The sequence below is a fragment of the Gossypium hirsutum genome, chromosome D12 (genome assembly GCF_007990345.1).
Source record: "Gossypium hirsutum isolate 1008001.06 chromosome D12, Gossypium_hirsutum_v2.1, whole genome shotgun sequence".
NCBI lineage: Eukaryota > Viridiplantae > Streptophyta > Magnoliopsida > Malvales > Malvaceae > Gossypium > Gossypium hirsutum.
The window spans coordinates 44,128,174-44,179,347 of record NC_053448.1 but is presented as its reverse complement, the minus strand read 5'-3'; the positions used below and the strand labels follow the sequence as shown (position 1 = coordinate 44,179,347).

General features: G+C 33.3%; 7 protein-coding genes across 7 annotated transcripts in view; 4 read left to right on the top strand and 3 right to left on the bottom strand.

Annotated features, from left to right (window-relative positions):
- Positions 1-3,175: 3,175 nt before the first annotated feature.
- On the top strand, positions 3,176-10,518 carry LOC107946057 (putative GTP diphosphokinase RSH1, chloroplastic). Its single transcript, XM_016880241.2, has 24 exons — positions 3,176-3,540; positions 3,807-3,997; positions 4,551-4,721; positions 4,835-4,900; positions 4,997-5,089; positions 5,174-5,302; positions 5,426-5,527; positions 5,620-5,697; positions 5,774-5,845; positions 5,942-6,049; positions 6,237-6,334; positions 6,812-6,872; positions 6,978-7,040; positions 7,127-7,183; positions 7,270-7,371; positions 7,616-7,774; positions 7,894-8,025; positions 8,127-8,213; positions 8,303-8,374; positions 8,807-8,893; positions 8,982-9,435; positions 9,738-9,799; positions 9,890-9,958; positions 10,113-10,518. The coding sequence occupies exons 1-24, from the start codon at positions 3,516-3,518 to the stop codon at positions 10,215-10,217; spliced, it is 2,643 nt and encodes an 880-aa protein (XP_016735730.2). The 5' UTR covers positions 3,176-3,515; the 3' UTR covers positions 10,218-10,518.
- Positions 10,519-11,294: 776 nt separating this feature from the next.
- LOC107947555 (proline-rich protein 1) lies at positions 11,295-12,814 on the bottom strand. Its single transcript, XM_016882173.2, has 2 exons — positions 11,895-12,814; positions 11,295-11,811 (listed from the first exon to the last, which is right to left on the bottom strand). Exons 1-2 carry the CDS (start codon positions 12,742-12,744, stop codon positions 11,471-11,473), a joined length of 1,191 nt encoding a protein of 396 aa, XP_016737662.2. The 5' UTR covers positions 12,745-12,814; the 3' UTR covers positions 11,295-11,470.
- An 893-nt stretch (positions 12,815-13,707) lies between these two features.
- Positions 13,708-15,680, top strand: LOC107946056 (60S ribosomal protein L19-2). Its single transcript, XM_016880239.2, has 5 exons — positions 13,708-13,965; positions 14,594-14,716; positions 15,037-15,350; positions 15,499-15,560; positions 15,654-15,680. Exons 1-5 carry the CDS (start codon positions 13,854-13,856, stop codon positions 15,676-15,678), a joined length of 636 nt encoding a protein of 211 aa, XP_016735728.2. The 5' UTR covers positions 13,708-13,853; the 3' UTR covers positions 15,679-15,680.
- A 1,730-nt stretch (positions 15,681-17,410) lies between these two features.
- Positions 17,411-21,156, bottom strand: LOC107946055 (ethylene response sensor 1). The gene is made up of 6 exons (XM_041106829.1): positions 20,892-21,156; positions 19,315-20,244; positions 18,726-19,094; positions 18,357-18,623; positions 17,973-18,100; positions 17,411-17,819 (listed from the first exon to the last, which is right to left on the bottom strand). Exons 2-6 carry the CDS (start codon positions 20,218-20,220, stop codon positions 17,576-17,578), a joined length of 1,914 nt encoding a protein of 637 aa, XP_040962763.1. The 5' UTR covers positions 20,221-20,244; positions 20,892-21,156; the 3' UTR covers positions 17,411-17,575.
- An 11,539-nt stretch (positions 21,157-32,695) lies between these two features.
- Positions 32,696-33,951, bottom strand: LOC107946054 (dnaJ homolog subfamily B member 3). Its single transcript, XM_016880235.2, has 5 exons — positions 33,557-33,951; positions 33,365-33,452; positions 33,197-33,270; positions 33,059-33,115; positions 32,696-32,973 (listed from the first exon to the last, which is right to left on the bottom strand). Exons 1-5 carry the CDS (start codon positions 33,650-33,652, stop codon positions 32,848-32,850), a joined length of 441 nt encoding a protein of 146 aa, XP_016735724.1. The 5' UTR covers positions 33,653-33,951; the 3' UTR covers positions 32,696-32,847.
- A 12,410-nt stretch (positions 33,952-46,361) lies between these two features.
- On the top strand, positions 46,362-47,317 carry LOC107943198 (uncharacterized). Its single transcript, XM_016876945.2, has 3 exons — positions 46,362-46,806; positions 46,904-46,978; positions 47,070-47,317. Exons 1-3 carry the CDS (start codon positions 46,384-46,386, stop codon positions 47,142-47,144), a joined length of 573 nt encoding a protein of 190 aa, XP_016732434.1. The 5' UTR covers positions 46,362-46,383; the 3' UTR covers positions 47,145-47,317.
- A 3,184-nt stretch (positions 47,318-50,501) lies between these two features.
- The window catches only part of LOC107946051 (cellulose synthase-like protein D5), a 4,240-nt gene continuing 3,567 nt past the window's right edge, over positions 50,502-51,174 (top strand). The window contains exon 1 of the mRNA XM_016880232.2: positions 50,502-51,174. This exon is cut by the window's right edge and continues 413 nt beyond it. Coding sequence (XP_016735721.1) covers positions 50,647-51,174 — 528 coding nt within the window. The 5' untranslated portion in view covers positions 50,502-50,646.

Genomic DNA, 51,174 nt, shown 5'->3' with positions numbered 1-51,174 from the left:
TAATTTTTGATGTAATAGCTTAGGGTATCACATATAGACAACACACATCCATATTACTCTCATTCCAAAGAAGCCAATGCCACCTGCAAAGCCAATTCTGTCAACAAATATCCATTTAGAAAATCTAATATGGCTTTTATCATATTATCATATAGAACACTACTAATTCACATTTCCATCATACATATGATGGTTGGATTATGCACTACCTACCCCAATTACATTCCAAAACAGATTCTTCACAGTACAGCTAAAAAAGAATAAATGAAAACACAACTACCAAGCATCAGACATAACCTTACCATCCTTTACAAGGATAGTAAGAAACTTATCCATAGAGTCCTGATGGTTTGGATGATGAGAAAAGTTGAGAGGGGTAAAATAAACAGTGAGAAAGGAAAAGTTTGGATCTCTTATGGTTTTTTTTGTTTCAGCATCTCCATTTCTTCTCTTCTTTTTCTTTTACTATTTTGTTTAATTCTTAAATTGGGTTTCCACTGTGGCTAGTTAACTGGCCACATCAGCTAGTTAATAGGCCACGTCACCTATCTCGTTAGGCCTATAACAGAAAATGTTAGTGGGTGACTGACTTGTCACTTTTCAATAACATTAGTGACTGGTTTGTTAGTTTTCTAAAGTTTAGTGACTGAGTTGAAAGTTTAGTGACTGTTTTGTTATTTTATCAAACTTGAGTGATTATTGGTTTAGTTTGCCCTAAGATGTATTCAAACTCATTTGGAATGCCCATATGATTCTTTTCATAGTTCCACTAGTTCAAAAAAAGTTTTGTAACACCTTATACCCGACCCTATTTACCGGATCCGAATATAAGATACCACAATACTTTCATACTTAACAAAATTTTACAATTTATGAAAACCATACTGAATGTACCTTTTATTTATTTAAAATCTTTTTTAAGTCAAAAGGTTTGAATGAAATGTTTATCGTTTGTCACAAACTCTCAAAGGTAGTATAAAGCCTTACAACATAAATGTTTGATAAGTCAGACATAATCATAGCATATATTACTATTTGTCATTTGAAAACATGTTTCTAAAAAGTTCCTCTATATGCATAACATCGCCCTATGATCAGCCACTTCGGTGCATTTCTGGCTTGGTCCTTTCGAGCAGGTTAGTTCAACTCAAAAACTTGTATTACAAATAAACGTCTATAATTTCAACAGAACTTAGTGAATCTTAAACATTATTACCTTTAATCGATGTCGTTGAGTTTCCCTTAAATTAAGAATTTTATACTTTCTTTTAAACTTTTGAGGATACTTTTTTAATTCCTAACAGATAATTATGTGCCAACCTTCAACTTGACCACCTTGTACATGCTCCACTAGATTGGCGGATCACAAACTACGCAATTTATAATTGATCTTACTCCACACATATTTTAAAGATAGAAGTTGGATGAAATTCTTATACTGGCACTACTCTTGGCAGATTCCTATATTGGCTTTGACGACCATCAGAATACCAAGTACAACGTATCTTTGGGTATATTTAAAAGACAATCTCATTTCAAGGAACATAATATTCTTGATCATCCAAAAGAAATCCCAAATGACTTCGAAACATACAAGAGAATATCCAATTTTTGGCGAACACTTACACCACTCATGGTTCCAGGTGCACGAAGCTTTCTGTCCAGAGGGGTCACAATGGTGGGTTCAACAATCGGCATACTACCGAGAATTCTTTCAGAAAATGCCTCAAGAACGTATTCAGGTATCACCACAAAAGCGGATTCACAACTCGTCAATTAGGCATTGCAGGATTCATAATGCAGACCTTCTAGAAAACTTGCCACAAGTACTCCTATATTACTCTACCGTTGGAGCTTTCTAAATAATATGCCACGAAAGCTTTTTCAGAGAATTCACCACAAGGGTTTTACAGATAGTTCACCACAAAGGCTTTATAGATAATATGCCACAAAGGCTTTCCAGGTAACCTGTCGTGTTTAGCGATATGGATTTGCCTAAACTCAACATCACCTGAGGTTTGCCCATCATCACCCCAAGGACACACAACAACCCTAGAAGATAAATGCAGCTCATCCGCCATTTCCAGAATATGCCATGGCCATGGTCTTTCCACATAATTGTCACACTGGCCTTTTCTCGTGTTTACTATTCCGATGGATCATATATTTACGGTCTCGATAGACTACATTTCAACATACTAGCCTTCGTGTTAATTGTCCCGACGGACGTCATTAAGGTACCACCGCGGGGGTCCGTTATCGTATCACATATATTATTGACACTTCGTCTGAACCCCTTTTACTGCCAACATACATTGTCATGCATCACTCAAATGACATAATGAACATGTTTACACAGATTTCATTCATACTCTCAGCCAAACCTTATTTTTTAATGCATAATTTTCCATATACGATTACCACACATCGTCATTACCATGCAGTGCAATATACACGTCAATACATACATATAGATGCTTTATGGGTAATCACACAAACAAGCATACATACTACAGTTTCTAAAGAATACATTCTTATCTAAGTGTAAAGCGATCATACAAGGGTCATGATATTATTATGCGCAGGAGACAGGTCTAGAGGCTTACTAGAGACTCACTTTACCCTCGACCTGGAGCTTTCATTTCAAATGTTCATCCCAAACCAGCAGCAGTAACTATTTAAAAGATTATAAGATTTTCATTAGAATCCCTATTATAGATATTTTACTAACATTTCAATCACATGCAACCCTTATGTAGGGTTTTCCACTCATACCTTACTGTTCTTATACCTTTTTAACATCCTTACTAATAGTTTAAATACGATTTTGTAACTTTTTAAAATTGAGTGACAAAAGCGTAAACTTACTAATAATTTAGTGACCTGAAGTATAGTTTACCCAAAAATTAATATTTCAAACTTTTACTACATTTCCGTTAAATAAATAGAAGGGATTTGTACATTTTTAAAATGTTAAATTTAGCTAATAAAATAATAAAGTCCAAATTTATAAAAATATAAAAACATTGAAGTAATTATGCTTTTCTTAAAGAAAAGCTAAGTATACTATTTTACTATTTTCCTCCAGATCATGGTATTGATTTAAAAAAAAAAAAAACCTTCGCTCACCATTTTTTTTTCTAAAAAATAAAAATATGGAAATTGAAAGTAGTGTATATTTGTGTGGCTTCAATATCTCTCTCATTTCTCTCTCTGGATTATCTCTTTACCACCATCCTTTGCTTCAAATCCATTGCTTATTGGTCCAAATTTCCATCTCTTCACTGCTCTCAAACCAAAATTCAAAAAAGAGAAAAAATGCGTAACGTCTTCTCGAATTCGAAACCCGAATGAGACAATCCTCAAATCTATTTCTTTTCTATCAGCTCCTCCATCCGGCAATTACCTCTCTCTCCTCTTCTCTTTCTGTTTTTTTTCTTGTTGATGTGTTTGATCATTGAGTTATTGTTTAATGCTTAGTTCGATTTCAATGAGATTACTCTGCTACTGTAGAAATGGCTTCTGCTTCTTCCTTATCCGGTGAGTTTCACTTTTTTTTTTTAAAAAAAACTATTTTTATTTATTTTCTAAGCTCTCCGATTCACTTTGTTTCTTGTTTGGATACTACGAAGGATTGTTTAGGAAAATGACGGAATATCTGTTCTCCGGTGCTTGTTTCTTCACTTAAAATTCGACTTAGTTTGGATTTTTAAGCAACTAAAAGAGTGTGAAGAATTTAATTCTTGTTCTTTATTTCAACTCCGATTTTATTTATTTATTTTGGTGTTTGGTTCATTTGATTGCAGTTTCCTTGGAATGCGTGAATATATGTAAGTTAACGAAAGCGGAAGGAAGTGGAAGGTTTGACTGTAGTGTTCTTTCTTGTGCTTCAAAAGCTCCAAGAGTCTTAACTGGATTCCTTGCCAGCACTGCCAATCCTTCTCAATCTTCATCCTTCGCCGACGCCCGCCACCGAAGAAGAAATCGTATCAGATCAGTAAGTTTGATTTTTACTTCTCCAGCTTAGTCTTTGTTAGATTTTTAGAATTTCAAAAGCTTGTTAAATTATATCTCTTCATCGGAGATGATTTTTAGATTGAATTTACTTTATTTGATGTATTTGTAATTTATTTCATTTATTGATGCTGTGGTAAGAGAATAGGACATTGACTCTTGTAATAGGCCTTTCAATCAGATTCCAAACTGATACATAGGAGAGGTTGTTAATGTTAGGTTGACAAAAATGACATGTTTTGGTGAGCTCAGACTGTGAGTTGGTGGGTTCTTTAATGCGTGGAATCATCCAAAAAGTTGTTCGTGAATTACTTAAATTAAAAAAAAAAGAGTATGTTGTATTAAGGTTTGGAACATTTTGAAAAAAAAAATTATTGGGCAACTAAAAGCTGCAATTTCTTAAGGCATTTATTTGAAATATTTATCTTTTATTTGTTTTTAAGTTATGGTGCTATATAACGTGACTTACGAATTGCATGCATAGACAGCATAGTTGCTAATGCTTTTTTGCTAATCCAATCTTGTGTTTTTACCAGGCTCCTGATGTAGGTGGATGGCATTCTATGGATGTTTCCGCGTTTGTACTGCTTGAAAAACTCTTTAGGTCAAGCTTGCTTCATGTTGGCTGTAAAAGATGGCAGTTCTATTGTTCTTCATCTGTCTTTTCAGATACCTCTAGTGAGGTTTCTCCTGAAAGGATGTGGGAGGTACAATTGACTCATTTGAGACTTCTTTCCTTAGTAATGCTTATTATTCTTTAAGCAGGGCTGTTACAGTCACGTGTTTAAGCTCATATTGATTATCGTTCTAATTGCATCAGGATCTGAAGCCTACTATATCTTACCTTTCACCTAAAGAGTTGGAATTGGTCCATAATGCTCTCAGGGTAATGTCTTTGCTTTGTGAAAAACTGTTATCATGCACTTTATGAAAAGCATCTCTTGACATTATGGCTTAACCACAAGTTTTTTGTTTGGTACAGCTAGCTTTTTATGCACATGATGGTCAAAAAAGACGGAGTGGAGAGCCGTTCATCATTCATCCAGTTGAAGTTGCTCGCATTCTTGGAGAACTTGTGAGTTAATAGAAGTATGCTTTTAATGGAAAATGTATTCTGCATTCTGATCTGAAGCCTAACTTGCCTGGACTATTATTCTAGGAGTTAGATTGGGAGTCTATTGCAGCTGGATTGCTGCATGACACTGTGGAAGATACAAATGTTACATTTGAGAGAATAGAGGAGGAATTTGGTCCTACTGTACGTCGCATTGTAGAAGGAGAGACTAAGGTGCTTTATTTATTATATGCATATTATTAGTGTACTTGTCTGTACTAGCTTGAATGTCATGTCTGACAAAACTCTAGATGGTTTTGGCTTTTTTGGGTTTCTTTAATCTTGTTTCATGAACAGGTGTCCAAATTGGGGAAATTGAAGTATAAGAATGAAAATGATTCAGTACAAGATGTGAAAGCTGATGATCTGCGGCAGATGTTTCTATCAATGACAGAGGAGGTTATTATTATTTCTTTCTTTCTTTCTTTTATCTTTTGGGATGTTTTTATTTTGTGGAAAGTAATGTGCTAATCAAATGGTTTCACTTCTAGGTTCGTGTCATCATTGTCAAATTAGCTGACAGATTGCATAACATGCGTACTCTTTGTCACATGCCTCCGCATAAACAGGTTGGTGGTGTGCGTTGAAGCGTACCTCGTAATTGGTCATTTATTTATTTATTTTAACATTGTTGTATTATTCCAGTCCAGCATTGCAATGGAGACATTGCAGGTCTTTGCTCCTTTGGCAAAATTGTTGGGAATGTATCAAATCAAGGTACATTCTTATGCTTTTCTAATTTACAATTTCTATTTTATGTTCACAAATTCAAGATAGTATTTAGAGTTAACACAATCTGATTGTATTTTGTAGTCTGAACTTGAAAACTTATCCTTCATGTACACAAATCCTGAAGATTATGCCAAAGTGAAGAGAAGGGTTGCTGACCTCTATAACGAACATGAGAAAGAGCTTGTGGAGGTAAAATATTGTCCTCTTTTACTCAATAGTATTAAGTTGAGCTCTGGAATACTATACATGTGATAATTAACAAAGTAGCTCAATGTTGAAAGTGCACTTTATGGAAGTGTCAAGTTTAAACTTTGAAGGTTCTTGAACTAATATCACATCTACATGGTTATGATTCTTTCTTCTTTTTTGGTACTAGGCAGACAAAATTTTGATGAAAAGGATAGAGAATGATCAATTCCTGGACCTTATGACTCTTAAAACTGAAATTCGTGCTGTGTGCAAGGAACCTTATAGGTAAAGCCTTCAATACCTTTTTCTGCCTCTTTGCTCATCATTTATTCAGTTCTCTTCCTTGTGATACATATGTCTAGAACTTTTGGGATTATTTCAAACTGCATTTTGTGGCTATGATCTACAACTGAGTAAGTGGGGACTATGTATGCGTAATTTGGTGTAGAAATGACCTACGAAATGGCTCTAAGTTTTGTGGGAATGGGGCTGGGAGACTGGGACCCATAATTTCTTGTTTCACCTGATTCTCAAAGAGGAGTAGAGATGTCATTTGACCCTAAGACAGTTAGACTAAGTGAGATGTATGATATCATTTTTAATGTCTATATTGAATATGGTGTTGCCTTGAATTCCAGCAGCTAATTATCTGTTCCCTAATACATTTTTTTACCTCTTATTATGCTGGCTTTTTGAAGGCTTGTTTGGCTTGCTTTTGAGTGATAATTTCCTTGCTTGTAACTTTTTGTTATTGTATCACAGTATTTACAAATCTGTGCTTAAATCCAACAGTTCAATCAGTGAGGTTAACCAAATTGCCCAGGTTTGTTCTGATATTTCCTTGAGCCATCTTGACGCGTAAACTGAAACATCTCTCTTTTTTTTTTTTTTTTTTTTTTTGCTTATTGACACATTCATCCCTAACCAGCTTCGTATAATCATAAAACCAAAGCCGTCAGTTGGAGTTGGGCCTTTGTGTAGTCCACAGCAGGTGAATTGTTCTGCCAATGCAACTTATTTAGTTATGATAGAATGCGTCTGTACTTGGGTAACAATTGCTTATTCTTTTTGCTGCAGATTTGCTATCATGTTCTTGGATTAGTCCATGACATCTGGACTCCTGTTCCTCGAGCTGTATGTATCCTTTTTCTCCACACTTGACTTGTCTTTCTTATGTTAGATTATTGATATTTAGTAAAAATTGCCTGTCTTTTGAACAGATGAAAGACTACATAGCAACACCAAAGCCTAATGGTTATCAAAGTCTTCATACAACTGTAATTCCATTTTTGTATGAAAGCATGTTTCGCCTGGAAGTTCAGGTTCTTAAATTCTCAATGGTCCTCTGAGCTAGTTTTCATTACAATCTTTTGCTTGGTTCAATTGTTTGAAATAAATTTTTTAAATGTGAGGACATCCACAACTTGTTTCCAAACAATTTTGAATGAATGTATCGATTAATGAATGTACAAGTGATCTCATTTGTAATTTTGTCTGATCTTTTCTTTTTCCATAAGAAAAAAATAAGAATGGCATATTTTATTAAATATTGTTGGTATCGTGCAGATTAGAACTGAAGAGATGAATTTGATAGCTGAGAGAGGCATTGCTGCTCATTATAGTGGTAGAGTCTTTGTTACTGGTCTAGTTGGGCATGCAGAGGCAAATGGTAGAAGTTCAAGAGGGAAGGCAGTTTGCCTTAACAATGCTAACATAGCACTCAGGGTATACCTTGTTTCCTTGAGTAATTGTAATTAAAAGTCCTTGAAGGAGATCCCTTAAGACCTTTTAAAGTCCCCTAACAAGAATGCAAATTTATGGATGAAGCCCTTTCTTTTCTCCAGATTGGTTGGCTCAATGCAATTAGGGAATGGCAAGAGGAGTTTGTTGGCAACATGAGTTCTAGAGAATTTGTGGATACCATTACCAGAGATCTCTTAGGTAGTCGTGTCTTTGTCTTTACCCCAAGGGGAGAGGTAATTCACATACTAAATGTTATGCACATGTATTTCTGCTAAAAGAATTACAGAAGTCTATGGTGACTAGAGTTTTGATAAATATTTTATGTGATGAACAGATTAAAAATCTGCCCAGAGGGGCTACTGTCATTGACTACGCCTACATGATACACACTGACATTGGAAACAAAATGGTAGCTGCGAAGGTATTTTTGTATATTATGGCTCAATTTTTCCGATTCTAGTGTCAACCTGAACAAAAGGCCAAGTTGAATGCTTGACCTTCTCTTTGCAGGTCAATGGTAATCTTGTTTCTCCAACGCATGTACTTGCCAATGCCGAAGTTGTGGAGATTATCACCTATGATGTTAGTACATATTGATCATTTCCAATTACTTCTCCATTACTTATGCTCAATCATGTTCCCTTGATAATGTTTAAATTGTGGGAATCACACCTTGCTACGCATGGGGAAAATATATAGTTTTTGTGTTTCTTTTTGTTTCAAGAATTTGAAACTAGCAGTAAGGACCATCAAATTCTGAGTATTGTTGCATGATTTAGGTGATTAGATCTATTGTCAAAGAAATTTACATGTATTTACTGTTTTGTCAGTTGTGAAAGAACAGAACACAGGTTACGGGTTAAAGTACTTACAAATATTTTGTTATTGCTGTTGACTGAACTTGTATATGTTTACCTGGTTCTGTTTTGAACTATTAATATTATAGGTTATTTTTGCAGACTGCAGAGCAGTAGCCCTGTTTTTCTCATGCTAGGACTTTTCCTCTTGTTTCAGGCGCTCTCAAGCAAATCAGCTTTTCAAAGGCATAAACAGTGGTTGCAACATGCTAGAACACGTAGTGCCAGGCACAAAATTATGAAAGTAGGCTTATCGTGTGGTGTATGAATTATAGTCTCTTAATTCTCTTAATTGTCAGTGCTCTGATTGTCTAATTGCTACTTGTAATCAGTTCTTGAGGCAGCAAGCTGCACTATCTGCTGTAGAAATTACAACAGATAGAGTAAATAGCTTCATTGCTGACTCTGAAGAGGAGAGTGAAACGGAAGAGTTCTCATGTATTTCCAGACAGAGCAAACCTCTATGGGAGAAAATCCCGGGGAACTTTGTGGACTTTTCATCCCAAGGAAGAAGTTGTGAAGAAGCCTTGGCTACAAAAAATGGAAATATTTGGACCCCTAAGGTCAACGGGAAAGTTAACAAGCATGTACAGCATGTGAGTTTGAATGCCAACGGGAACATGTCATTACGAGGCAATGGTGCTGCAAAAATAATACCTGCAAATATTCCACCACCTGAGGTATTGCCTGGTTTGGAAAATTGGCAAGCCAGTAAAATTGCCTTGTGGCACAATCTTGAAGGACATTCGATTCTGTGGTTTTCTGTAGTTTGCATAGACCTAAGAGGTAAATCATTTGGTAATCATTTCATAGAAGGTTTTTATTATAAGTGGTATACAAATCCTTACAATTGGAGTGGGAAAAAAGTAGGCATTTCTTGGTTTTCTGGGAAGATTTGTGAGGCAGCCATTGAGATTATTGAATTAGAGTACTCTGATTGATTTGCTTCCTTAAGAATAGATCATCCTACCAAGCTATCCCAATAGACATTAGTGAAGTCTTAGATATAGCATGGCATATTAGACTTTCAGGTTATATTAACTCATTTCTTTTTGGCTAAAGAGTTTAATTTGCAAACATGATTTTAGGGATGATGGCTGAGGTCACAACGGCATTTGTGGCTGTAGGCATCACCATATGTTCCTGTGTGGTGAGTGATTTAAATTCATCTATCACATGCTTTGCTTCTGACTGTCAAATCTTTGCTAGTTCCGTAACAGTTCTACTTTCATTTTATCAGGCTGAGACTGATAAAGGAAGGGGAATGGCCGTCATGGTATTTCATATTGAAGCCAACCTCGAAATTTTGGTACTGAGTTCAAATCCAATTTTTATTGTTTCTTATATTCCTTTCACCTTTTCATTTTCGATTTCCCCTTTTGTATTTATGTTTGCATGCATGAAAGAGCATTTATATACTTTTCTCAATTGTCATATCGACAAATCACTCATTTGTTTCACAGGTTAATGCTTGTTCAAGGGTTGATTTAATCCCGGGTGTGCTGGGATGGTCCGTTGGTTGCAGCTGGCCAAGCTCGATGGAAAATAGCCAACTCCTCGAGTGCTAATTTAAACAATGGATCCATTCAATCGAACTAGTTGACCCAGCCAGATGCAAGCTTGGGTACGATGTTTTGTCCCACATATAGCTAAAGACCTATTGTTCTTTCTTATAGCAAAATTTACGTCGTCACTCCATAATCTTTATCTATTTGTTAGACGCTCATAACCAAATAAACCAGGAGTCAAGTAAGTTGACTCTGCATCAACGCCCGCACTGTATGTAGAAGAAAAAGAGAAGGATAGAGTTGAGTATACACTTGTAAAGATACTATTATGAAAAGGATCATAGGTGAACACTTTATACAAGTTTCTTTTAAGTATTTCATATAAATACCCTCATAATTTGGTTTTTCTTTTTAATATACCCTTAACCCTGCAAACCTTTTCTTTTTAATATACCCTTAACCCTGCAAACCCTTCCGTAGTTATACTTATTGGAGAACCTTTCGCTAATTACATTTAGGAGTGTAATCGAGTCAAGCTGAATTTAATACTGTCAAGTTTGAGCTCAACTCAAAATTCGGAGTTTGATACTTGAGCTCGATCAAATATCTATTTTTAAGACTCGAGTTTGAGCTCGATTAAACTTATTTTCCAATTTTTGTACTTGAGCTTGAATTCGAGTTCGGTTCAATAATTAAGCTTAGAGTTAATAATATATCAAGGGCAATGTAATTTAATAATATAAAAATATGAAAAGCTTGATAAGGCTCTTAAACTGTTTGAGTCAAGTATTATTAAGTTCAAATTCGACTCAACCGATAATTCAACTTGATAATTATCGAATCAAGTAAGAATTTTTTTCGAATTAAATTCAAGTAATTTACGTGTACCAGTATCTCATTTACATCCTTAATTAAATTCCCAAATATACTCACCTAAAAAAACATAAGTGTACTTCAATATTTTACAATAATATTTGTGACAATTGAATAAATTACTGGAGGTGGTCAATGTAATTCTATGTGATGATTGCTAATCGCTACACTCTCTCTTACCCCTTCTTTACACTTGCTTTAATTGTGAACTTGGGTTAGATAATTAATATACTATTTAAATGCAATTGGATTTTAGAAAATGGGGAAATAAAACATTGAACTTTATTAGTACAACAAAATAATCGTGGGAAATATTAATAAAGCAAATTAAGCACTTAACACGTTAATAGAACAAATTGATTAAATAGAAATAAACCGCACTCCCCTTCTTCAACACCAAAGCAGACAGACAAAAATAATAAAGAATTAAAGCTGCTTGTTTAGTAACCATTAGGGACTGAATTATTAGGTTGAGAGGTGAAGAAGAAAGGACCAACGGAGTAAAGCTTGATCCTCATGTGATTGAGAATACGGAAATCAGAAAGAGGAGCACCACTAATGCCTTTATTGACATTCACGGGAACATTACAAGTCTCCAATGGAGAGCTTTCAAGTAATGCCTTGCACTCTGTGAGCTTGCTTAAACTTCCGGCCTCTGAAATCGAAGGAGACAATCTCGCAAAGAAGTAACCCTTTGCATCGGTTTCTCCGCTGCAAACCGAATGAGTCTTCTCGTACCCGTTCTCATCAACAACTAGACATGTTATCCTTGCCAAAGCACCTGTGATCATTGAAACAAATTTGAATAGTCTTTAAACATAAAATATAAATGCTTAAATAGTGTGCGTCTCAAATGGATTATACCTTGAATAGGATAATACTTGGGACCTGATTTACATAAAACAAGCCCTTCAACACCAATGGGAAGATTAGGCTGCTCTTCTCCTTCTGGCTTTTTGTATTCTTCTGGTTGTTCTTTGTTGTCATAATCAGGCTTCTCTTTACCTTCTTTTTCTTCTGGTTGCTGTTGGTAGAAGTTAATTTTAGTGCCATATTCAGGCTTTTCTTCCTTTTCTGGTTGTGTTTGGTAGACTGGTTTCGTGCTATAACCAGGCTTCTCTGTCTCTTCTGGCTCTGCCATTTCCTTTTCCTTGTCTTCTGGCTGTGGTTTAGTACCATACTCAGGCTTCCCTTCCTCTTCTGGCTGTTGTTTTGTGCTATAACCAGGCTTCTCTGACTCCTCAGGCATTGCCTTCTCCTTGTCTTCTAGCTCTGGTTTATAGAAATTTTGCTTGGTGCCATAATCAGGCTTTTCTTCCTCTTCTGGCTGTGGTTTAGTGCCATACTCAGGCTTCCCTTCCTCTTCTGGCTGTGGTTTTGTGCTATAACCAGGTTTCTCTGACTCTTCAGGCATGGCCTTCTCCTTGTCTTCTAGCTCTGGTTTATAGAAATTTTGCTTGGTGCCATAATCAGGCTTTTCTTCCTCTTCTGGCTGTTGTTGGTTGACTGGCTTGGTGCCATACTCGGGCTTCTCTTCTCCATTTGGCATCGGCTTTGTTTCATAGTTAGTCTTCTGTTCTGCTTCTGGTTTTGCACCATAATCATATGCAGGGCTTTTGGATGAATCATAACCACCATAGTCATTCGCATAAGCAATGACAAGCAATGAACATAAAAGCAAGCAGGTAGCCAACAAGGAACGGGCGATAGCCATATTTTCCAACTGTAACTACCGAGCACAAAGAGAAGAAATATGATGGGATGAAGTGCAGGGAGCTACCTTCACTGCCGTATATATACAGGAATTTTGGTATATTGCGCCATTGATTAAGCAATAGAAGAAATAGGCTTTGTCATGATTTGGTTGCACGATGGCAGAAACATCTACAGACTTGACTACCACTAACTAATATATTTCGGGTTAATTCCACCAACCATCCCCTGATTATGATTCAAATTCAAAATTGATCCTTAAACTTCAAAATGTTCAAATTGACTCATCAAAGTATCATTATCAAATCTAATTCTAGATACGTGTGAACTTATTGCATTGACAAAATTTTCATAAATTTTAGTGACACAGTTTGGTTTGTAATGCATCAAATCCGAGCTATATACACATATTTAAATATGCTTCAAGATATAGACGAGTTAGCAATTAACATTCAAGTTGACAAAAAAATTTGATTAGTATAATATATTTAATTGAAATATTTTAAAGTGTGAGGATTAATTTAGAATTCGGATATAGTATTAGGAGGTACAGTGGAATTGACCCATACATGATTTGTATAACAAATCTAAGGCCTAGGTAGGATGGTAGACGAGGAGTGTGCCATAATATATCAATTAAAACTTTTAATATATGGTATGATATAATAGTAATCAGTTGAATAATTAGGATATTATTAAAATATCTTTTTATAAACAAAGTAACATAATAGTAAAATTTTATTTGATTTTATATGAATTTTTAATATGTATATTTGCTAATTTTTTGAGTGTGCTATAAAGTTGGCATAAGTAATGAATCAAAATTTCGAAATTGGATTATTTTTGGACACCTCGGAATCTAATCTTAAATCCTTCATTGTTTACAAGGCCCATGAACAAGTTAATTGGGCTAACGGCCCATAAACATACAACTGAAAGGACATTCCGTACAAAAAAAATCACCGCCAAAATGTTAAAGAACCCGGCAAGCAGACACCCTCCAAACCCTAGGGTTAAAGCGGTCATATAAATAAGCCGCTATCACTTCTGCATTGCCCTTCTTTGCTAACAGCAGTTAGCTGCACACCAAAGAGAGGGAGAGAGAGAGAGATGGTATCGCTTAAGCTCCAGAAACGGCTCTCAGCCAGCGTTCTAAAGTGTGGAAAAGGAAAGGTTTGGCTCGATCCAAATGAAGTCAACGAGATCTCCATGGCCAACTCTCGTACGTTTTCCTCTTCTCCTTCACTTTTTTTACTGACTCGAGTAGTATCGCTTCCGTAATAATTATTTTTAAGTCGAGGTATGATTTGGACTTGATTTCGCATCGTTTTGTTGGTAAATAGTGAAAACGAAGCAAGAAGTTTTAAATTTTTAGGAATTTAATATCTGATTGCTGATGTAGTTTACTTTTAAGCTTTTTTAGTGATTTATAACAGTAAAGTGTTATATAGTTCACTGAGATGAGCTTTGGCATATATACAATTTGATTTTTTATTATGCTATTATTTATTTGTTTGCTTGTGAGAGAAAATACTTTCAACTAAAGCTTATAGCGAATGCTACTTTAGTTGACTTGAGATTTCCTGCATTTGAAGATTAAAATTTCAGATTAATCGTAGAATTCTGTACAAGGTTAAATCGTTGTTTTCTCCTCTGATATTTTTTAAGAAATTTTTTTATATTTTAGTAGCTGTAATTCTGAACAATTAGTAACAAGTTGAAGTTGATGTAATCTATTATAAGAGATTGAATAGTCTATGGATTTGTTAGTTTGTTTGTAGCTTAGCACAAAAAATGGTTCCTTTATTGTTTTTGGTTATAACCGTGTTTATATTTGGTTTGGCATGCAGGCCAGAATATAAGAAAGCTGGTTAAAGATGGTTTTATCATCAGGAAGCCAACCAAGATTCACTCTCGGTCTCGCGCGCGCCGCATGAAGGAAGCCAAGAGAAAGGGGCGTCACTCTGGTTATGGTATGTCTTCTCTATGTACTTTATGATGGTGAGATTTAACGGGAGATGTTATTTACTGATGCAGGGTAGGTAGCTTGAATTACTTCATTACATGCTTGCAGATTCTGTATCATGTAGAAATCAGATTATATTCTTGAATCTTGATTATGCATCATGTTTTCCAAGTTACAATGTCCAAAACCATTTTATTAAAAGATTAAATGAAGTACTGTGAGGATTCTTAATCCTGTGAGGAATCTTTTGTTAGCCACTAAAAACTTCGATTGTTGGAAATTTGTGTATATTGATTAACTGGGTCTTAACTTCCATGCTGATTTTAGGTAAGCGCAAGGGTACAAGGGAGGCAAGGTTGCCCACAAAGATCTTGTGGATGAGGAGGATGCGTGTTCTGAGACGCTTGCTCCGCAAGTATAGGGAATCAAAGAAGATTGACAAGCACATGTACCATGACATGTACATGAAAGTCAAGGGTAATGTGTTCAAGAACAAGAGAGTTCTCATGGAGAGCATCCACAAATCTAAGGCTGAGAAGGCCAGAGAAAAGACGTTGGCTGACCAGTTTGAAGCTAAGAGGGCTAAGAATAAGGCAAGCAGGGAAAGAAAATTTGCTAGGAGGGAAGAGCGTTTGGCCCAGGTAAGAACTTCTGTACCGTAACGATTTTCTTACTGTTATTTTAGTAAAAAGATTGAAATTCTGTGGTCTTATGGTACAGTTCTTATCATGATTGGTTATCTTTTATGTAATTATGGATTAATGTACAATTTTTTTTTCTTCTCTTTAGGGACCTGGAGGAGGAGAAAAGCCAGCTGCAGCACAGCCTGCGGCAGCTGTGCAACCAGCCGTGTAAGTACCATCTTCAAAATAGAATTTCTTTTGGTAAAAGGATCAGTGTTTTTAAGTAATATGATTTCATTCTCCCATTGTTTCAACTTTCAGGGGTTCCAAGAAGTCAAAGAAGTAAAACAGAAAAGAAAAAAGTAAAATTTCTTACTGAAGAGTACTGATCGAACGTGACATTTAGATTTTTAGTAATGTCTTAAGTAATTTTGTTGAGGCAATGTTGTGTTTTTTTGGTTGATATGAACTTTTGTTCTTTTAGGCGGATTAAGCTTTAAATGTTTTTTTTATCAGTTTACTGATTTGTTTTTTTTTTTTTTTAATTACATGGTATAATGTTGTGTCGGAATTTATCTTAGTGATTTTCAATATCACTCGTAATAAATCTGAAAAATGTTCACTGCAGTGGTTGAAAGCTTTTATTATGATTAATCAAAATAATTTTAATCATTATATTAAAGCGCGTCTATATGTCATTAAAATAATATGAGGCAATTTTTATTTTTTTATGTAAAAATTATCGATAGTAAAATTTTTATAAAATTATTTTGGTTACCGTGAAAAGTAATCAGATCACTAGTATTGATATCAAATGTTTTATAGGACATGTAAGATTGAATCAAAGGTGGAAATAGAACTATTACCTGGCTTGAGCTATTTCTAGGTTTTATTTATTCGCCCATTTTTAGATGAAAGGAAATAAAATAAAATGAATGAATTTATAATTACATGTATGTTTATGAACAGTTAAAAATAATCTAAATTTGAATTGTTAAATAAATTGTTTATAGCTTCATTGCAGTTCTTCAAATAAGAATGTTGATTTTATTATTTTAGGTATACTAAAATATTTAAATACATTATTTATATTTGTATTTATATATTTTATGAATAAATAAATATTTAGTTAGGTTCAATTCGTGGAATTGCTTTCTACTTGGGTGGTGTGGCTGATTGAGCCCTCTTGTTGGCTCCTCTTATTGCCTTCGGCGTTGTTCGCTCTAGTTGATGACAGACTTTAAAATTATAATTATCATATTTATTCTAATGATTTATTTATTAACATATTTTGGTTGAATTTATTTATTAATATGTAACTATAATTATGATTGGGGATGCAATTGTTTTTTCATGAATTATTAATTATTACAATATGATTTATAAATTTATTTTGACGAATTATAATGAAAATACGAATTACTATAATTTATCAAAATTTTATGAAAATTGTGATAAAAAAAATACTGAAGGAACTTTTAAAAATAATTTAGATAATTATAATTTAGTAAATGTGCGTTTCATTAGTTGAATTTTACATTTTAAACAAATGAATTAAACAAGATAATATCTTAACCAAATAAATTAAACAAAATAATATAATATTATGGATATTTTACCATGTAATTTATGATTTCGAGACTTGGATGAATCAAGAATCAATTGATAACCGATGTGATTGAAGTCAAGTGGCTGAGCCAACGTAATATTTTATTAATATTTTTTTATAATTTTTTAAAATTTTATTTAAAGCGTAAGTTTACATCTTTTGAACCAAGCGTGACAGAATCTAAATTATATAATATTACTAAGTTTGACATCATGACACGACACTCCATCGATGAAAATATAGAAAATAATTTTGAAGAATACAAGTAAAAGACGGATTTTTTTATAAATAAAATGTTAAGTAATTCCCTTGAAAACTATAATTTTCAAAATTTACATTTTTAATATTTTTAATATTTTCATTTACAGTTACTAATGAAAATACCGGTTCTAAATCCTGTATCATCGCCCAATAAATAAATAAATCTCCTTTATGGTTAACTGACCACCTTCATTCAACACCTACATGCTATCAGGGGAGATTGAATAATATATTGAAACATTCAGTTTTAAACAGCACTGCTCACCTTTTATCATCCAACAATAAAATAATGCAAAATTATAACACAATCTTTTACTTGCCTTTCTTTTATTTTTTTAAACGTTGTACCTTTTGCTCCCCACTTTTAATAGTTTTAAAGACTTCTTTGGTATCGTGCATTGGCTGAAACACCACCATCGTTCTCTCTTAATATAGGTTTTTGTCCACTCAGATCTGCACTTCCATGATAAGCTCTAACACGAGACGAAACTTGAGGACGGATCAATGCATCGTTCGGGTTGTTACATATCCCGAGCCTTATGAGGAATGTTGCCGTGCTACCTTTGTTAACACCCTCGCTTTCCAACCATATGTGCCCTCCCATCAGATTCACAAACCTGGCTCAACATTTTAACAAACGTATAAAACTTTTTTATCTACTAGATTCTGTTTATTATGGTATTGCTACATTTGATCCATTTAATAATAGAGGGACTAATTTAAACTAATCCCTATAATAAAAGGGGATGTTTAAGAATTTGTAGTTTTACCTTTTACATATGGCAAGTCCAAGTCCAGCACCTCCACTATTTTGACTGGATCCACTGCGCGGCTGTGCAAATTTGGTAAAAAGAATTGGTATATCTTGTGGGAGAACACCACAACCAGAATCCTTAACCTGCCAGAATAGATGATAGGATATCAGCAAGAGAATCATGTGATGCAGCTAATAAAGCTCTTAGATAATCTCCGCATGGACTGTAACTCATTGAATTATATATCACAAACACTAGAAGATGGTCTTCAACCGGAAATCCTATATGGCATTATTAAAATTATAGCATTTGATAGCAACGGAAAATCGGGAGATGCCGTCAAAACTATAAACTGCGATCATAGTACGAAATATAAGTTTAACAGAAGCAGTCAAGAACCTGGACTCGTAAGTAGAAGTGGCCTTGACTTGACACTGGGTAAAATTCAGGACGTCGCCAGTCTCTTAAAGACTCTGGTTTTGCAACTGAAGCTATAATTGAAACATAGCCCTCCTTTGTGAACTTCACAGCATTACCAACAATGTTCAAAATGGTTTGCATAAGCCGTTTCTCATCGCCAACAGCGTACATTGGCAAATCAGGTGCCAGGATCATAGTCATAGATAGCTTCTTTATGGATGCAATGGGCTTTATAAGATTAATGGCCTAAATTTATGGAAATATGAACATTATTACTGAAATTGAACTGCAAAAGGCAAGATTATTTCCATTTTTATGCTAAGGAAGTACAAAATCACCATCACTTACCTCTTTGAAGATTCCATGAAGATCGAACATTCCAAAATCTAACTCTAGGCTGCCATCTTCAAGTCTAGAAAGATCTAGAACATCATTGATTAGTGTTGCCAAAAGGTTGCTACTCTTTAGCACTGTCTCAATCATAACTCTTTGTTCTGGAGTTAGCTCAGTCTCTAAAAGAAGTGAGCACAATGCAATAATTGCATGCATTGGTGTGCGCATCTCATGGTTCATTACAGAAAGGAAATCATTCCGTGCATGAATTGCCTTCTCAGCCTCTTGACGAGCCAAGTTTAAAGCAACATTCTGATCCAGGAGCTGATCACGAGCCCGCATGGATTCCTCCAGAATAACTGCATGTGAAAGAGCAACGGCGACCTGTACAAATATTATCATGATAAGAATCACAGTCTCTCAATAAGTAAATAAGTTTTCTAAATAGAATAACGAGCAAGAAGATCAAATCCAGTGATTAAAGCTTTTCGAAAGTGAATTCATAAACTTACAGCCAAGTACAAAATTAAAACTGAAGGTCAGCATATCATTAAGACATCAAAGAAGCAACCAATGAATGAAAGCACATAAATCATAAGATGACCTGGTCTGCCACAACTTCGACAAGTTCCAATTCATGGTCTCGCCATTTTCTGGCACTTTCCGTGGGGAGAATAAGAACCATAACTGCATAGCTTTTCGCAGAGAGTTCAGGCCAGTCATTAATTTGGAAATTTGAGAGATGTAGAAGGGGTACCCTAACAGCAACAACCTCTGGTGGCACATATCTTCCCACTAGAGGTCTGATCCTGGCTAGTGGGCAAGTGTATGGTATACGCATCGCTCGAGCACTATTGAAGACTTCATTGACCATGGGAAGATTTATTGGCACAGTAGATCCAACTTGTATTTGGTAATTGAGAGTATGAGAAAGTTGCAAATCCATACCGGTCCTTGATGGCATCCAAAGGGCACATTCCTCCAGACCCAAGGTCCTACCCAATTCAACAAGGGTAGTCTTCAATATCGTATGCCTGTCAAGCGTGCTTCTGATTTCATGAGTTAGCATCCTTACATGCCTTCCAGTTTCTTCTTGAGTGAGAATAAGTCCCATTTCCCTGTCAAGCTCCTCGGCTTTGTTCCTCAGAAATAGTTCCCGAGTTTTAACACTCAAAAGATCAGGAATAATATGTACAAGCATCAATGCAGTCGCACATGATACAATAGCACATGCAACCTTGGCAATGGTCATCACCATAGCAACAACTTTAGAATGCATAGTGAATGTCCACAAGTTTATAAAGTGTGTTGCCCCGCAAAGAATGATAAAAGCACCAAATTGCATAAGCACCCATCGATACGGGAAGAAAGCAGATTTCTGAACAAAATAAATAAGCTCTAATGGAATTGAGAAATATGCAAGTGCGATTAAAACATCCGATATATACTGATATTTAACAAGCAATTCTTCAGGTGGCCACTGTGAGTCAATACAATCACAAGTCTCCATTATGTGACAACAACCGCGCTAAATCTGACCAAAAAAAAATCAAGAAGAAAATGTTATAAATAAAGTACAATGCGAAATTTACATAAACTCAGTGATCTCATGACAGATTTTCTTATCTTAATAAGATGTTTTTCAAAATTTATACATTCATATTTGACAGAATATTGCGCTACATTAGTAGAAAAAAAAACAATCAATGAAACGATAAGATTCCGTTAGAAGTTTTTTCTTTTTAGTTTTCCTACACAAACATTAGCATAAGATTCCATCACAACTTTTTTTTTTTAAATATGCTTTTTTTTTCTATAAATATTCTTCGTCGCTTCTCCATCTTTATAAATAAAAAGAAAAGAAAAATATAAAAGCCAGGCAACAATTCAACGTTCGGCCATCTGAAGAGAATTTGTTCTTAATAGTCTTCCTAAAAGGCGACACAGCTACTCAGTAATCACATCACTGTAATATTAATTATATGATTTTTTTTCCACGAAAACATTTTCCCTCGAACCAAACACAACTTAAGAAACAAAAATCACTCAAACCGCATATAAAAGGAACATAATTTACATCTTATAGTAAATAAAAAAAAAGCATTTAAATCTGAAAGTTTAATCTACAAAGAAACATGAACAAATAGAAAAAAAAAGATAATGGAAATGTAAATGGATTACCACTGCTAATGAAGATAGAAGAAGAGGATGAACGGCAAGAGATCAGTTGCAGAGATAAAGCTCGTGATCCAGCCGTCCATTAATGAGGCTTTTTTTAAAAAAATGTTTGGCCAATGTTTAAGCCTCTTTGTTTTTGATGTTGTTAAACTTGCGACTGAGAGAGAAGCAGAACCAGTAAAAAAAGGTTGGAAAATGAGTAAAGTGTTATGGGCAGCCAAAAGCCGAAAGAAAAAAAAAATCCTTCACGGACAAGGGAAGGTGACGCACGAATTCAAATGGCGATTTTACACGTGCGGTTACTGTGTTGGATTTTCCTTTTAGTAATTTATTTTCTTTTTGGATCTTATCGCACGTGTGAGCTTTTTTTGGGGGGGGGGTGGGGGGTGGGGGGTGGTTGGGGGAATGAAACTCGTATACAAGATTGGGAACTTCACTGGTAATTTCAAATTTTGGGTGAAATCATTGGGCTGAAAATTTATGTTTTAAATTTTATTTATCATTTATAATCCTATAATCTATTTATGTGTGCTATAATTTGTAAGATGAGTAAGCTCTAAAAATAGTTATTTTTGTTTATTTCATATTATATTTTAGTCATTTATGATTGAAATGTTACGTTTTAGTCATTTACATTATTGTTTTATTATGAAGTGATCACTCTACCATTAAGTTACATTACCTCTATAATGACGGTCCTATGTGGCATTTCAAATGAGTTTTAAATGCCAACTTGGATGTTCTACGTGACAATCCAAATTAAATTTATTTAACTAAAAATCTATTTTCATCTCAGTAACTAAATATCTAAATTGGTATTTAAAACTCATTTAGACTACTACGTAGGACTGCCGTTAGGGAGGTAACAGAGTTTAATGGTAGAGTGACCACTTCGTAACAAAACAATAACATAAGTGACTAAAATGTAATCCGAGGCAAATAAAAGTGACTAATTTTGTAGTTTACCTTTGTAAGATCCCTCATAAATTATGGAAAAACAAATTAAAATGGTATTGAATGGAAAGAATTTTTATAAGGACCAAAATCAAAATTAATGGTCGGTATTCATAGGAATAACTTCAAACTATATGTTAGCTATTGATTTAAGGGCTATTATTTTTTAGATTTTCAATGGATTCGAGTAGGGTTAAATAAATAACATATGTATAATTTAATTTTATTGGCAGTATACCAGATAATTAACTTTTAAATTATAGTTAATTTTTAGTTTGAAATTATACAAATAATGAAGATTATTGATGCTTAAAACTTGTTGATAGGTTTAAAGGTGTTGAGAGCATGCAATGGGCATTGAGATGTTTAGAAGACTTTTGGAGAGATATGAAGGATTATGAAAGAAATTGAGTAGAGTTTTGATTAATGGGGAAGGGCTTGAGAACTTTCTTAATGACGATGGGAATTTATATTCAAGAGGAGCAGCTGTGAATTCATCAGAAATAACATCTTACCTCATAAGTTTAATGATAGTGTGACAGATGGTTAGGTTTAGGATTTGTCTGAGTTGACATGATGTGACTAGTTATTATTAAATTTAATGCTAAGAAATGATGGATCAATGAGATTTAAGATTTATGTTGTTAGCCTTTAGTTTGAGCAATCATTTCCTTAAGTGAAATTCTTTTTATCCTTGACAAGATGATTTTATGTAAGAGATAATGTAACAAGTTTATTTCATAATTGTGGATTGTGGATGGTGGATGGTGGATGGTGTGAATGATTGTGATGTAGTTAGAGGTAAAAATGATGATGATTCGAGTAGATTGGAGTCCATATTATTCCATGAATCAAGGGACATAAACCTAATACATATTATTATAATTAAATTCTAGTGGAGATATTTCATAATTTGGTAAGTTAAAAACTATTAGAAAGATGATATATTTAAATTAATATACTTTATTATATACACATGATATTCATATTTAATAACTTATGTTGCATTATAACTAAACGTGTGTGCACAAATTTTCACAAACTTTGGAAAGGGTGGAAACGTATGATCTTGCCTACAGTAATGTAAGACAAAGTTCGAATGCACAGCCAGTAGCAGCTAAGAGAGCGGATTTGATTATATCAAGTATTAATTTTATAAAAAAAAATATTTTAGTTTTTCATTTTTTATCTTCAATTTTTATTATTTGTCGAATCATCTTAAAATGAATGAAAAAGTTAACATTTGTTAATTTTGCTAATGTGATATCTATATGATAGTCTACTTAATTAATTAATTTTTAAAAATTAAACGTATATTAATTTTTTTGGCCCTTCAATTTAAAAAAAATTATTTTAACCCTTCATTTAATTATTCTTTTCTTTTAACTCTTGAACTTGCATTTTTTTGTCAAATCATCCAAAATGAATAATAATTAATGTTTATTAACTATTCTGATCTGGCATGCACATGGGTTGCCACGTAAATGACACATCAACATTTAATTAATTTTTTTTATTTTTAAAAATATTTTATAATTAATATAATTTTTAATTTTTAAAAATAGTTTTTATAGTTTTTAATTTTTTTAAATTTTAAAAATTAATTAAATGTTGACGTGTCATCCACGTATATGCAACATCAGCAAAGCTAAAAAAATGTTAACTTTTCCATTCATTTTGGGGTGATTTCAAAAAAAAAACTCAAGTTTAAGAGTTAAAAGAGACAAAAAATTAAATAGGGGGCTAAAATAATTTTTTTTTAGTAAAGTTGGATGGCCAAATAAGTTAATATGCCAAAATTAAAAATATTTAAAAGGCATTTTTAATAATTTTAATTTTTTAAAATAATTTTTAGAATTTTAAATTAAAAAATTAATTGTTGATGTGGCAATCCACATGTATGCCACATCAGTAAAATTAACAAACGTTGTTAGCTTTTCTATTTATTTTGGGATGATTTAATAAAGAGCACAAATTTAAGGGTTAAAAAAGATGAAAAATTAAATAGAGCGCTAAAACGACTTTTTCTTATAAAGTTGGAGGAGAAATAAATCATTATATTATTATATTAAAAATTATTACATCTATCGACACACTTACTAGTAGTGGAGAAACCGGATTAGATTATATTAGTAATTGTCGTATTCATTATGCTCATAAATAATAATATTTATAATAATTTAATAAATTTGATTAAAATATTGATAGCATTACTTACAGCGTTATAATTATTATTGTAACATTATTTATGACAGTGCGATTATCAGTTTATAATTGTTTAAGATTTAACAATTTTAATTTATAGCTTTTATGATTTTGTTATTTATTTTAAGATTAAAAATATTGGGATTTACTTTTTTTTTAAATTAGATATTTTTACTGTTCATGCATAATGGGAAACAATGACGGAGTCAGAATGTTAATTTTAAAGGGAATAAGCTAAAATTAGACGTGTTACATAATAATCGATTTAAACATATAAATAACCGATTTTTGAGAGGGCTATAGTATATATACAAAAAGAGAAATTACAAAAATCTTAAACCTTGAGAGGTCTACTTATATTTTTTAGAGGACTATAGTTTATCTATAAAGGGCTAAATTGTAAAAATTTTAAACTTTGGGGGCCATGACCCCTGGGCCTAGAGCTGCTCATGGGCTGGGCGGCCCGGCCCGGCCCGACGACCCACCCAAAATATCGGAGGGTTTGGGTAAAAATATAAGCCCGAAATATGGGCTTGGGCAAAAAATGAGGCCCGTTTAGAAAACAGGTCGGGCCTTGGGCACCACTTTTTTGGCCCGGGCCCGACCCAACCCGGCCCGATATAATAAATATATTTATTTTTTTTAATTTTAAAATATTTTTTACATACTTTTTAAATTTTTTTTAAATTTTAAAATACTTTTTTTAAATTTTTTAAATTTTAAAATATTTTTAAAATACTTTTTTTAATTTTTTAAAATTTTTAAAATAAAAATGGACCGGGTCGGGCCGGGCTCGGGCTTATAATTTTTTTCTCCGGGCCGGGCCTGGGCAAAATCTTAGGCCCATATTTCGGGCCGGCCCGGGCCTGAGCTGAAATTTTTTTATGGGCCCGACCCGAACTCGGCCCGGCCCATGAGCACCTCTACCTGGGCCTCTACTAGGCTTCGCCATTGATGGGAGATTCTTTATAGTGGTTATAATAATGGATTATTCACTTATATATGGTAATTATAAGGAGGTGATTAAAGGATTTGGTATTCATCGAATATGTTATTTATCTTGTTAAGACTTTAACTTCTGCATGTTCGAATAACAGATGGAATGGTAGCTTTGGTGTAGTTAAAGTTGTTGGATTGATATATTTAACTTTTGATTTAATCTCATTAGTGCAGCAAATGAAGAAGCATTTTGTGCAAAAATATCATGTTTATCTATTTTACCGGTTTGGAGAATAAGGGAGAAGTTTGAACTATCCTATCCTTATCTCTTAAGAGTTTCGAAGATGATGAAAAGTTATTCTATAAAAAGATTTACTTGAATAGTTTTTAGGATAATTTATGAAGATAATTATCAACATTTAAACTAGTGATAAGTTTTTATATATTGATTGCTTATCAGGTTAGAGAAGAGCTCATAAATAGGCTGATGGTCGACTTTCTTCTTCAGCCGTAAATGTTGGTTGGGCTATAAATGCTTATTTATGTAAGGGTAAATTAGGCTTAAGCCTATAGGTGATCCAGACAATTGTTGAATAAAAATCATTATTTGAGCAAAACTAATGTAAGATTGGGTCTCTAATTTTGTTCAGTTTCTGTTCCAACAAAAATTAGAAGGAAACTACTTTTTAAATGAGTGTAAACCAAATTTTGCTGTTCCACCAATAGGTTGAATATCATAGTTGGAACAAAGTGCAAATTGAAAGTTTTTCCATATCTGTTTTGGTATGTGATTTATCTAATTGCATGTTGAGTCTTGATATAATATTTCTTAGGATTTATGGTGATAATGTTTGGAACTCTATATGATGATCTCTAATGCTGCAATCGTTTTCTACTCTCTTTGATGATTGGTTAAATGCATGTTATATACTTCTACTTATGTCAGCCATATTTATGGTGTTTCTTTCTTAGGTGATGCAAGACTTGAGGGGAGGTGTTATTTTCTTTTGACAAAAAGGTACAAGTGTTGTAGCTATATGCTTGGACAGTTTGTTGGTTGGCATGGATTAACATAGGAGGAGCTGGTTATTGGACCCATGAATTGAAGGGGAAAGGTACTTTAGATGCCAAGTTGAAAGGCAAAGAAGCAAAGAGAGGAATAAGATAGGCAAACCCTTTTACTGGGTCTGATCTGATATTGAGAGTTACATATTCTGGCAATATGAAATGAACAATTTTTTTTCAATTGATTGATATATTTGCAACCCCACATGCCCTTGTGTTGTGTCTTGTCTTTAAACCCCCCAATTGGAAGATTTTACAGTGAAATCATGGGATGGGAGTGGGACCACAATACTCTGTATTACAAACTTAGCCCATATTCAATGCATTTGGATTTTTGGAGTATTCCTTTCTAATATTTAATAATAATTTGTTTACGTCAATGCCACCAACAAAAGAAAAAGAAACACAGAAATATGCTCTAACCATTTTTGGATCATGACATTTGATTTGATGATCCCTATTCTCAACCCATGCGTGTTAAGGAAAGTAAAGGCTAAAAATTAAAAAATATATATTTTATGTTTATTATAATATATAACATACTCATTTACGTTAAGATTTTTATATTATGAATCAAATTATATTTTGTTTGTTCTATTAAAAAATAAATATATTAGTCTTTGTACGTGACATCAAAGAGTAAACTGATTTTTTTATTAAATTTTTTTTCATTTATACTATTAAAAATTAGCGTGGATGACGAAGTAACCAAACAATAGCACACGGCGTGCCATGTATATCTCATACTGACGTACAGAGATTAATTTTTTATAGTAAAATTAGATAAAAAAAATTTAACTAAAAGGTCAATTTACACCAGTAGCTCACTTTTTCTGGAAGAGTAATCGGCAGCACAATTAGCTTAGGATAGATATGGAATATTTTGACCAAAAATTAACCAATTTGATTTCATCTAAATACCTCACAAATAGGCATAGGCATTTGGTCTTTAAAAATCGGAAATTGTTATTTAATATCTCCAAGCTATAAAGTTATAAATTAGGCTGTTTTACCAAGCTAACTCAAAAATAAATTATATTTGTAAAAATAACCTAAGTTCAAAAACAATCCCTAAAATAACCTAAAATAAACAGTACTCACTCTTTTTTTGCACCAATAATTGGCTAATCATTGTGTCAGACTTAAAAAAAATTATTTTTTTGAGTTCTGGCCTGTCAATGGCCGGAACCCATGTATTTTTTTAAAAGATATAAATATAAATTATATTTTTTTCTTTTTCGTATATCAGTATTATATAATTTTTTAAAAAAAATACATGGGTTCCGGCCATTGACAGGCCAGAACCCAAAAAAATAATTTTTTTAAGTCTGACACAATGATTAGCCAATCATTGGTGCAAAAAAAGAGTGAGTACTGTTCATTTTAGGTTATTTTTGTGATTGTTTTTGAACTTGGGTTATTTTTACAAATATAATTTATTTTTGGGTTAGTTTGGTAAAACAGCCAGAAAAAATATAACGATAAAATTATATTTTAATTTTTTAAAAGTTTTTAGTAACCCCTCAAAAAAATAAATTTTTAATTTTACCTTTGATTTGATAATAAAAAGGCAGCAATCTCAATCCACCCAATTCAAGCCTGAAACTACGAATCCAAAATGATTCAATCCTAAAATAGTTTAATTTTAAAATAATTTGCAATTAAACTGACTCGAATTGACATAATTCAAAAATTAAATGTACAAATTTAAACAACTTAAATTTAAAACACCCTAAAACTACTTGAAATCAACTAAACCCAAAATAATTTAAAATTTTTAAAACTCGAATTAATTCAATCCAAATCTATCGCAACTCACAATTCTAATCAAACCTATCCAAGATTTATGGAGAGGATCACAAGAGAGTGCATAGCTAGTGATTCGCGAACTATGAGTGCAGCCCCAAAAGTGTGTTCTCCCCAAGAGTGCCCTACATACATCTTTCATTGTTTCCACGAGTGAATAAGAAATTTCCTTCAACATCAACCAAGAATTGAATCAATATTTAAATCAATCAATCATCGATTCATCGATTAGATTAAAAATTATTAAAACATAAAAATTAAAAATTAATTCAACCATTCATACCGATTCGTAGTTCAATCAATCTAATATTATTATCTAAATCGATATTCTATCGATTTTCAATCCATCAGATTCGACCAATCGAATCGAGCTGATTTAAGCATCATTGCCATAAACATTGCTTATTAAAAACTAAGTCAAAAGGCTGCTCGGGGATTCCTCAATGCAATGTGTTTTTTAGATGTAAATGTAAAGCATTCCCATTGATTTCTTATTTCTACGTGGCTTTTATTATTCTACAACTTTCCAAATGGTGTTTGAATTTCCTTTCATTGCAATTCAAGGAGAAATGTAAGGTAGAGTAATATATCATCTATCTTTATATATTAATTGTGTAAATTATGATATATTCTTATATGTGTTATTTGGATTAGCTCGAATTGATTGGTCAGACCAATTATATAGAAAACTGGTCAGTATATAGGTTTAGGCATGTGAGTTGAATCGATCTCAAAACGAGTCATTCAAAATCAATAAAAAGTTAAAAGTTGAAATAATAAAAAAAAATTCGACAGTTAAACTGATTTTTAAAATTTTATAAAAATAAAATTTTAATTATTATTGGACTGATAATAAAATCAGACCAATCAAGAATTAATAGTTTAACTAATTTGATCAAAAATCCGATCATTAAAATATCAATTCTTATATTTGAAAATTTAAAATTATAAATAACTATTATATTATGTATGAACTATATATACAGATATAACACGTATCCATTTATTACTCCTTATGTCTTAATAAAAATATTAAAATTGACTATTTTGGATCAATTTTTTAAACTTCAACCAAAATTACTTTAAATATTTTAATTAATTGAATTTTATAAAAAATATATATCGAAAGTGTTTATGACATTTTTTAAATATTTTACCCATAATAAATTAAATAATAAAAAATTAAAGTTTTAAGTGACCAATTTAATGGAAGGGAGAGACTATCATTTTACCATAAATTATTAGTAGTATAAAATCTAAAAATAATCAACCCAAAAGTTCAGAATTTACTAACTTAAGAGTTAATTGCATAACATTCCAAACTATGATATTTATTTTAAATTTGGTCATTAAATTACAAAACATTCTAATTATATCTCTAAACTATTAATATTATATCAATCAAGTCCTTCTATTTTTAAAATTATTCAATTTAATTGTAAAATGGCATATAAAATATTACGTGACATAATTTAAAATAAAAATTAAAAAAAAAGTAAAGCGTTCTTGCATGCTTTAAAAAAAGCAAAACTGAAAAAAGACAAGTGAATGATAAAAATTCTGTAAAAGCTTTAAAAACTTCAAAAAATAATATTTTTACAACTGTTATGAAATAAAGAAAGTAAATAACAAAGAAAAATATGGGGAACAAAAGAGAGCGTATTTTACTAATCAATAAGGATGTCTATAGTGCTTCTATAAAATCTATATTTATAGACATAAGAAGTTTAAATGAAATAAATCTATTGATATTAGAGTCCTAAAGTAAATCAAACTTATCTTGATATTGATGGACATCCACTTAATGATAAGATATTTATAACGCTCTCCCTTAGATGTCCATTGATAGATAATGTGTCTCATTAAAATCTTACTAAGATAAAAGCCTGTGAGAGAAAAAAATCTTAGTGAAGAAAAAAAAAGTACACATATCTATAATACACGTAACATGCTGCTCATTAAAAACCTTACCAAGAAAATCCAATAGGATAAAACATCGGTTAAGAGAAAAAAAATTCATTGTGTATTTACTCCCCTCATGACAATTCTCCATATTCAATTTTGAATATTAGCTTTTCAAATGATCACTTCAACATATTTGCTAAGTATTTATATAATCATTCTTTTGAATGTCATTAGTGAAAAGAATTTTGGAGAAATATATTTTGATCTCTGCAGGAGTTTCAACAATAATTATAACAAACTTTGATCATGATCATTCTACAGAAATACATATAGGTATTTTGGATCAATTTATAATCTTCCTTCAACTACTATTCACTATGTCAAATTTACCACATGTGTTTAAATCATTTCAATTCGTATAAATGTTTACGCAAACAAACATATTGAACAATTTCTCAAAAAATTTTATATGCTTCCAACATTCTAAATCATTAATATTTAAAATGTTATTATAATATTACCATGTTATTCATTAGTTATTATAATATTATTAATTTGTTAATGCAATATTTTTTTTATTTTTAGCTAATATTTGACTAATATATTGTAAATTATTTAATATTATCTTGTATAACACTTTTTATTAAGGTAATACACTTTATTTTTATATATGTAGTTGAATTAATTTAAATAAATTAATAAATATACATAATGAATTTTTAATTTAAATAAATTAATACAAATTGTATATTTAAATTTTATTAATTTTAACGTGAATTAATACAATGTGAATCTATTTTTAAATAATTTTTATTTTTATTAAAATAAATTAATAAATAATATATTTAAATAGGACAACTTTGTTAATCTAAAATTTTAAATGGCTTTTAAGTAAAGGTGATCATGGGTCGGGCCGGGTTCAGGTTGGGCCCAGACAAAATTTTAGGTCTATTTTCTAGGCCCGGGTCTGGCCCGACCTGAAATATGGACCTAAAAATTTGTCTAAGCTGGCCCAAAAGAAAATTGATAAGCCCGAGCCCGGCCCGGCCCATATTAAATTTTACAACACCAAAAAATATATATTTAATATATATATTTGATTAAAAAGTATATTTGATTAAAAATAAAATATATATTTAATATATAATTAGGGTCGGGCTGGGCCCGGGCTAAAAAGTTTTACCTGAGGCCCGACCTGTTTTCTAAACGAGCCTCATTTTTTTGCCCAAACTCATATTTCGAGCTTATATTTTTACCCGAACCCTCTAATTTTTCGGGCAGGCCATCAGACCGGGTAGCCCAACCCATGATCACCTCTACTTTTAAATAGTTCAAATCTATTTATATAAATTAGCTTATGGCATACTTATGACTGATGACGTGGGTGGAAAATAAAAATATATTTATCAAAAAATAAAATTTTAATTGAAATGGTAAGGCAGATATGTCAAAAACTATAATATCTTTTAAGTTTATGTGCCTATATTTTGTTATTTTTATATAAAAGATATAAAAGATAAAAAAATATATTCAAAATAGTATAATATATTCTGTAAAATAATTGTATTTTAGTCATTATTTAATTAATTTGGTGTCCAATTAATTCGTGACACCAACTCAGTTAGAAATTTTATAAATAACTAGATTATGGCAGATTTAAAATTTCTCATATAGGGAGGAACAAAATAAATTTAGATTAATAGGCAGAATCATAGTTGTTTAAATTGGACCGAACTAGTCGGTTAAATCAATTGGATCAATAATCGGCGAGGGTCTAGTCCGAAAAAGGACATTAGATTTATTGACCTAAAAATTGGTATGGACCAATTGAATCAAATTTTTTAAAATTTTTAATGTTTTATTTAATAAAATTGGATGAATCAATTTGATCCACGAAACTAATGGACTATTATGAAAATGTTATGCAGGTGTTAGCTGATATCAAAGCTGGATAACCATTTTGTACGTGTTCTAGAGGGTACCTAACATTATTTTTTTGGGGGGGGGGGGGGATGCGTGTCCCTTTTCATGGGCAACCTGTAAAACCATCGTATATATCGAAGGCAATGGGATAGGACCAATACAAGACCATAAAATTTGTGGTACTCAACCAATCTGGTAATATGTAAAGCTAGAGTCCACATATGTTGAAAAAAGTTGCTCGAGAAAGTGACCGGCACTATTCCCCATTTAACAGTTCTTTGGTTACTTTATGCAAAGCAAAAACAAGAAATTGAATGGCTGAAATATTTCCATTTAACAGCAAATATTTGGCCAACCTAAACTGTCGGTTATATATAGAGTTCGTGATGATCATACAATGAACCCTAAGAGACCCAAGCCAGACTGGGAGGGAAGCTGTCGTGTATTGCTGCCAGAGAAAACAGTATGAGTGCTTGATGTTACATCAAATCATACCAGGAACAACACTTGATCTTAAAAATTGCCACAACGAAAAAAAACTATAGTAAATCACAATCAACTCGAAAACAAACCATTCTTGGCTTTAGACATCAAAAGTGTTGTGAATTAGTGTGTTGTTTGTGATGCCAATGTTCATAATCCTCCCGGTGGGTATTAGCATAGCTTTTCGAATCAAATGTAGACAAAACATGCATGTCACATATTCGAAAAAGTAAACCCCCACTGAGCACGAGCCATTGGCACAAGCCCCACGACGGGGTAAAAAAAGGGTAGAAGTGGGGAACCGGTGAAGATAGTGAGAAGTAGTAAGAGGTGGAGGTGGAGAGACAAGGGAAAGGAGGCAAGGGCGGTGGCGATGAAAGGGTCTATAGAGGAAGAGGAGCAGGGGACGGCACTAAAAAAAGCAAGGAGTGGCCTTGGCTCCTCAAAAAATTTTAAAAAGATTGCTATATTATCCCTTTGGAAATGATAAGATTATGAATTAATATCATGGTAAAGGAAAAAGAGAGGAGAAAATAGAAATATTTTGCATATTTCTTAGCTAATTTGTACAAAAGAAAGAATATTTAATACACTAATTAAACACATATAAGAAGAACAGATGAATGCCTTCTTTGCATTGCCCCTTAATTTGCCAAATAAAAACCAACCATTAAGGCCATCAGCAAAAACGTGCTCTCTTCTTAGCATTTTGAGAAGAATCCCATTCAAATCCAAATATACGTCTTTCATCTTCAGCCATCATATCCATTAACGATCCTTGAAGATCCTCCAAGCTGTTTCCTTCCTACAAAAAGTAAAGCCAAACCCCAGAAATTTTCGGTAAACCATGACCCTTTTCATTTTTTGCATATGGAAAAAAGAGGGTATACCTTTGACTCCACATTTTGCATCATCAAAACCATTTCTTGCATGAAGTTAAGAAACCCCTGTTATATAATTCATATCAGTACCGTATAGATTAATATCACATATGGGATTTTTCTAATAAAAAATAACAGATGACTCACTTCATCATCATCGTCTGTAAGTAGACCCAACAACCCAGCGTCATAAATCTTTCTCTTTCCTTTATCCGACAAAACTGCATAATTATAACAAAAACATCTCCTTTAATTAAGTTTATCTCTCTGATTATCTATTTAACAAACATTAAAAAAAGAACACAAATAACCCACCTGAATAAGCCTCTTGAATCTGTTGAAATCGTTTCTTAGCTTCACCTGATACATTGGGGTTTTTCATCCATCTATCAGGATGCCATTTCTTTCAAAATCACATGCACAAATTACAAAATGAAAGAGAACCCATTAGTTTACATTAATCAAGGAGTCAAGAAAAGTTGACATAATTATATAGTATATATATACCAAAGCCTGTCTACGATAAGCTTCACGAATTTCAGAAGGGGAAGCTTGTTCACAAATTCCAAGAACTGAATAATAACAAGTTCCAGATTTGGACATTTTTCACACCACCACCACCACCACCAGCACAACAAACAGCAATGAAGCTGTTTGGATTTTATAAAAAGAGGGTTCGGCACTTTAAAGAGGTTGACACAATGGCATTGTGATTAACGAAATAATATTTGGGTAAGATTTATAGAGACATGCAAAAACAACATGAATTTCTGCAAGAAAATAGGTGTGGAAGGCGTAGAAAGGCACAAAGATGGGGGAAAGGTTGCAGAAAGTTCGAGAGGGTTCGATTGAAAGTGAGGATTTTGTTGGCCACATGCAGCAGCAACAGGTGCGGAGCCACAAGATTGGTGTCTCTAAAGTCTAAAAAGTAAAACCCCCCATGGCTGAGAAAATGCTGTGGTCCATGCTAGTATACCATTTGTGGCTTACGTTTTACCTTGCCATTGCATCAATTTCTACTTTTATTCCAGTTTGCTTTTTTTTGTTGTTTTTTCATTTTGGGTATTAAAAAATGAAGCTAGTCAATTAAGTTTTATTTTAAATGTAACTCAAATATAAATAATTCAAATTTATATATTTTTAAATTCGATTGAAATAATGTTGAATCAAAGAGACATGATAGTATCAAAGACAGGTTGGAGTTAGTTCTGATAAAAGTTCCTTCAAAAAATAAAAAAATTTAAACAAAAATATAAGCAAAAAATAGATTAAACAAAAAAAATAAGGTCAATTTTTTAAACGGACCAAGCCTTAGATAGATTTTTTGGCCTGGGCCCAACCTAAATTAATCTAATTTTTTTAATGTCATTTTGCTCTCATTTCACTATTATATTACTATTTTAAAGGTACTTATTTGTTAAGTTGTAACTATTTTTGTGTTATTTACGTATAAAGATTTTTTTAATGTATTTTTACTTTGTTGAGAAACATTTATTTTAATATTTTTAGTGTATTCGATGTATTATATTTTTAATTTTTTATATAAAAATAATCTAAAAATAATAATACGAGCGGGTGAGTCAAGCTCAGATTTAACATTTTTAATCTAGGTCCAACTTGGACAGAATTTTAAACCCATTTTTGGGTTGAATCGAACCTGGACCTAAAATTTTATATCGACCCGACTTAAACCCAACCCATAATCAGATCTAATAGGAGCTATGGTCACCCCAACAAAATTAACCATAGATTCTTCACAAAATTGTTAAGTTATAGATTAATATATTGATAAAATTGTATTTTACTTCAATTCTAACTTTTTAAAAAAATTTCTACCTTCACCCTTAAATTGTATTCAACATGACCTAATATCTGTTGTAGGCCATATTGCCCGGGCCCAGTAACAAACCACTAACCCAAACCACAGCCCAATAACCTACCTAAGCCCAAATACCCAAACCTAGCCCAAAACACCCAACCCATTTTCAGCAAAAAAACAGTAACCTTAACCCTAGGTGCGCCGCACCTAGGGTCGCCCACTTGCCCTGCCACCGTTGCTCTGCCGGCCGCCGCACGTCACGTCTCTGCCCACCTACTCCACCGCCTTCAAGTGGCCTGCAAGAAAGGACAAGAAATAATATAAAAACATTGTAAAAATGGCTATAAAAGGCCATTCAAAACAAACATTTTCAACAAAAAAATCAGTAACCTTAACCCTAGGTGCGCCACACCTAGGGTCGCCCACTTGCCCTGCCACTGTTGCTCTGCTGGCCGCCGCACGTCACGTCTTTGCCCACCTACTCCACCGCCTTCAAGTGGCCTGCAAGAAAGGACAAGAAATAATATAAAAACATTGTAAAAATGGCTATAAAAGGCCATTCAAAACAAATTGTAAGGGGTTCGGCCCCTATTTTTACAAAGAACAGAAATAAAAAAAAGGGGTTGAACATCAATTGGGTTTTCCTTTTTTTTCCTTTACTTACTGTTATTTTTTTTACAAGTTTTTCCCCTTTTTTTACTCAAAAATATAAAATAAAAAACAAAAAGAGGAAAACTACTCACCTGCGCCGCGCCGAAAGTGGAGGAACCGAACGGTTTCCCTTCGTTTCCAGGGGTTTGTGGCCACCTTTCAAAGGATTCAGTCTTGAATCCAGGTTCTAGGGATAACGAGCTTTAAACGAGGCCAAGAAAGACTCGGTTTTGCGCCTTAGGCCGCCGCTTGCAGCAGAACTACGGCGGAGGTACGCAGGAGCCTTCGTCGGACCATGGCCAGAGGAGGGACTGAGAGAGTGAGAGAGAGAGCTTTTCTCTCTGTTTTTTAGAAAAAATGAGGAAACTGATTTTTTAGAGTTTTATTTTTTAATATTTATACTAATTATAAAACAGCGCCGTTTTGGTGAGGGGATCCGCACATCGCGTCGACCCGACCTTCGCCCAAGGATCCGCGTGTTTTTTAAGTTGAGGGGATATTTGCGAAATAGGCCCCTCCGCTTTTGCGCTGTAGCTCAATCCGATCCTTCTTGTTTTTTTTTAATTTCGTTGCATAATTTTAGTTTTGATTCATTTTAGTCCCCATCGAAGCGCAGTGTTTTGGGGCTTTGGGGTATTTACCATTTTGATCCCTCCCCTTTCAGCGCGCGACACAATTCAGTCCCTTTTGTTTTTTTTATTCCGAATTCGCCTAGTATTTTTGTCTTTACTTCAATTTAGTCCCCTTTTTAGCATTTTCATTATTTTCTTCATTATTTTAATATATTATCATTCATTATTATTATTCTTATTATTTCTATTATTATATTATTTTATTTATCATATTATTATACGATAGTTTAAATATACATACATGTATAATATCATTATTTCTTTTTTTAAAGACTTATTTAATATATATAAATACCTTTTTATATGTATAACTATACAACTTTTTTCTTTTTTTCTCACGAATATATGTATATATATTTATATATATATATATTTATACGGTTTCTTTTATATCTATATCTATATTTATCTTTTTTTTATATAACTCACATGTATATTTTTTTATATATATTTTTTAGATATGATATTTAAACGTATTTGCACATCTTATTTATGTGTTACGGTTCATTATTCCGCATGCTATCGATCTATACTTTTTCTTTATTTTATTTTAGTTATTATTGCCGGTATTATTTTTATACTTTTGTATTCGTTATGGTATTGCCATACATATCAACAATGTAATTAGTTTTCACATTCTTTACTATGACTTTGTGTTTTATTTTACTCGATATAACAAAATTTGTTTTTAAAAAAATGGCATTTCGTGTTTAGATTCGAGAAGATCGTACCCTAACTTACTGAGTTTCGATTTTCACGATAAATCTAAATACACGAATCTTTTCAAACTCAAGTTTTAAACGATATCGGGAATTAAAAAAGGATTGTGTCCTAACTTACTGATCGTGATCCCTTTTTTAATCCAAGATAGTTAAATATCTTTTAAATAAGCATTTTTCATTCGCGTATCGGGAATTCGAGACATTGTGTCCTAACTTATTGGATATGATTCTCTTTCTCGAATAACGTGAAATATGCCCCTTTTCCTGAAAATTTTTAACGTTTTAATACAAGGATCGTATTTTTAAAATTCTTCAAAGTTCTCAATTTTCGACATTAAGACATTAAGTAATCAACTAGATACCAATTTTTGGGCGTATTGAGGGTACTAATCCTTCCTCGTGCATAATCGACTCCCGAACCCGTTTTTCTAAATTTCGTGGACCAAACTTGTTGTTTTAATAAAATCAAACCGTTTATTAAAAATAACCACTTTTCGAGGTGATCCAATCACACCTCATAAAAAAGGATTGGTGGCGACTCCCATTTTCGTTTTCATTTTTCAAAACCCAAGTCGACTCCGTTTTTCATCCAAAAAATGGTGTCAACAGCTTGGCGACTCCACTGGGGACCTAAAATAAGAGAGTCAAGCCACGAGTTGATTACTTTTTGTCTTTTTTTCGAAAATTGAAAATTTGGTTTAAATTTACGATCCTTTCATTGCATTTCATTTGTCTTCATTACAATTTTCATTATTGTGGTTTATGATTGCTGTGTTGGCTTAAATTTTGGCATCTTTCTGCATATTGCATTGCATGACCATTGGTCACACCTTTTTAAGTGGGAGTGAGAAGCTACTCCTTCGTAAGGTTTTCACCTCCGTGCAGGATAGTGGATCACTTTCGGGATACATCCGTACCTATGTCTTCGTGAGATTTTCATCTCCGTGCAGCCATAGGGAAATGTATTCCCCTGAACCGAACTCGGTCTGTATGAACCTATAATGGGTGAGGATCGAGGAATCTGATGGTTCGGGTACCTTTACTTTAGAACCAAACCACATGTAGAAGACCTTAGGAGTCCACCCTAGGTAGAACCACTTCGAACCCTTAGTATTCACCCGAATAGGTGTTCTATTTATTCTTGTTTGCTTTTGCTTTGTACTAACCTGTTTTCTTTTTTGTTATGATTGCATTGCATTATAAAAAGAGGTGTTAATTCACGTTCAGTTGTTAAATAGAGAGGTTGTCATAATGAAATGGGTTTCTTGATAAAGTGGATAATAATACGGTTGTCCGAATATGGTCCAAGAAAACGTGATAATAGAAGGATGATAATTTAATGGAGGACTGCACGACTATTACTTTTTTGCATGAGGATTCAAGATGACAAAGACTATTCGAGAGCCGCTAAATTTTCTTAAAGAGAAGCCAACGAGCGTCACGAGGATAAGTGATTAACGAGTCACGGCCCGGATCAAGCAAAAAGGAGATAGGAGAGACATCTCTTTTGAAGAATTTGTGAGATTTATCTTAATGCTCGAATGAAGAAGAGGATCGAATGTCTACGCCTATGAGGGCAAAACCGTATATATATCCGCTTTATGTAAAGAGATTTGTTTTCTAGTAAAGTTGTTCTAATAGAATTGAACCAAGAATCAAAGTCTCTTTTTGCATTCATTTCATGCATTTGCATTACATAACATCATGTGCATTAAGGACATTAAAATACCCTAATTGAGTAAAATTATTTCAGCTAATCTGGAAAACCAACATTCTTGCGGTACCCGAACAAAAAAAAAATAGACCAAAGATTGGAAAAACTTGAACGACTCCAAGGGGGAAGGCAAGACCAACTACAACTGCAAATACAAGAGCAGTTAGCTAAGGTCCAACAAGATAGAGTTCTGTGAAGGGGTCAAAAAAATGTTCATATCAATGTCATACATGAAGACAACTGAACAGGGACCTTGTTAGATATTCGCCCTTATAAACTTAGGAGTGTTCTAAATAATAGGACTGTAGAAGAAATCTTTGTAGTTTTTAGAGTTTATTTAGAGTAATGTCCAGAACACACTTGTTGCTTTCAGCCAAGAGGCAATAAGAATTCCTTTGTGAAAATAGGCTCATGTCTGAACGTCATTATGAAATGCGTCTCTTTGATCATTTTTTAGCCAATATTCTTTCATTCTTTATGAATAAGTATCCTTGATTCTTTCATTCTTTTCGATTTTCTTCCAAATTTTATTCTTTTAGATTTTCTTCCAAATCATTATTGCATTCATAATCATATTGTACATAACTTCATATATTCTTTGTATATTCTCTTGTACCTACAATAGGTCCCCAAATATTAATGACATGAATGACGTTGCTGCAAACTTAGAATCTCCTTTTAAACGAGACATGTGTTTAGAGGGATCTCACGACTTTGAAGATGACAAAGATTGTAGCCTATCTCCGGACTTATTGAGGATGGTAGAACAAGATGGAAAATAGATCCTACCCTATAAAGAATCATTGGAATCCACAACTTCTCCCTATGTGGGGCATGAATATCATTAAGCTGATCTTGCCAAAAATTTCTGGCGGTCAACAATTCATCTTTGCAGCCGTTGATTACTTCACTAAGTGGGTAGAAGCCGCTTTATATGCCAGTGTCACGAAGTCGACAGTCAACAAATCCTTGAAAAATCATATGTTAGTATGGAATGTAAAAAAGGATCATATCTGACAATGCATCAAATTTGAACAACGACATCATATCAAAAGTTTGTAGTCAGTTCAAGAATAACACCATATTGCCCCAAAGTGAACAGTATAGTGGAGGTAAAAAAAAACCTCTGCCGGGGCAATGCCTTGCCTTTTGAGCCTATCACGATTTTACCTATTGAAGATAATATTCTTTCTCTCTGAGTTTTTGGATCAAATCCTGATCGAAGAGGAATGTTCAAGTTATCCATCATGGTCAAATACGCCAAAAGTAAATGATGCGAGCTCAAAAAAGTTCGCCCTAGAGAATTCCATGAGAAGGACCGGGTATTGAAGAAGATCCTTTCCATACAAAAAGAATTTCATGTCAAGCTGGAAAGGACCGTATGTGGAAGGCCTTATCTGGAAAAGCGTCGATCTTGATAGAAAGGGATAACAAGGACATGCCTAATCCTATTAGTTCAGAGTCAATAAAAATATTTCAGAAAAGAAAAGAAAAAAGGAAGAAAAAAGAAAAAAGAGAGAAAAGGAGAGGCCAATGTGAAAATCCGCAAAGGGCGCCTTGAGACCAAAGGGGATTTGAGTTGAAAACCCGAAAAGGGCGGCTCAAATTTTGGAACAAAATGGATCATGAGGTGATCAGAGCAACTCAAATTTTGATCAAATTGGGGCATATGGTGTTCTTGTTATATCTAAATCAACAGGAAATGGTAGGCGACATATTGGGGCATCGACAAAGTCCTATAGATCTCCTAAACACATGTCAAACTCAGAATGCTCTTTCAAAGAGTTTGTACAGAGATGTTCAAGCTGCGATATCTGGGGCATCTAATCCTCATACTATTTATATTATTTTTTTTTGTTCTTGGAATACTTCATTCTTTTTCAAGATACGTGTTCCCAATTAATTCCCTTTTATTCTTACTATCATTGATAATTTATCCACTTCGGGCTATGCTCTCAAATTAATTCTATTTCATCCATCGTTATGTTCTTTTTGCAAGCATGTTGTATTAGAATAATGATTAATGGACTAATAATACTTTCACAATGGAATTTTTGCATATTACTCTAAAAGTTTCTAAATAATATAGGGACCTGAAACTGGACTATTATTTAGAAAACACCAAGTTTAAAGGGTGAAATATCTAAAAAGGAAGAGTCTAAATTAAGACCATCCTTCGGATTTTGTTGTCCAAACATTGATTGAACAAAATGACAAAATATCGTGTTGGTGACAAGGCTTCAATGATTACCGAGTGATAAGAAAAGGTTTTCTCGGAGAAGAAAATTTTGCAATTGTGCATGAGCATTTGGTATGACACCTAGGAATGAGGTAAAGGACCAAAGAGCTTCACATTCTGTATCCTTGAATTGCGATAGGAGAAGATTGAGAAAAGCCATATCTTTCTACCCTTGGGTTACAGTGGGAGATTGATGGTACAAAATTTATGTCCCAGTGGATTGAACTTTGACGTTCACAGTGGGGGGCAATCAGATTAAGTGTTTCTTTGGATATGCCAGTCGAGCAAGAAGGCGTTGTAGCACGTCAGTGATAAAACCTTAATAAGCTTTTGCGTGATGATAACCTAAGCATTAAGGAATCATTTTCATGACATTCTGCATTCATTCAAATGTCATTCATACACATCTAGTTAGGAGCATTTGATTCATTCTGATCATGTTATCCTAATCACTAGGCATAAATAGGTTCATAAAATAGATTATACAGGTCATGTTCCTCAGGGAACAAAGCAATGAAGATACCAGATCTTACATTCCTGTACTGACAGCGAAGCAGATCGAAGATACCATAGTTTGTAATTTAAAATATTGAAGCCACAACGGCGAATCTTACTTTCCCAGGCGGTGCAGTGGAATAGATTGAAGCTACAACGGCGAATCTCGCTTCCCCGACATTGCAATTAAAAGATTGAGGCCACAACGGCGAATCTTACTTTCCTAGGCGGTGCAGTGGAACAGATTGAAGCTACAATGATGAATCTCGCTTCCCCGATATTGCAATTAAAAGATTGAAGCCATAACGGCGGATCTTACTTTCCCAGGCGGTGCAGTGGAACAGATTAAAGCTACAACGGTGAATCTCGCTTCCTCAACATTGCAATTAAAATATTGAAGCCACAACAGCGGATCTTACTTTTCTAGGCGGTGCAGTGGAACAAATTGAAGCTACAACGATGAATCTCGCTTCCTCGACATTGCAATTAAAATATTGAAGCCACAACGATGAATCTTACTTTTCCAGGCGGTACAGTGGAACAGATTGAAGCTACAACGGCAAATCTCACTTCCCCGACATTGCAATTAAAAGATTGAAGCCATAACGGCGGATCTTACTTTCCCAGGCGGTGCAGTGGAACAGATTAAAGCTACAATGGCGAATCTCGCTTCCTCGACATTGCAATTAAAAGATTGAAGCCACAACGGCGAATCTTACTTTCCCAGGCGGTGCAGTGGAACAAATTGAAGCTACAACAGTGAATCTCGCTTCCCCGACATTGCAATTAAAAGATTGAGGCCACAACGGCGAATCTTACTTTCCCAGGCGGTGCAGCGGAACAGATTGAAGCTACGATGGCGAATCTCACTTCCCCGACATTGTAATTCAAAAGATTGAAGCCACAACGGTGAATCTTACTTTCCCAGGCGGTGCAGCAGAACAGATTGAAGCTACAACGGCGAATCTTGTTTCCCCGACATTACAATTAAAAAGATTGAAGCTACAACGGCAAATCTTACTCCCCAGGTAGTGCAGCAGAATAGATTGAAGCTACAACGGTGAATCTTGCTTCCTCGACATTACAATTTAAAAGATTGAAGCCACAACGGCGAATCTTACTTCCCAGGCGATGTAGCAGAACAAATTGAAGCTACGACGGCGTATCTCACTTCCCCGACGTTACAATTTAAAAGATTGAAGCCACAATGGCGAATCTTACTTTCTAGGCGATGCAGCGAAATAGATTGAAGCTACGACGGTGAAACTCACTTCCCCGACATTGCAATTTAAAAGATTGAAGCCACAACGGCGAATCTTACTCCCCAGGCAGTGCAGCAGAACAGATTGAAGCTATGACGGTGAATCTTACTTTCTCGACATTGCAGTTAAACAGATTGAAGAAGCCAATCCTATCTCCCTGAAGTTGCAGTGGAGCGGATTAAAACCACGGATCTTATCTCTCTGAAGTTGCAGTAGAGCAGATCGCATCCAGTCTTATCTCCCTGAAGTTGTAGTGGAACACACAGAAGAAGCCAATCCTATCTCCCTGAAGTTGCAGTGGAGCAGATTAAAACCATAGATCTTATCTCTCTGAAGTTGCAGTAGAGCAGATTGCATCCAGTCTTATCTCCCTAAACTTGCAGTGGAGCAGACATAAATCATAAATCTCGTCCCCTTGAAGTTACAAAAGAGTGGATTGAAGCTACAAGTCAGAAGTGTGGTGGAGTAGAGTGAAGCAACAAGCTACAGTGGACTGAAATAAAGCTACTTGAAGAGAAGCACCAGGACAAGTCCAAAATAGGCGAGACCAGGCAAAATTGGCCTTTCTTGGTCTTTGCTCTGTTTTCGTTACACGACAACGAGCAAAGAGGGGCAGCTATTGTAAGCCATTTTGCTCGGGCCCAGTAACAAACCACTAACCCAAACCACAACCTAATAACCTACCTAAGCCCAAATACCCAAACCTAGCCCAAAACACCCCAACCCATTTTCAGCAAAAAACAGTAACCTTAACCCTAGGTGCACCGCACCTAGGGTTGCCCACTTACCCTGCCACCGCTGCTCTGCTGGCCGCCGCACATCACGTCTCTGCCCACCTACTCCACCGCCTTCAAGTGGCCTGCAAGAAAGGACAAGAAATAATATAAAAACATTGTAAAAATGGCTATAAAAGGCCATTCAAAACAAATTGTAAGGGGTTCGGCCTTTATTTTTACAAAGAATAGAAATAAAAAAAGGGGTTGAACATCAACTGGGTTTTCTCTTTTTTTTTTTCTTTACTTTTTGTTATTTTTTTACAAGTTTTTTTCCCTTTTTACTCAAAAATATAAAATAAAAAACAAAAAGAGGAAAACTACTCACCTACGCCGCGCCGAAAGAGAAGGAACCGAACGGTTTCCCTTCGTTTCCAGGGGTCTGTGGCCACCCTTCAAAGGGTTCAGCCTTGAATCCAAGTTCTAGGGATAACGAGCTTTAAACGAGGCCAAGAAAGGCCCGGTTTTGCGCCTCAGGCCGCCACTTACGGCGGAGCTACGGCGGATGTGCGCCGGAGCCTTCGTCGGACCATGGCCGGAGGAGGGACCGAGAGAGTGAAAGAGAGAGCTTTTCTCTCTATTTTTTTAGAAAAAATAAGGAAACTAATTTTTTAGAGTTTTATTTTTTAATATTTATACTAATTATAAAACGGCGCCGTTTTGGTGAAGGGATCTACGCGTTGCGTCGACCCGACCCGCACCCAAGGATCCGCGTGTTTTTTAAGTTGAGGGGATATTTGCGCAATAGGCCCCTCCGCTTTTGCGCTGTAGCTCGATCCGATCCTTCTTGTTTTTTTAGTTTCGCTGCATAATTTTATTTTTGATTCATTTTAGTCCTCATCAAAGCACAACGTTTTGGGGCTTTGGGGTATTTACCATTTTGATCCCTGCCATTTCAGCGCGCGACACAATTCAGTCCCTTTTGTTTTTTTTATTCCGAATTCGCCCAGTATTGTTGTCTTTACTTCAATTTAGTCCCCTTTTTAGCATTTTCATTATTTTCTTCATTATTTTAATATATTATCATTCATTATTATTATTCTTATTATTTCTATTATTATTATATTATTTTATTTATCATATTATTATACGATAGTTTAAATATACATACATGTATAATATCATTATTTCTTTTTTTTTAAAAAGACTTATTTAATATATATAAATACCTTTTTATATGTATAACTATATAACTTTTTTCTTTTTTTTCTCACGAATATATGTATACATATATATATTTTATACGGTTTCTTTTATATCTATATATATATTTATCTTTTTTTATATAACTCACATGTACATTTTTTTATATATATTTTTTTAGATATGATATTTAAACGTATTTGCGCATCTTATTTATGTGTTACGGTTCATTATTTCGCATGCTATCGATCTATACTTTTTCTTTATTTTATTTTAGTTATTATTGCCTGTATTATTTTTATACTTTCGTATTCGTTATGATATTGCCATGCATATCAACAATGTAATTAGTTTTCACATTCTTTACTATGACTTTGTGTTTTATTTTACTCGATATAACAAAATTTGTTTTTAAAAAAATGGCATTTCGTGTTTAGATTCGAGAAGATCGTACCCTAACTTACTGAGTTTCGATTTTCACGATAAATCTAAATACACGAATCTTTTCAAACTCAAGTTTTAAACGATATCGGGAATTAAAAAAGGATTGTGTCCTAACTTACTGGTCGTGATCCCTTTTTTAATCCAAGATAGTTAAATATCTTTTAAATAAGCATTTTTCATTCGCGTATCTGGAATTCGAGACATTGTGTCCTAACTTACTGGATATGATTCTCTTTCTCGAATAACGTGAAATATGCCCCTTTTCCTGAAAATTTTCAACGTTTTAATACAAGGATCGTATTTTTAAAATTCTTAAAAGTTCTCAATTTTCGACATTAAGACATTAAGTAATCAACTAGGTACCAATTTTGGGCGTATCGAGGGTGCTAATCCTTCCTCATGCGTAACCGACTCCCGAACCCGTTTTTCTGAATTTCGTGGACCAAACTTGTTGTTTTAATAAAATCAAACCGTTTATTAAAAATAACCACTTTTCGAGGTGATCCAATCACACCTCATAAAAAAAGATTGGTGGCGACTCCCACTTTCGTTTTCATTTTTCAAAACCCAAGTCGACTCCGTTTTTCATCCAAAAAATGGTGTCAACAATATCCATTTTCTTTTCCTTTTCTTTTGGATTAATTGTAGCAAATGTTTTCAAACTATCATCCAAATTTTAAATTCATCTCTAAAATTTAAAATATTCTAATTGAATCCTTAAAATATCATTCTTGCATCGATCAAATCTTTCTGTCAACCTAGCTATCAAGTTTATCATTATAATACTAATTCAAATTTAACGTAGAACATATTTAAAACACATATATCAAATAGTAAACACATATGTATAAGCCTAACTTGGATCTAAAGCATCGTCTTTAAAATTTAGGAAGATTATAATTCTTTTTTGTTTTTACTTCAGATTCAAGTGGTCCATATTGTACATGTACATGTATTTACGATTTGATTCATATGTTTTAAATATTCTCCACGTCATATTTAAACATTTAAAACCTAATCTAATGACTAAATTAACAGAACGACTTGATTGATACGATATTGATACGAGATGATGGAAAATTTAAAATTAAACCGGGGACGTATGGTGATTGAAGCTTTTTATGTTTGTCCAGATAGCATTAGTCTCCATGGGGGAACAACCAGCCGTTGCTTGGAAAATTGGGTCTAGGCCAGCCCAAGAAGTCAAACCCATGTTCACGTTCAAGGCTCTTACAGTTCAGAAGGGAACAAGTCTATATTTGGGGCTCTAGAATTCTGCCGGGGGCCGTACACATGATTTCCTTTTGTTATTCCCAGATCATGCAACAATCGTGATTTCCCTCCCCTTGCGTCCAGTCACTTAAATAATCTTGGACTTCAATCATATTTCTTGTTTCATCTAAAATCAATCCCTTTTTTCAAATTAAGAATTGAAACACTATGGAGCAGTTGAAAAATGAAGATGAGTTTTGTGGACTAAGAGCCCAACACCTTGACATGAAGCTACTTTTACAAGACGATGATGCTTTTGAAAGTATCTTCTTTCCCCCAACTTTGTTGGACTACAATCTCACTAACATCAACGAACTCGTCGATTTTGACGAACTGCATTCCATTCTAAATGAGGGGGAAGTTAATCAAGGACATGATCAAGGTGGGAGCTGCCATGGCAGCACTACCACCATGGTGACCACTGCTGAACTAATGAATGTCAAACCTAAACTAAACAACGAACAACATGTGATCAAGAAATGGTGTACCAGGAAGAGACTTGAAAGAGGTTCTAAAGAAGCTGCAGAAAAGAAGGAATTACATAAAATCAAAAATAGAGAGGCAGCAGCTCGTGCATTTGAAGAAAAGAAGGTAAAAAACACCCTAAAGCTAGCTTGTAATTTTTAGACTTCCAAATGAAACCCTTTTTCATTGTTTTGCATATATATATATATATATATATCATCAGGCTTACATCAAATGGCTAGAAGTGGAAGTGGAGAAATTCCGCAAGAAGAACGCAGATATGAAAAGGCTGCTTCTGGTACTTGCACAAAATTCCCTTTCTCTCCAATATTTTCTACATGATAATGTATCTAGAGATTGATTTTTTTTCCTCTTGTTTTTAAACTTAGGTCTTAGCTGGAAGTAGCATAGGCTCAGACATGGCGCGAAAACAATTAAGAAGGACAGCCTCTGGACTGCTGTGAGCTAATGCTTGGAATCTGAAATATTGCTCTATCTATCTATCTATATTCTCCAATTAGATTAGCATTAGTTATAAGTTCTGGAAATGTAATCATAATTACTCAATTTGATATTACAATTTACTAAACTTGGCAATAGCTATATTTTGAAGTATTATATTAATATAAAATTTGTCAATTTCTTTCAACATAAATCTATAATTGTTCACTTTTTTTTTATTGTATTTGATAATTATATTTAAAACCTCTTATGGTTTAGGGTAAGTTTAGTATTGCTTTTAAAAAATATTTTTTAGGACAAAAACATTCCTAAACAAGCTGCTTTTTTAATGAAAAAATACTTTTGGAAGAAAAACTGTGCTAAACAAGTTACTGTTTAGTAAAATTTTTTGTTTTTCAGAAGTGCTTTTCAAAACACTTCTAAAAAGGAGAAGCTAAATTCCTCTCCTAAAAGCACTTTTGGTGCTTAATTACTTTTTCACCCCTTCAATAATATAGTATTTTCTCTTTTTTTCTTGGTGCTTAATTATAAATGTGTTAAAATCATTAATTAAAAATAAAAAATATTTTTTAAAATACTAATTACAAATATTTAATGGTTATATTTAAATATTTAAAATATAGTTTATATATTCTAATTAAATTTTATCAATAATTAATATTTATTGCTTAAAAATATTTAAAATTTATATTTCATATATTAAAATATTAATAACAAATTATAATAATTTTTTTTATAATATTCTTATTAAAATATAATAATATTAACTAATCTAAATATTATTTAAATGCATATTTGTTACTTAATAATAATATGTCTAAAATGGAAATTTTATTTCTCAAAATCACTTTTTGACAGTAATGCTAAACACTTAAATTTTAAACAAAACTTTTCAGAAGCACTTCTCCACCTCACTTTTCAAAAGCACTTTTTAAAAACATTACTAAACTAACGCTTAGTATCATTATGACCCAATGAGCTTCACCTTTGCAAATTGGACATAATATCCTAGCCAATCGTGTGAGTGAGTATTAGTTTTTTTGTCTTTTCTTTAGAATAGTTTTTTAGGTTGTCTCTAACTTTGATTAAAATTACATTTCAATCATATAACTTTTGAAAGTTATATAATTGTCATTAAAGTTATTGAAATATTACATTTTTTTCGCTCATTAGTTAGCTTCTGTTAATAGGTTGACGTGGCATGTTAATTTAAAAGGTTAATAGCCAATTTAGCCCCTAAACTATAACTAATATATCAATTTGATACTTTCTTAATAATAATTCTAAAAAATTTAAAGGGTAAACTCCTCAGGTAGTCACCCAAGTTTTAATGCGTTTCTATTTTGGTTATCGATTTTTTTTTCTTAATTTACTTACTTCTATTAGATTAATTTTTATTTTTAATCACTCCACCGTTAAATGCATTAGTCACTGAATGGAATATTGATGCAGTAGTCTTTTGATAGGTATAATAACAAATTTAGCCCTTAACACTTTACACATTCTGTCAAGTTGGTTCTAATTCTAGAAATTTTCAATAAATTTAACCCTCAATGTTTGCACATTTTGTCAATTTAATCCAAATTCAAAAAATTCAATAATTTTAAGAACTTTAAAAAATATATATAATTATTATAAAATGACGTAAAAATATATAAATTACAGAGTCTTAATTGTCATTTGGTTCTAATTCTAAAAATTCAATAAATTTAACCCTTAATGTTTGTGCATTTTATCAATTTAGTCCAAATTTTAAAAATTTATAAATAAACCATTCAAAAAATAATTGATCAAAACCCAAAATCAAAGTAAGTAAAATTTTCTTGGTTATAATTCAAAATCATGAAAACCCCACAAAATGCTCCTACTTTTGATATATGCAACTGCACAACATTGCGATTAATTACAAGAAAAAAAGTTCAAAATTTTCTTTCTTGTTACATGATTTTCTGGTCAATCAAACAAAAGAGAGAAACTTTGTAAACCAATATTCATCCCTTTATCTAATTTCCCGTTCATCTTTAAGCTTCCCATTGTTCTCGTCCTCCCGGCCAAACCTCACAATCTCAAATACCATACCAAATTCATATCCAACTTTACCAGACTCAAACTACATCATCACATCCTCATTGAGTACTCACACCATTAAACTCACACCCAAAGTCGATTTTTTTTATAGACATACTCAAACTTAGTTTTGTGTTTTCTTTTTAATTAGGAAAAATCGGTCGGTGAAGCACCTGTTAGTCTTAAGCATTTGAATCCCTCAAAGCCCTACACTTTGCTGCTAAAATGGAGCCAAAGATGTTTCTATGAGTAAAGGCTTTCTAATTTGAACTCCTCAACTAACTATTTAATCATGGTTCTGATTGGATTTGGTAGTGATTGATTCAAAAAATTATTTTAAAGGACTTGTTTAGCTCAGTGGGGTTTAAAGAAAAATAAAAATATTGATTCAAAAAATTCGAGAGAAATTTTGTTAAAATTTGTTGAAAATTTTGTTAAAATTCAAGAAATATTGATTTGAATCCCTCAACCGAATTCATATTTAAGCCTTAATGTAATTTTATATATTCTTTTAATAATTTATATTTTTTATGTCATTTTATAATAAATTTTATATATTTTCAAGTTCTTAAAATTATAAAAAAATTTAATTTTTTTGAATTTGGACTAAATTGAAAAAAATGTGAAAATATTGAGGGTTAAATAATTTATTGAATTTTTTTAGAATTAGGAACAAATGGACAAAATGTGTAAAGCGTTAATGGCTAAATTTCTTGTTATACCAATCAAAAAATTGACACGTCAACATTTCGTTTAGTGACCAATGCATTTTCATGGTGGAGTGACTAAAAATGACAATCCATCTAATGGGGTGACTAAATTAACCAAAAAATAATTCAGTGACCAAAATAGGAACGTGTTAAAACCGATGTGACTATCTATGTAGTCTATACTTTAAACTTTTTAGAATTATTATTAAGAAAAAATTTAAAAATATCAAATTGATATTTTAGTTAAAGCTTAGGGACTAAATTAATTATTAACCTTTTAAATTAATGTGGTGGTGATGAATAAAAATTAAAAAGGTAAGTGCAAAAATATAAAGGATGGACCCACTATTTTACGTTGGGGGACCCAATATTTTGCACCGTTTATAGATAAGTCGACCGTTGGACGTTAAGAAAAGCCCCCCACTTTTTGACTTTTATCTTCATCCTGGGCCCCCGTACATCGACCGTTTCAATTCACCCAATATCCCTCAGATCCTATCAGATCTACGGTCCATATTAGTCGACCGTTAATAGAAACTTCTTCTTTCTGCCCTTATAATATAGTAATAGATTAATAAATTCCTTTCATTTCAATTCAAAATTCAAATGCAGCATTTAACTCCTTTCATCTTCATTTCTCTTCAGATTCTTGTGAGTTTCTCCTCATTTCTTTGCTTTTCTTTCTAGTAATATTCTTTTCTTTTTCTTTCAAAATTTGATAGTAAATATGGTGCTGAAAACGGCCTCTTCACCGTCTTCTTCTCCGGTGACGATAACGGTTTCGTCATCGGGAGGCAAAGAGACTGGGAGTAGAAGCATGGGGTTGACGAGTCCAGTTCCACGGGCTTCGAAATCAAACAACCCAAGTTCACCTAGTCCGCTGGGTAGCAGAGGGAATCGAAGGGCTTCAAGTGGAGGAAGGTATTGCTCCATGTCGCAAGACGATCCAATTCCAATAGAAGAGATAAACTCAGAGTTTGTAACGTATACGGTGCATATCCCACCAACTCCCGATCACCAATCCATCTCAACCTCCCAAACAAGCCTTAACGAAGAAGGGAAAGATGGGCTGAAGCTGAAACCCGAGAGGAGTTTCATTTCGGGCACTATTTTCACAGGGGGGTACAATTGCGTTACCCGTGGTCACGTCATTGATGGTTCCTTGGAAAGGCCCGAGACGTTGAAATCAGGCCTGGTTTGTGGGATGAAAGGGTGTGATGAGAAGGAAATTGAAGGCAAATGTGAGTGTGGGTTT

Bases quoted from the DNA above. Each gene is read 5' to 3' on its own strand.
- LOC107946057 (XM_016880241.2), top strand. From the start codon at position 3,516: ATGGCTTCTGCTTCTTCCTTATCCG. The intron at 5,528-5,619 runs GTTATTATTATT...TTTCACTTCTAG, and splicing joins TTCTATCAATGACAGAGGAG to GTTCGTGTCATCATTGTCAA. The intron at 7,372-7,615 runs GTTCTTAAATTC...GGTATCGTGCAG, and splicing joins TGTTTCGCCTGGAAGTTCAG to ATTAGAACTGAAGAGATGAA.
- LOC107947555 (XM_016882173.2), bottom strand. From the start codon at position 12,744: ATGGCTATCGCCCGTTCCTTGTTGGCTACCTGCTTGCTTTTATGTTCA. The intron at 11,812-11,894 runs GTATAATCCATT...CAATGATCACAG, and splicing joins CAAGTATTATCCTATTCAAG to GTGCTTTGGCAAGGATAACA.
- LOC107946056 (XM_016880239.2), top strand. From the start codon at position 13,854: ATGGTATCGCTTAAGCTCCAGAAACGGCTCTCAGCCAGCGTTCTAAAG. The intron at 13,966-14,593 runs GTACGTTTTCCT...TTTGGCATGCAG, and splicing joins GATCTCCATGGCCAACTCTC to GCCAGAATATAAGAAAGCTG. The intron at 15,561-15,653 runs GTAAGTACCATC...TTCAACTTTCAG, and splicing joins GCAGCTGTGCAACCAGCCGT to GGGTTCCAAGAAGTCAAAGA.
- LOC107946055 (XM_041106829.1), bottom strand. From the start codon at position 20,220: ATGGAGACTTGTGATTGTATTGACTCACAGTGGCCACCTGAAGAATTG. The intron at 19,095-19,314 runs GTCATCTTATGA...ATATTTGTACAG, and splicing joins TCGAAGTTGTGGCAGACCAG to GTCGCCGTTGCTCTTTCACA. The intron at 18,101-18,356 runs GTTCTTGACTGC...CTATTCTGGCAG, and splicing joins ACTTCTACTTACGAGTCCAG to GTTAAGGATTCTGGTTGTGG.
- LOC107946054 (XM_016880235.2), bottom strand. From the start codon at position 33,652: ATGTCCAAATCTGGAACTTGTTATTATTCAGTTCTTGGAATTTGTGAA. The intron at 33,453-33,556 runs GTATATATATAC...TGATTTTGAAAG, and splicing joins CTTATCGTAGACAGGCTTTG to AAATGGCATCCTGATAGATG. The intron at 32,974-33,058 runs GTATACCCTCTT...TACTTTTTGTAG, and splicing joins TGCAAAATGTGGAGTCAAAG to GAAGGAAACAGCTTGGAGGA.
- LOC107943198 (XM_016876945.2), top strand. From the start codon at position 46,384: ATGGAGCAGTTGAAAAATGAAGATGAGTTTTGTGGACTAAGAGCCCAA. The intron at 46,807-46,903 runs GTAAAAAACACC...ATATATCATCAG, and splicing joins GTGCATTTGAAGAAAAGAAG to GCTTACATCAAATGGCTAGA. The intron at 46,979-47,069 runs GTACTTGCACAA...TTTTAAACTTAG, and splicing joins ATATGAAAAGGCTGCTTCTG to GTCTTAGCTGGAAGTAGCAT.